The 69,855-nt window shown below is 55.9% G+C and overlaps 1 long non-coding RNA gene across 9 annotated transcripts; it reads left to right on the top strand.

The window, feature by feature from the left end:
* Positions 1-32,661: 32,661 nt before the first annotated feature.
* On the top strand, positions 32,662-67,689 carry LOC132498358 (uncharacterized). 9 transcript variants are annotated; one of them, XR_009533746.1, is made up of 7 exons: positions 32,662-33,295; positions 53,559-54,677; positions 55,916-56,189; positions 57,447-57,678; positions 58,175-58,302; positions 60,414-60,486; positions 64,256-67,689. It is a non-coding gene; the product is annotated as an uncharacterized LOC132498358 (long non-coding RNA). The 9 variants fall into 9 exon arrangements; XR_009533748.1 differs by lacking the exon at positions 32,662-33,295 and adding an exon at positions 40,739-41,066 and having other exon boundaries at positions 57,447-57,598; XR_009533742.1 differs by lacking the exon at positions 32,662-33,295 and adding an exon at positions 40,739-41,066.
* The last annotated feature ends 2,166 nt before the right edge of the window (positions 67,690-69,855 follow it).

The raw sequence follows: 69,855 nt of genomic DNA, 5'->3' as shown, positions 1-69,855 counted from the left end.
AGGCCTCTCAGCAGAAGGGGCACAGCCTGCACTGGGGCCCAGATCCCCGATTGTGGAACTCAGACTTCTACGCTTTGTGCTAACCTGACTCCAGTGATAGTTTCCTCACTGTGGGCACAGCTGGCTGCCAGCTCGTTAGCTCACTGCTGCCTCATCCCCAACAGGAAGACCCTCCACCCAGAGCTAAGCCCCTCTACCCACGCTGAAGGTGCCCGGCACCCACGAGCTTTGCCCCAGGAGCCCGGAGATTCTGTTCAAGTTAACACCCACCTGTTACACGGGGTCTCTTTGCCTCAGGTATTGGGAAGGACACGCTCTGTCCAGCAGCTGAGAAGAGGGTGTGAAAAATCAGGTGGTTCCAGGATGCTCGGTTTGTTGGACCGGGTCAGCATGCCAGTGGCGCAAGTTCAGGAAGTGTGAGTGAGGGCACCCCAGGATATTCACACACACATACAGACTCGGTGTTGAAGAAACCAAACCCCCAGCTACACCAAGGCTGCCTGCCTCTCCCATCTCCACCCACCGGGTTCCTGGGAGACACCGAGGGGGCATTTTGTTTTCCACGTGGCCTTCTGGGTTGGTATACGAAGGCCACGTGATGCTGGACATTGGCAGCAGATAGGACATGAGGCCCCAGCCCGGGCCAGCTCAAAGCCCAGCACAACGCGCCTGCAGCAATCCAGATTTTCCAGCCTCCAAATGTACCTCAGAGAGGAAGCTGCACATTTGATTTTTTTTTTTTTTTGGCTCCATATTAAAGAACAAAGCATGGGAACTGGACAGGCCCCTCTGTAAACAGAAAACACATGTTTTCTGAGAGAATGGTCTCTTCCTTTCCTGGTTTCTTCTCCCGTGGACAAAGGCCTTCTTAGGCCTCCTTGCTTCAAGAGCAGGGAGGCCTCAGACCCAGGGATGACAGGAGGTGATTATTTTTTGCCCCAACTCAGGGCACAACACCCACATTCTTAAAAGGGGTGTTAATGGATCCACTCAGCAATGGGGTCGGCCTAGGGTGTGGTCCCAGGAAGGAAGCCCCTCAGGAACCTGAACAGGATTTGGGTGGGGAGAGGAGGAGTCTGGACCGTTTGTATCTTCCAAACACTTGAGAATCATCTTGGGTTCTGCTTGGGTTCTTCAGATGAACATGCGTTTCTTGGGGCCTACTAGCCACACACAGGGGCAGAGACCTCTCTAACTCAGAAGAGAGGCTGGGGCCTGATGTCTGCAAAGAGTAGGCACACTGAGACTGAGTACAGGCTGCTATGTGACCTCAAACAAGTTTCTTAACCTCTCTGAGCCTTAGTTTTCTCATCTGTAAAATAGGTATAATATTTGGTTGTTGAGGATTCAATAAGATAATGAGTATAGCCCTGTCAGACACAAAACTAATTAATAAGTGAAAGAAGTCAAACTATGTCTCAGTTTTGATGGTGAGCTGTTTCCACAACCCCCAGAGTGGCCTGAGAACCCTCTGCAAATACCCAGGATTCCCGTACTTCACAGAGCGCCTCCACATCCCCCGGGCACTGGATGAGCGCCAGGGCTCAGCTACCCCCAGACTAGCTGCAACACCTCTTTGGAAGCAGTCATCTCAGGAACGGATCATTCTTTCGAATCACCCCAGCAGCCTGATCTTTGTCCTCAGGGGAGATTTGATTTTGGGAAATAACCAGATGTCCTTTGGGCCAAGTTGGCTGAGAAGATGTACGGAAGCCAAGCCAGGGCCCCCTGTCCAGTGCCAGAATGTGCCACTACTGCAAAGTCAGGAGACCTATGGCTCCCAGCTCCGAAGGCAGTTTGGAAGGAGAATCTGGACCCATCATCTGGACTGGCCGCCACTGGTGTTGGTGGGTGTGAGTGCCAACGTGCGGGTGTATGAAAATGGAGATAGTCACACATAGCCAGGCTCGGTGGACGAACCAAATCAAAGCCAGTCTAATTAACACGAGGCTGCCTTTCATCTCTCAGCTCACAATTTGATTTTCATGGAAATCTTTGTGGGAAAATTCCAAGCGTTTCTGACACAGGCAAATGCGTGAGAGTGAGGCAGGAAGTGGCCCTGGAAGAGTACAGGGCTCAGAGATTGGGGTTTCCTCCCAGCTCTGTAGTTAAGCAGTTCCATGGCCTCTGGCTGATCATTTCATCTCTCCAGTCCTCAGTTTTCCTATCTGAACAATGGGGATAGTGATGCCTATCCTTAATATGAGAAGTAAATGGGGGGAAAATGGATATGAACGTGCCTAAAAGTCCTGACCTTGTGTAGCAAGGGCCTTAAAAACACGGACACCATTTGACCTAACACTCCTGCTTCTGGGAATTTATCTTCAAGAAAGCAGCATAGCCACACATGTAACAGTCACTATAAAGATGTTCCAGCAGAACTTTTTTTTTTTTTTTTTGCTGCACTGCTCAGCTTGAGGGATCTTAGTTCCCCGACCAGGGATCGAACGCATGCCCCCTGCAGTTGAAGCTCGGAGTCCTAATAACTGGACCACCAGGGAATTCCCCCAGCAGCATTATTTATAGTAGCAAAAGCTTTAAAGAAACTACATGTCCAACAATAGTGGCAAAAATTATAGGATGGACTACTGCACAGCTCTCGGGAGTGCTCCAGGCAAGAAATACATAGGCCATGCCCGCATGATGGGTACTTAACCTGTGCCAGTGACATTGTTAAAAAAAAAAAATTAGCATTCACAAGGTCTATTCACAATAGCCAAAATATCAGAAACAACTCCATTGTCCACCCACAGCCAAACAGGTAAACAAGCTGTGATAGGCGTACAATGGGATAATATAAAACAATAAACAGGAGTGAGCTGTTGATGGACATATTGATAAACATAGATGAATGTCACCTATGCTGGGCGAGTCCACACTCTGTGATCCCATTTATGTTAAATAAAGGTAAAACATCTATAGTGGTAAGATTCAGCAGATTGCCTGCCAGGGGACATTTTGTGGTGATGGTATTTTCTTTCTTGATTGTACTGGTGGTCCCAGGGCTGAATACATTTGTCAAAACTCATTGAACAGTAAAGTGAAAGGGATCTTATTGCATGGAAATTATACCTCAATAAAGTTGATTTTTAAAATTAATGGTATTTAGATTTTATTTATTTTTCAAATCCCGGAAAGAATGAAATTTAATGACATAAAATGCTCAAAACATATTAAACAAAAAGATTCAGAAATAACCTATAGTGTGATCACACACACAGAGTACATATACATATATGGTTTGGAAATATACTAGAATGACTTTCAACAAAATGTACCTGGTAACTATCTTATGGGTAATTTTTGTTTTCTTTTTTGTGCTTTTCTGTATTTCCAAATTTTCTATAACAAACACTTTCCTTTTTATAAACAAACTGAATCAAAACAAACAGATCTCCTTTCCTCTCTTCCAGCTGTAGCAGGCCAGGGACACGGGACTGGGCTCTGGGACAGAACAACGACGATGCCCGGGTCCAGCGAAAGGGAACTGCCTGGAAGGCAGTAGCAGATGATGGGCGAGTGAGGGTGGAGCTCCCTGCCCCGGTCCTTTGGCCCAGTTTCTGTGCTGTGTTATTGTTGAGGGCTGCCATGCCCACTGGGCACTACGGATGCAGGGAGAAGTGTGGTCCCTGGGCTTGCTTGGGTGGCTGGGAAGCCAGACCCTCCTGTTTGGAGTGACAGGACCCTGTGGCTCCAAGGTCCCCTCCTGGACATGCCAGTCTCCCCTGCTGGCGAGGGTGGGCGGGGGTTCTGGTCTCTGCCCCCGTGCCACTTTCCCTGCTGCACAAGGCCCTCCTCGGTGAGACCTGCAGGGATTGATAGGGGCAAGGGGGTGGCACGCCCGGTGCTAGTGACTGAGCTGTAGCACGTCTCCTGTGCCTGCGGCCCTGGGAGGTTGGGGCTATTGTTAATCACTACCACTCCCTCCAAACTGGGGAAAACTGAGTGGAGAAATGACTTGCCCAGAGTCACCCGGCCAGCAGCCCCGGGCAGCTTAGACTTGACCTCACACCTGGATTCTCACTGCCTTCAAACTTCAGTTCCCAGGAGCTTCTGGGTCCCAAATAGCTCATTAATGCAGCATGGGTTTGGGGGTCAGGGGCTGTGTTTTTCCTGTGCCTGTTGTCTGCTCCGGGTTATTGTACAATTTATAATCTACTGCTCATTCGGTGGACCCGTCAGCTGGGCTTAGCGGTTAAACATGAGTTTCTCTGAGAACAGGGCTCTGCCTGTGTTTAGAGCTGCTGGGACCCCCCTCCCCCATCAGGCCCCTTCCCTCCAACCAACTGGCCTCACGAAGGTGCTGAGGAGGAGACCTGATTGATTGGGTTTCTTTCCCCTCCCTGACTGAGCAGATTCTACAACAGACTCTGGAAATTAAAAATAACCCGAAAGTGTTAAAAAAATATTTTTTTAACTAAGTCACAAATGGGAAAGATGAGGCAGCAGCAGGTTAAGGACATTTTGTGTATCACCTGGAGCTTTGGTAACAGTGAATGTCACAAGTTATGGTCCTTGGGAGCAGGTGGCGGCGGAGACTGTGTTTATACCTGTGTGTGAAGCTGCTCTGAACTGTGGTCAGCCTGGATTTAGTGCACAATGTAGGGGCCATTAGTTCTGCTCGGATTCTCCTGCAGGGCCTCACCAGGGTTCCCATTTAAAAATGTCCATGGGGTAAAAGAAAAAGCTTTTTAAATGAAATGTATTTGTATGTCTCTTTATATAAAGAAATAAGCTGTAATGTGAGTGGTCAAAGGTGGCTTTGGATTAAGAAGGACATGCTTACTTTCTCTTTCTCTCTCTAACTGTCTCTCTCTCTCTCTCTATATATATATATGTATATCTCCAAACTTTCTGTAACATTGTGTAGTCTGTATTACTTTTATAATGAGAAGGGACAAAATACACTCTTATTAAAAGTAGTCAAACTTCACCTAAGCCTTCATGTCAAATGATATAACATGACAATCCACAGTACTTTTATTAAGTATCTGATATTCTACCAAATTCTTCCACAATCCTGGCTCCTTAGAACACCCCACAGGTGTGAGTGTCACCCCGTGCACCCTCGAGCCGAGACCCTGAGTTGGTACACAGTGCCCACGCGGCAGAGCCGGGGGCTGAACGTGGATGATTCCAACTCTCAGAGCTGTACTATTACCATAACAACTTCCTGCCCCTTCAAGGGGAACATGTTTCCTAAATACATTGATCTTTTATTCAAATATTTTATCTTGTTTAGATAGAATCTGAAATTATTTCTATAAACAGACTTTAGTAAAAGAAATATAAAAATCATGTTTTTGTTTTGTTTTGTTTTGTTTTGTTTTTAATTTATGACCCTGTTAACAACAGCCAAAGTAGGCAATGGCCCAGGACCCAGGGCAAAATAAAAAGGCAGGGCCCCTTGTTCAAAAAGGATTAAGAATTTTTTAAAAAACAAGATCCTACTGTACAGCACAGAGAACTATATTCAATATTCTATGATAAACCATAATGGAAAAGAATATTTAAAAAAAGAATGTATATATGTATAACTGAATCACTTCGCTGTACAGCAGAAATTAACATAACACTGTAAATTGTTGAAAATAAAAAATATATTGATAAATAAAAATATTGATTAAAAAAAAAAGAACTTTAAGACAGAGACAGCAGAGCATAGAGCACGGGGTGACTGCACAGGCTACGTGCCCGTGAAGCCAGGCCTAACAAGGTCTTGGCGCTTTTTGATGGAGCTAGGGTGACATCCCCTTTGGGGACACACTGAGCACCAGTGACCACACATCAGAAAGCAAATGGGTGGGTTCAAGCTTCAGGAAGACGTGCAGTTCTGGATGTATTTTTCAGTCCTGGAAATACAAAGCGATTGCAGCTCACGAATGGAGTCCCCCAATGAGGATGCCATGGGAGAGAGCAGGCAGCTTCCCTCCCGCGGAAAGGGCCCGGCCTCTGAGCAAGGGGCTTTCATGTCAACGAGGGGTACCTACTTCAGGAGGCGCCCTGGCGCTGAGCCCTGATGGACCTTCGGTGCTTTGCTGGAGTGTGCACGGCTGACCAGCCTAGGTTTTGGGGATAAATGCTTGTTCCTGTGAAAATACCCCTTCTGGGAAAGGATCTTGGACTTCATTGGCAGGTGGATTTTTCCCCAGATGAGGCAAACTGTGGGCCCTGGGGATGAACTGGCAGCCTAGGTACATACGCTGACAAAGATCTGCGGTTCTGAACACCCGCTCCACATGCTGCCCCAGCCAGCCCCAGGATGACCTGCCCACCTCTGCCCCTTCTATGGTCTCAGCCCCATGGTAAGTTCTGAAGTTTCCAGGTGGATGGGCAGCATGCATCAGGTGCCCCCAGGCGCAGCCTCTTCTGTGAACTACACGTGGGCATCGAGGACCAACTCTAGAAAGAATCACATCTGAGAAATCATTGGAAGGGCAAATATCCACTGAGGGGAGAAGCTCTCTGGCACCTGGAGGGACAAGAGACAACATATCCCCCCCCGCAACCCGCCGCGCACTCCAACCCCCAACCTGTCTCCATGGCCCCCTTGCTCATTTCTCTTTAAACAAAAAACCAAAAAACCTCATTCTCCCAGCCTTTCACAGAGCTCTGGCATAGCAGGCCTGGGACTGTTTTCTCCATAAACATGTCTTGCAGGGAAGGGCGGACAGACAAACTGATGAACAGGGCAGGGCAGGAGCATCCCAAGGCCTAGTGACAGCTGATGCTTTGTGCCCCTCAGCTCCTGTTCCAGTGCTCAGACGGCCCTTGAAGGGACTGGGCTAGGTCACTGCGAAGGCTCCCAGGCCCGGGGACACTCAGCTTCCCCCTCCAGCCCAGACATGTTCCCGGGACCCTTGTACCAGCAGCCAGGGAGCTCCCGAGAAGAGGAGGCCTGAGCTTCCAGGTTACTGGGAGTCCTCCCACCTCACACATAGAACAGCTGCCTAGAGGGCAAGGACTGGGTCCTACATTTACGGCACCTGCGGGCTGGGGGCAGGTGTGCCCGGGGCCCTCGACCCTTTACGGAGCCCAGGTCCTCTCCTGGACACGGTGGTGGTGGGGGTCCCAGCTGTCCCTCTGCTCCCAGAACAGAAACACAGGGGAGCTGGTTTGCTGGGAGGACAAGACAAGAGGGAGCCCCTCCGAGCCCAGGCCTGCTGCAGCTGCAATGGGGTCAACCACCTTTCAGTGGTTTCATCTTGTCCCCACCTCACTCCCCCCAACCCCCCAAATTTGCCCAAGATGCTTTGGAGTGGGTTATAAAACAGGCAGGTGCTGAGGAAGGTGCCTCAGCCATGGGACCAGAGAAGGGCCTCCATCCTGAGCTGCGGGTGGTGTTTACCACTTAAGAAAAAACATCCAAAAAAAGCTTCGGGTGGAATTTCAAGTCCTGGAGATTTCTCAGTAGCCGGGCCTCTCCCCATCGTATTTCTTTCTTTCCTCCCCTCTCCCGGCCTGCTTTCCCTCTTTGTTGCCAAGCTCAGACGACACTGCAGAAACCCAGCCCAGCGCCCACGAAGCCCGGAAACTTCCAGCTCCGCGACTGTACGGAAAGTTGGGGTCGCGGGACCGGGGTGACAGCGGCGCCGCGGGGCCGCGTGCGGCGTGACCCGGGCCGGCGGCCTCTCGCGGCCTCGCTCTGCGCGGCCGCGCCGGGACCTCGGACAGTCCGCCGGCCGGACGTGAACTTGACTCCGGCGGGACCGCGGGGCACTCCGGGATGACCTGGTAAGCGGCGCCCGCTCTCCCGCCCTAGCCCTCGGCGCCCCCCGCGGCCGGCGGGGTCGGGGGCCGGGGGCCGGGCCCGGGCTCGGGCCGGGAGGGGGCGCCCCGGGGGGCGAGCGCGGGGGGCGCCGCCGCCGCCGTGACCGTGGCCGCCATGGAGCGCACGGCTCAGCCCGCGGCCCTCCGCCCAGCGAAGCCGCCCGCCCCGGCCTCCTCCCGAACAAAGACTCGGGAAGTTCGGAAGGGAATCTTTCGCGACATTTTCGTCCCCGGGCCGCTGGGTCTGGGCGGCGGCCATCAGGGCTCTTAAAGGGGAAAGGAGCTCGCTCTGGTTTTCTCTCCCCTTCGGCCTTGCGCGGCCCCCACCCGCTTTGGCTGGAGGGAAGAAGGAGGGGGCACCGGTGCCACTCCGGCTTTCAGGTGTTAAAGCCCCAGGCCCAGGCCTGCCAGGGGCTGCACACGGATCAGGGCTTGTGGGGCGAGCGACCCCCATAGCTCAGGGGAGGCATCGCTGGCCCACCGGCGCAGTTGCCCCCGGCCGCTGCAGTGCGAGCGGGTCCCGGGGGGGCTCCAGGCGGCTACTGCTCCTGATCCTGCCCCCCTGCCTGAGCGGCTTCCCTGTGGCCATCCTGGGGGACCTTCCCCAGGGGGACCTTCCCCAGGGGCACCCCTAGCCACCACCTCCTCTGCTGTGCCCAGGGCAGCTGTGCCAAAGGCAGCCCCGGTGCCACGCCGCTATGGCAGCTTCAGGGACACAGCATGGCAGCTGTGGTCAGGGCCTGGGGAGGAGGGGGCGCCTGGGCCCTGTGGGGCCTTGTCCCTGGGGAGCAGAGCTGGGGGCACTGGCGCCTCCACTTGCCTCTGCCCACAGGCCCAGCACCCCCTCCGGCCGGTTTCTCTGCACCCTCCTCCTCCCTTTGCCTGAGACAAGGCCGCCTGTGAGTGGCCTGATCCCTGGGGGGCGCCTACAGGGTGGGCGGTAGCAGGGCCTCTGCGGCCCCCTTGAGTTTGACTGCCCCCCTACCCCGTCCCAGCCCCGGTTCCCCAACCACAGCAGGGAATGCCTGGCTGGGCCTGCTCTTAGTCACGGGCAGGTGCCCAGTCTTCCAGAGGCCGTTGCTAACCTCACCTCCATCCCCAGGGCACCTGGACCCCAAAGTCCCCCTCAGTGAAAGGCTACAGGGGGGCCATGGATGGAAAAGGCCTAGGCCAGCCGGGGGCTGAACAGGTCACTGCCCTCTGTACCCTGGATGCTCCAGCAGGGGCCTTGAACAGACAGCCTACAGGGATCAGGTGGGGTGCAAGGGAGAGTTTTGGGGACTGGGGGAACAGAGAGCCCAGGCCTGCCCTAAGGGGAGGGAGGCCTCATGCCGGCTCTCTCCAGTTGCTGCCAAGAGGGGAAAGACCTAGGGTTCCAGAGCTTCTGGCTCTTCAGGAGAAGGAAATCCAGATTTGTGCATAGAATGCCCAGAATTTGAAAACGCCGAATGCAGGAGAGAGGAAACACATCCTTGGGTGAACCCAGCCTGTTGCCCCCCGGGTTGCAACCCCTGGGTCCGTGTGAGCCGTTTTTTACTTTTTTAAATTTTTTTAAAATTTTGCCTGGCACGCAGGATCTTGGTTCCCCGACCAAGGATCAAACCTGCACCCCTGCAGTGAAAGCACAGAGTCTTAACCATTGGACCACCAGGGAAGTCCAACATGAGCTGTTTAATGTTAAAAGAGAGGCAGGTTTCCTAGTGATCCCCCGCCCCAGCCCAAGCTCTGACAAGGAAGCCCTGTACATCTGGGGCGCAGAAGGGGAGGGGAGTTGGCACCTCGTTTACCCCTCATCATGACGGAATCACGGGGAGGTGTTGGCCTCCACATGCTGAGTCCTTCAGGCAGCTGAAGCTGGCTTGCCTCTCTAAGCCCTGATCTGCTTAACCAAGCTGATTTGAAGTTAAAATCTCCCTAAAACAAGGTACGCGACTTACTCTGGCCCCAGATCCTCTGGGGAACCTCTCCGTCCACTCAGGCTGTGCCTGAGGGGCTCTGTGAGTAACGAAGGAGGAGCAGGATGCAGAAAGCGAACTTGAACTTTCTTCACATCCCAGGCAGTAGAGCCGCCACTAGTTTGGAAAGCTTGGGCTTATTGTTGCACTGAAGGGTTGGCTCTTGTGTGAGCCAGGTCTGCACTCAAAACCCTTGCCTTGTGCTAGCTGGGTAACCTCAAGTCTCTGAGCCTCAACTTCCTCACTCATAAAACGGGCTTAATAAGAGTTCTGATTCAGTGAAGTCTTGGGGGAGATTTGTGATACCCGTGTGGACGCTCAGCGTGGCATTCGCATGCAGAGGCACTCAGGAAATCTAGCCGTTGCTATTTGACTGTAGTCGAGGGGGACCGTGGCTTCTCTAACACAGCACCTGCTTCTGGGGCAGCTCTTGAGTTTCTCAAATCTCATGTTAACTCTCAACTGCTTGCTTCTCCCCACTTTTTGTGTTTCTCTTCTTATCCCAAAAGAAACCATCACTGAGGCCCTCCCCTGCATTTACAGGCCTATGCTGAGCACAGGGGGTCGAGACGTGAGTCTGACGTTGGCCCTGCCTTGAGAAGCTGCCGGATGCCCTGTGCAATTATAACACCAGGGTGAGGCTCTCTGAGCTAACTTTCCATCCAGAGAAGGTGTTTCCTGCAGTGCTCCTGCTGCCGGCCGTGTGGTCTCTGTTGAATGCCCCCAGGGACGAGCAGCTTACCACGTCTCTAGCGGTGTTTCTGCAGAAGCTGTAGGAGGAAGCCTCCTAGGTATCCCTGAGCCTTCACTGGTAGGACCAGATGTGGGACGGGACTGCAACAGTGGTTCTGGGTCTGAGGCATCTGGTTTTCCCCGGGGAAAATACACAGCTGGTAAGAAGGTCCTAAAAACTCGGTGAGGTGCTGATTTCAGTCTCCAGGGAAAGCACTGCAAGTGATGGATGCATGTGTTTACAAAACAGAGCCCCGTTTCCCATTTCTGCCGACAGTCGGTGTAGTAAGGAGAAGCAGGAGAGAAGGGGTCACGGAGTGGGAAATAAGACAAACTGACTGCACAAAGCTGGCTGCTGCACTCAGGAAACTGGAAAGTAAGGTCCAGGATCCAGAGGCCCAGGGCTCCTTGCTGGGAATGGCTACATCAGTGCAGAGCTCAGTGCAAAATTAAAATGGGGGGCGGGGGCTTCTTCCAAAAGTATTAAGAGTTTCAGGATGGTGACAGCAGAGCATTAAAGCAAGTGTGAATGCAGGGCTTGAATGCAGGACTTTGCTGAGTGTGGAGCCCTGTGTGGCAGAGAGGCCACAGACCGCCCCCCACCCCAGCCCCGCCCCAGCTGGCCTGGCTCGCTGCACGTGTTCCTGCCGCATGCCGAGGGCTGGGGAGGACCCGCGGGCAGCTCCGTGGAAGGAGCATGACTCTTCTCCTACATTGATTTTTTTTTTCCATCACTGATGTTACATGCTAATTTTAGAACATTTTGAATCCTCATAAGAAAGAAAGTTTTCAATCACCTGTGAAACCACCCTCAGAAATAACTAGTGGGAACACTTTACCTAGCTTCTATAAAAACATAATTTTAAGCAAAATTAGCATCTTAACATCTGATTATATGTATCATTTTATCTACTTCTTGTTTCGCTAAATATTTTATCACAACTCGTTCCCTAAGTCAGAAGATACTATTCTGCAAGTTGGTTTTTAATGACTGTTTAATATTCCATTGACGAAGCTCCTTAACTAACCCCTTATTATTGGACTCTTAGGTTATTCCCAATTATTTCCGGTTTTCCCTGTTGTGAACAACATTTTGGGGAATGTCTGTGTGCACATTTCTGCTTATTTCCTAAGGGATTGAAGGCTGTTAGGAGAGACCTTTAGGTTCCAGAAGCCTTTGGAAGTTGTCTGAAATTCCACCTCGGCCAGGGGCTGCGCCTCTGGCCCCCTGCACAGTGATGGTACTGAGGCGATAGCCTGCCTGGCATCTTTTGACTTCTAGAGAAAAACCCAACCCTCCCCAGAGCTGACTTGACTGGGCAGTTTTGAGCACACACAGCACCGGCTGCCACATCCACAGCCACCCTGTGAGGGGCTGTAATCAGCCCCCTTTACAGATGAGGACCCTGGGCCCAAAGAGCAGAGGCAGTGGCCCAAGGACCTTCCGCCTGTCCTACTGTGAGAAGGACACACTAATGATTATGAAACAGGAAGTGGGCCCTCGTCCTACTAAACTGCTGATGGGATCTAGGGGTCCAGGCTGCCTCGACCACTGAGCCTGTCAGGCTGGGGGTGGAATGAGAAAAGGTTTATCATGATGCCTACTTATGGGCGATGCTCTGTTAAGTGGTGGCGAGGGGGAGGGGGAGGGGGAGGAGGAGGACGGGGGTGGGGTGGGGGTGGGTCAAGGGGTGAGGTTAGAGCCCCTTGGGCGAGGAGGGCTCTGTAGGGCATCTGGCTGCCTGACCAAAGGCTCCTGAGGACAGGGATGAGGTCTGCTGACCCCAGCCCAGCACTGACCACCACAGAGGAGCACCAGGTGTGGAGTGAATATGTCGGTGGCGGGCCGCATTCCCAGGGTCTCCTGCAGAGGCATCTGGGCGAGCTGGGGGTGGGGTGGGGTGGGTTGTCAGTTTCCTATTGCTGCCCTAACAAAGTTCACTGATCTAATGGCTCAAACAATCAAGGTGATGGAGGTTGGAAATCTGATATGTCTCACAGGGCTAAAATCTAGGTGTGGGCAGGGCTGGTTTCTTCTGGAGGCTCCTGGGGAGAATCCGTTCCTGGTCTTTTCCAGCTTCTAGAGGTGCCCACATTCCTTGGCTCATGGCCCCTTCCTTCATCTTCAGAGAGAGTGGCGTGTCTCTTTCTCTGATCATAGCTGGGAAGGAGTCATGTGACTAGATTGGCTCCACCTGGATAATCCAGCTGCTTTCCCAGCTCCAAGACCTAAATGTCATCCGCTTGCACAGTGGATTCAAACTGTTGTGGATTTGTTCCTGGGCTGAGGAACTTCCTGCCAGAGGCCCCACTGGCTCCAGCCTTTGCCCACCTCAAGGGCAGAGGTTCTGGAAACTCAGGCACGTTCTATGCTCAACCGGGAGCTGCTCTTCCTCCCCTCAACTCTGTGGGGCAGGTGCAGTGGGCACTGCTATCATCCCCATTTTACAGGTGGGCAGACTGAGGCCCAGAGACGCCAGATAACTCTCCCAGGGCCATACAGCTGGCAAGGGGCAGGGCTGAACCTTGGTGATGGCTGGACCCTAAATCCAGGGCTCCGTGGGGCTCACCACCTGCTTCCAGGAATGTGGTCTTTCCCAGCTCTCACTTAGCCACAGCTCTTGATTCTTTCCAGAAGGGTGGCAAGCCTTCCTGCCCCGTTCCCAGAACAGGCCACTGCTCTAGGGGACGGAAGGGCCATGGCGCAGCCCTTGGCAGGGGGCTTGTGTGAGTGCGGAGGGATCTGGGAGCCTCGCCCGGGGCAGGGCCTCAGTGCAGCTTGCACGTCGTGGGGTAAAGGTGTCAATGGCCAAGGACTAGTCATCCCAGCCAGAATGGCAGCAGCTCTTCCCGGGCCAGCACCCCACCAGGGGCATTGGGGTGTCTTTCCCCAGCATCGGCACAAAGCCCAGCCACTCTGAATGAGGAAGTGAGGTAGAGGACGTTCCTGGGGCAGCCTTTGAAGCTGGGGTGGCACTCGAGGCACGAAGGGGCCGAGGGTGTGCCCCCCAGGGCCGGGGACTCTACAGAGGGCACAGGCCTCGTCCCCTCCCAGCCGCCTCTGCTCCCGGGCCTGGGCCTGGCAGGGCAGGAGTTAAGCCGCTGCGGGCACCCTGGCACCTTGCGCTGCCCAGAACGTCCGGCTCCCCACCCCCACCATTTTTCTTCCTTTTTTGCCTTTTTCCTTCTTAATTAATCATAGGCTGCTGCCCAATTTAAATATGGAAATGCCCAGGCCAGGCAATGCAATTATTCCTGAGGCCCGGCGGGCCGTGCGGGCCCTCGGCTTCGGGGAGCACGGTGGCATCGCCCCCTTTCTGGTGTGTGTGAAATTATGTGCACAAAAGGCGTCTCCGTATCCGAGTGTGTGAACTAAATAAATAAATAAGGGCTTTTGTTTGTTTGCCGGCTCCTGCACATGACTGTTTTGACTAAACCGCCCGTGTTGTCTGTGCCTTTATGGGACTCAGGAGACAGGAGGCGGAGGAGGCCCCGCAGGCCGGCCGGGGGCTGGGGGGCGGCCGCCGGGCATCTGGGCCTCACCCTCCCCTGGCATCACCGCACCCCGCACCCCTCCCCACACACACCCTCGCAGGAAAGTTCCCCAGCCCGGGCCGGGCTCCCAGGCAGCTTGGCACCGTGCCAGGCTCGCCGCCGAGCGCGGGCAGCCGGGTGGGGCAAGCGGCGGCGGCGCCGAGGACGTGGCCGGGCACCCCGGGCGCCAGCAGGACCCGAGGCCCGGAGGCCGGGGCCCAGAAGGTGAGGGTACCCCGGGTGGGGCGCAGGGTGGCCGATCGGCGGGCAGCGGGCAGTGCGGCCTGCCCGGAGCAGGCCTGGGGCGGGCGGAAGGGCGGCGGGCGGAGGACGCGGCCACAAAGCAGCGCAGTGCCAGGCATCGCTGCCGCCTGCCCGGCCGGCCTCCCTCCCGCCCTCCCGGCCCAGCTCCGCGGGGAGGCCGCGCGTGCACGGGGCCGGCCGGTTGCTGCAGACCGAGCTGTGGCCGCTCTGGCCGGAGGAAGGCCCAGCGAGGCGGGGCCCAGGGCTGTCAAGGAGAAAAACATCCCAAGGCCTGCAAATTGCTGCTCTCAGCTTTTTTTTTTTTTTTTTTTTTTTCCTCCTCCTGCTTGAGAGAAAAAAAAAAAAAAAAAGCAGCGCTTCCTCTGGAGGCGGATGCAAAAAGGATGCAGAATTTTAACCATCTCCTGCACCGTCCTTCCCCAGCAGGGTGGCCCAGGCCCTGCACGGTGGCACCACGGGAGGGGGAATGGCGAGAGCTTCAGATGCCTCTTTCTGGGAGATGCTGGAAATCCAGCCAGGCCTCCTCGCCCCCGGTCCAGAAGCTGGGCCCGACACAGGGGTGTGAGGACTGGAGGGCATGGGTGCCCAGGGCCAGCACAGAGCTGGCACGTGGTGGGCGCTGGGCACCCTAACAGTTTCCTCTTGTGTCACCATCAGACATGCTTGGTGGGCTCATCTCTTGGTGGTGAACATGGCAGCTGGGGCACCCGGTTGGGGATCCCAGCACTGAGCTGGGTGGGAGGTGGGGGGCGGGAATGGTTCTCACAGACTTGGGGCCTTCCGTCATGCTGGGATCCTGGGCCTTTCTCATGATCGATTTTTTAAAAAAACAATAATGTGGAAAGTTTTCTGGTGTCTGGTGGGGACTTCACAAGCCATTCATCCAGGGCAGGACTTCAGGAATGAATTCTAGAGTGAGGAGGGTGATCTGGTCACTGGAGGAACGGCAGGCAAGTCCCAGATGCAGAAGGGGAGGCCCGTGCACCTGTCTGGGTGAGGATGCTATTCAGGGAGTGGTCGTGGGAGCTCGGAAGGATGGTCCAGGGAAGTACAGTGCCTTGGGCCCAGGAATATGTTTTAATCTTAACGTCTTTTAAAATCAGAAGAAAAAAACATGGCTATAATAATAATGAATGTATAATGAAGAATTCAGCATGGACTGTATTCATCTTTATACCAATGCAGTCATAAAATATGATTTTTAATATTTGTGGAGGAAGGAGCCATGACTACAAAAGTGCATGGGTCCAGGAAAGTCACGATGGGGCCCTGGGCGGGTCCGGTCTGTCCCAGGGCAAAGGGTCAAATGTCAGGCTCCAGGGGGGCCTTTGGGGGCCCTCTGGGCGCCCTGTGAATCTGGCTTCTCTGAACGCCAGCCAGGACGGGTTGACATGGCTTGCAGTGAAGAGTCAGGGCCCTGGAGCACGCGTGTGCATGTTCCTGTGCACACTTAACGTGTTTTACAAACGATTCCCAGACATCTGAGTGTGCAAGACCCAGTCCTCGAGGCAAATGAACACAGGGCTGGTCAGGCATGGCAGTGAGGGCCTGGTATTCCTGGCCGTTGGGTGAGGGGTTGTCACCGGGTGGGGAGATACGGTGGCATCTTCCATTGTCTTCCTGGGAGAAAGCAGGCTGCGTGCAAGGCCTGTTCCCAGGCCCCGGTACCCACAGCCTAGCACAGCTGTGTCCGGTAGAAACATCGCGTCAGCCGCAAACGCGGCCACATCTGTAATTTAACATGTTCCAGCAGCCACATTTTTAAAAAAATAAAAGTAGGTGAAATTCACTTTAGTAATACAATGTCTTTTTTATCTTTTTCTTTCTTTTATACATCCAAAACAGTATATGTCAATGTGTCATTAATATGAAATTATTGAGATATTTTACCTTTTTTTTTTTTCCTTTTGTACTAAGTCTTTGAAATCCAGAGTGTATTTTACACATACATCTCAGTTCGGAGGAACTCTCTGAATTTCAGAGGCTCAGTGGCTGCATGTAGGGAAGGACCACTGCATTGGGCAGGGCAGGTTTAGTGGTCCCTAGGGCTCCCCTCCCCCAGAGTTAGGGAGCCTGGTTTTTCTGCTTCTTTTTTGCTGATGGCCCTTCTTGGCCAGGGGAAAGGATGCTTCCACTGGCTAGTCAAGCCCCCAGCAGCCCTGAGTGGTGAAAGAATGGGTGTTGAGACTGCAAGTTTCCAGGACGAGGAGGGTTCCTCGGCCACGCTCCCAGACGCCAGGGGACGGTACAAAGGGCTGGCTTCAGGGTACAATAGTGGGGCGGTTAGTCACAGTGCCGGGCAGCGGGCAGGCAGACAGAGCTCCCTGTGTCTGCGCCTGTTCGGGCTGGGCCCTGCAGCCCCATTTCCCCTGCCCCTGGCCTTTTGTTTGCACCCCTCCCCACTCCCTGCTTAACCCCCTGCTGCCCGCTGCCTACCTGGCCACCTGGCTGGGGCATCCTTACCAGGCTCTGGTTTCCATCAGCCACCTGGCCAGAGGCAAGCTTCCTTTAGAAGCCGGGCTCAGGCCTGCCTGATTTCACTGGCATCTCTGGGGACAGGGACGTCGGAACAGCTCCGACGCTGTCACCGTGGCCAGGCAGCATTTGTGCAGCTCCAGGACTAGTTCCGTGTGGCTTAAAGACCCCATCAGCGTTTGAGAGTATTCGCCATTCAAGGGCTATGCATTTCTGGAAACAATGAAAAGCCAAAACTGTGAAAAATTAAGGAGTGGCCCTGAAGCTGGTGCCGGCTCTGCATGTTTTAAAGTGAACAGACTGATATAAATATTTTAATCCTGTGCATAGATAGATGGATAAGATAAAATAAATTAGTCATGTCCCAGCCCTGTCTGGGGATTGAAAGCAGACTTCTGTCAGCATTTGCTATTTAGCAGTTACAATTAAAATCTCCCCTTGTAGGTTGCAATCCTAGCATCTCAGAGATGGAAATAGCTGTTTGTTGTGATTTGACAGTTAAATTATTAACACGTGGAGAAGGTAACTGCCCCCCAAAAGGTATAAAGCACAGTGAACAGTCTCCCCCGCTCTCTTTAATTTAAAAATTATCTGTGCAGAGATTCTGCATTTTGGCTTTTCTTTGCTAAATTAAAGTGGCATGTGTTTTTATTTTAGAAGGCAGAGATGGTTTGCTGTGCCCTGGGTGAGGAGGGGAAGTAAAATAAAGGGTCTTGTGAAAATCTGTCCATCTACTTACAGCTTAAAAAGCCAAGAGCCAGACATTTTTTTCTTGGAGGAAATAAATGTCTCTAATTTGTTCACCTTACCTGTTGATTACATTTTATAATTATTTATTTGATAATTTAATCCTTATCTAAAATTGCGGATGTCTTTGGAATATAAAAAGCCTGGGTCTGTTTGGTCCCTGAGATGTTCGTGCCTCTCTGTTAAAAATCACTGAACGCTGCACCTGGGCCCAGTCGGCGCTTGGGACGGAGCACGGTCTGTGTGCATCCCGCTTCTGCCTTCAGAAAATAAGTGATGAAAGACTTATGGTCAGCTCATATCATTTCGTTCTGATTTATTTTAAACCAGTTAAGATGATTTGAGCACAAAGAGTAGTGTATCTTACTTACATTCTGAGAGCCACTGGGTTTTCAAGCTGGAGTACAATTTTTTTTTTTTTTTCAAAATCCAAATTTAGAAATTGCCTTTTAGAGTAGAAAACAGCATGCTAGTTCGCCTTTTAACTCACTTTAAAAGAAAGACACTGAAGATCAAATGTATTTGATTCGTAGATTTGTTCCCATCCGTTGTTATCCAGGGGCTGGAAATGGCTCACTTTTACAAAGTAAGGTAGGAAAAGGCGTGTTCGTTCCCAAACAAGCATAAAGAGTCCTTCTGAGTTAGACTCTAACCCCAGAGGGGCCACAGACATGTTTTTCCTTCCCAGGAGGAGGGTGGCATTCAGCTGTAGTGTCATCGTGTGAAAAAAAGGCAGCCCCTGCCTGTCTGAGGCACCGTCACGCCTCAGCCAGGCCACTTTGCTGTAGCGCACCTCTCAACAGATAAACAGATCCTGTGCAAATACCACTGTTCTCAAGCAAACCCAGCACCATCTTCACTAATTGCAATTCCACCCTGGCCATCGGCACTACCTCCAGTAATGGGGAAAAAAATTGGAAAAACGGGAAACACACTAGATCCCTGGGGAAAATGTCTCCCCTGCAGAAAGGTTCTGGGACGGACAGAGGTCTGGAAACTGCCACAGGGACAGGGCAGACTCAAAGCCTCCGTTCAGATCTTGTGACTCTTAACGTGGCTCCTCCACTCCTGAGTTTCCCAGATTTAAGAGGAGGAAAAAAGTGTCCTTCCCAGCTCACTGTCAAGGGTTATTGCAGGAATATCACCACAGTCGCCAATATTTGCATAGCAAAGCTGCCCGGTTTCATTTTCTATTTGAAAGTGTTTCTCCAAAGGGTAAAGTGCTAGAGACACGTGAACTACTGAACTTTCCTGGCCATAATATATGGTTATTATTGTTTAGGTTTAACTCATAAGTAGTAATAATCATTTATCTTATTCTTAAAATGAATTCTCTTTGACTTATAACAAATATGGTTGTATCATGAATATGATCCATTTCTGATTATGAAAGTAATATATGCTCATTGTAGAAAATTTGGACGATGCAGAAAAATGCATATAAGGGAAAAATTGTTCGGCCTCATTCCCACTCAAGGGAATGTTTGCCGGTCACACGTCCACAAATTTCCTTCGAGGCTTTCTTCTCTGCCTCGGAGCATCTACTTTCGGGTGACTCCGTGGCACTTTTTGGCACTTTTTCGCTGGGGCCACCTGTCCGCTTTGTGCTTCTTTTCTGCAGTGGCAGCGCCTCCCCTCTGGCCCCCAGGCTGCCTCCTTCGAGCAGGCCCAGCACAGGCCCTGGCGTTTGGGGAGAACGTCTCGGGCTCCATGGTCCCTGGCCTCATTGCCCTGCCCTTCTGGGAGCCATGTCAGGGGAAGGCCAGACAAACCGCCAGCGCAGCCCCAGGGCAGAGCCCGGGCTGACTCAGGGCATCTGGGACGAGGGACAAGTGGCAGAAAACACAGCCTCTCACGGTGCCCAAGCCATGGAGATGGCAAAGAGCACGGCTAGGTCTTCTCCGTGCAGGACGGGGTCGCGAGGTGGGAGGACAGCAGGGACCCTGCGGCAGGAGAGAGGTGGTGAAAATCAGGCCTAAGGTTTGAATTCTCGGCACAGAAAGCCCCTTGGGCCAAAGCACTCCTTAGACGAGCAAAGTTTCGTCAGACCTGTCGAGATGTTTCCAAGGTGTTCAGCTCTCTGGTCCTGACTTAAACCCACCAAGCCGTTGAGGGTTAGTGCCAAGTGACTTGGTAGGCAGAAAGAGGCCAGCACTTTCGTGCAAGGGCACAATTCCCAAATGCTGTGTGTTGCAATCAGGCATGTGCCTCGGCTGGTCCCACAAATCCATCAGGCAAAAATTCCACATTTACCAGGCCTCTGGAGGGGGAAGCAAACCGATTTCCATATTAGTTTCTGGAGTAACTGTGATCTGAAGTGAATTCTAGACTTTCTAAGTTCGTTTCTGCCACCATAAATGGAGTCTACAGGCTCTGCCTTAACCCCCTTTGATAACGCAGTGGCTTCAACACCAGATTAACGATTGATCATTAGAGATTTATTAACAACCCACATTGCAGACAGACTTCACAGGCAAGGTCATTGGTCGTAGTGTTAGTTACAGTACAGAAATATTAGCAAGACCTGAAATTTGTAGTAATAACAGGGAATGCTGGGGTGAATTATCACGCGACAATATAATGGAATATTATGTCACTGTTAAAATGCTGTTGACAGAGTTTGTAACAGCATGGGGACGTAAGGGCTACAATATTTCACAAACAGTAAATATGTATGTAAATTACATAATTGTATGCATATGTTCACTGTTGGGAAGGAAATGCAATCGAATATTTTTTTCTGGGTAATGGCATATAGGTGAATTTTCCTTTTTCTCTGTATTTTAGACTTGAATTATTTATACTTTATACTTACTACTTAAATTATCTCACTCTTAAATATCTATCTTCATATTTTACTTTTAAATTACTTATGCTTTAGATTATGGTGTGCTTCTCTAAACATATGGTATTTTATAAGCAAGAAAAAATCATTTTTAAAGTCTTGTGAGTAGAAATATAGACAAATGGCATATTTCCCTTTAATAGTTGTGGATAGATGGCATGTAGCAGAAATATTCGTTAGGCCAACAAATATGTATAGTCAGTAAATACTATTCATTCTCTTATAAAAGATTTGTACATTGATAGCTTATTAATCAAACACTACATGGGTTCCCTAGCCAAACATATATACTTGCACAACTAGGGCATAAAAATGTCAGCTAGGATTTTGTTTGAACAAAAGCAGGAGAAGTATTTTTGTTCCCTAAACAATAGCATCAAGAAGGGGAGAAACAGGCATTCTTGTTCTTCTTGGATATTTGGTCCAGTGACCCCCCACAACTCCCCCCACCATGGTTAGACTCTGCTTGTGTTTGAGTTTGTGCTTTCTGCTTCTACTGCTTGGTTTTTAAGGGCAATTTAAAAGATCCTGCAAGTTCGTATCTGGAGAACATAGATCTTGCATTCAGCCTGCTAGATGATACACTGTGGTCTTTGGGTGGAAATCTTAGTGGCTTATTTATACTCCCATGTGCCTTCTTTTAAAAGAAAGAAAGAAAACATATTTTTTTTTCCAGCTTGTACTTCCCAGGATTTCTATATCTCAAAGTATTATTTTAGAAATATATATTATTCTGCAGTCTTAAGTCACCTGCTGATACACAGCCGGGAGGTGCATCTCTTGGGACAAGACAAGAGGCGGGAATTTTCTTTTTTAACCGTAATGCTACAGGATTTTGTGGCCTGGAAAATCCTGTCCATGTTTCCATCTCAAATATCAGCCTTCAAGCAAGTGCCATTTGCGTTCCTGTAAAATGAATCCCCGGGACCAGCGGTGCTGGAAAGGGTAGAATCTTTAAAATACGGGGATTGGGGAAATAACTCACTCTCCGGGGTTGGTTTAAAAGGCCCCGTGGGGGGTCTCCCAGAGTGACCCCCCCGCTCGGGACGCCACGTGGCGCAGGTGAGCCGGGACGCGGGGACCCCCTCCGCCCGCCGCCCGCGCGCGCGGCTGACCCGCAGCCTCAGTTTCCCCCGCTGGCTCCGCGGGCGGGGGCGGCCGGGCCGGCGGAGACCCGGGGGAAGGGTCCGCACGCGGCAGGCCGGGCCGGCGGGGAGGCGCCCGGCTGGGAGGTCCGGCGGCCTCCGGGGCGCGACCCTCTAATCCGCTTTAGTCACTATATTGTGCGCTTTGCTTGGGCAGAGTAAACAGGGCGGGCCCACCAAGCGGCGGCCGCCGGCCCGCGACTCCCTGACCCCGGGGTCGCGCCCTTTGTTCGCCCTCAATGGGGCCGCCCCGCCGCCCGCCCGCGGCTAATTGGGGCGCGTGCCGCCGCCGCCGCGGACCCCGGCCCCGCCTCGGACCCGGAGTCTGACAGGGACTCTCACCGCGGACCCTACGACCCCAGCGCGGATCCGGACCCCGGCTCGGACTCGGACCCCGGACCGGGACCCCTGCTTGGACCCCGATCCTTGCCTGGCTGCAGACCCGACCCCGGCCCCCGAATCAGGCTCAGACTTCAGGACCCCCGGCCACGTGGACCCAGCCACAGGCTCCGCTCCCCACCCGATGCGGACCGCAGGCTCCAGACCTGATGCCACCCGGCCCGGCCCTAGCCCTGCCTCGGCCTCGCCCCCGCTAGGAGCCGGGGGTGCTGCCTGGAGGAGGCGCGCGAGGCCTCCCGACCTCCAGAGCCGGTGCGGACCCAGTCGAGTCCCCTGCCCCACCCGGACCCGCCTGGACCAGACTAGCCTCGGCCTCGCCGCCCGGCCCGGTCGCGGATGCGCTGGTCCGAGGACGGACCCCAGGCGGCCACCGCGGCTGCGTGGGCGCCTGTCACCCGGGGGAAGGGGGGCCGCGACGACACTGCTGCCCGCGTCCCAGGCCGGGAGCCCGGCTGGAGGCGCCTCTCTGCAGGGCCCTTAGGGACCGCGAGCCGCCGGCGGAGGTGCAGAGGAGAGGTCCGCTGTGCCTTGATTTCCTTTCTCTGCTTCTCGTTTCTGTGGGAATCCTGCAGGTCGGAAAGCAAAGGTGCTGCAGGAAAGCACAATCCAGTGTCCCCTGAGAGGGGAAGCAGGAACCTTCAAACCCTTCTGCGCTGGGATTTTGCCTCTGACCCCTCCCAGCCCTTCTTTTTCCTCCAAATCACTACCTTTCCAGAGTCTGGGGGCAGTTCTAGGTGAGACCCGTCAGGCCCGACGTGATGAAGGCAGTTGACACTAAACTCAGCCTTGATCATCATCCTCTGCGTTCTTTGTTTTTTCCTCAAATGTTGGACAAAGTTATAATTTTTATCCCAAGCAGCTTTTGAGACTTAGCTCCCTGTAACTTGTTGGTTTTTTTTTTAAGGTTTTTGTCTGTTTTTTCTTTGTTTGTTTTTTTAAAGCACCGTATTCTTATAATTAGGTGCGAAAAGGAAGCAAGAGAAAGGAGTCTTGAAAGACTTTACCTTTGAAAATGAACAGGGTGGCTTCAAGTTCTTGGCCAAGCCAGGCAGGCCCTCTGGCCCGTGCCTCGTTTATTTCATGGTTCTTGTTCACCTGGCTTTGCCAGAGAGACTTTTTAAAATGTTAGGTTTGTTTCTGAGCTTGTTGTTTGTGGGGCGGTGGAATATTCTGATGTGGAATTTGGCTCTTCCGGAAGGCGGTGTTCTGGAGTTTAGGGTCATGCCTTGCTGCCCTGAGGATGAGCTGGGGTGTGTACCGTGAGCCGGGGGGAGGCAGGTGCTTTGGGAATTTCTCGGTGTGGTGCAGATCTCTGCTGGAAAGGGAAACCCTGGGGAGACGGGCCCTGCTAGCATCACCTTCGCTACAACCATTTCCTAGATAACCCGGTTCCCTCTTTCCTTATCCCTTTCTCATTGTCATGTCCCCTCCCCCCACTGCTGCAGCATCACCTGTCCTTTCTCGTTTCTGAGGATCAATAGCTATCTGATCAGACTGCATTTGCCTCTGCAGAATGCTGATGTCCAGGTCCAGGACCTTGGCCGCCCCTCCAGGAGAGAACTGCTACCGTGAGCCTCTCCCCAGGGAGCCGGTCATTAGAGATCCTTGCTGACTCGAGACTTTGCGGTTTTCCCAGGTCTTCCTTGTCACCTGTTTGGCCTTTTATATTGAGACCATGGGCAGGGGCCTGGCAGGTTCACAGAGGGCTGAAAGTCGGGGAAGACTCAGGTGGGGCCTCGGAGCTTCCCTGGCTGCTTGGCTGGGGAGCCCCTTGTTGCAGGGTGTTGGGACCCCAACAGAAAGGGCGGTGGACAGAGGGCATCGTGACCCCTCGGCTCTGGTGAGGCGGCTTTGTTGCGAGACTCTGGCAGGCCCAGCACGGGGAGCTCAAGTATGTGATTTTACACCGGAGGTTGATTTGTCCAGCCCAACTTTGAGGGGGTGATCAGGATGCACCTGGCAGGGAAGGGTGGACGCCTCAGATGACCAGAGCTGGCTGCGGGAGTAGGGGATCGCCAAAGCTGGCCGGCTCAAGGCAGTTCTGGGACCCAGATTTCAATGGAGTGCTGTTTTTCTTGGGAACTGTTCTTACCTTTAAATAAGCCTATGTGTGCCTGAGTGCAAAGGGGTGGGTGGTGATGTTTTCCGTAAAAAAAAAAAAAAAAAGCAAAAATAATAAAGTGGTGTGTGTGTGTGCAGGGGTTCGGGGATCCCAGGCCTCTGCAATATTGTGCCCAAGTCACTGTTGCAGCCACTTGGGCCTCAGTTTCTCTGGTCTTTAAGGAGGTCTGACAGTTCTTGTTCTGTCTTCCACTCGGGTTGTGAGGATCACATGAGACGGGGCTCAGAACACGCTGCATAAATGACAAAATGCTTGTTCTCCACCCACACGAGATGCCATCCTTGTTCCCTTAGGGAAAACCTTCACTGAGTCGTTGCTTTCTGAAAATGTTCAGTGGTACCTGGCACTGACTAAATTCTTGGGGAGCTTCTGTTGATTTGAATTGTATCGAAACCTCCTGCAATGGTACAAGCAGGGTGCGGGCTGAGCATGGTGAGAATTTGGACAAGATACAGAGCATCCTCGTGCCCTCAAGCCCTTGATCGCGATAACAAGATGGCTACCCATTTGGGGGATTGGATTTGATGCTTTGGAGACCCTCCTCCTCCTGGCATGTACACCCAGAGCCTGGAATGTCTATCCCAGGGTCCAAGGCTCTGTCTGCCGCCTTGCCCAGCCTGGCTTGGGTAGGGATCTGCGGGGCCCAAACCCCAGCCCGGTCCACAAAATTTGACCTCCTCTCCTGAGGGATAAGGCTCACCCAGCTTCCAGAGCTGCAGGGTCGAAAGCAACCCCCTCCCCAGCCCCAGGGCCCTAGCCTCACTCCCCAAAGCTGGCCTTGCCCCTTTGGTCCTGACGACGCCGAATGAGGTCAGCTTGGTTTGCCATTCACAAAACACAATTTTTTTTTTTTTTTTTTTTTATTGCAGGGAAAGTTTTTCTATGTCTGAGGTAGGTCCTTGTTATCTACAGCAGGTTATGTTTTCACTGACTTTTGGTGTTTGCACATGTGTCATGAAAAAGGGAGTGACCCCAAAAGAATACAGGTAGGGCCTGCCCTTCTTCTGGGCTCGGGGCTCACCACCAGGACCTCAAGTCGGCCCCAAACCATAAGGGCAGCAAAACTTGTGTTTCTATACACGCACATACATGCAGACACACAAACATACATGGGAGTGCATGCACACGCACGCACGCACACACACATACACACAAATCCTAGGATATTATCCTCATGTTGCCAGCATTTTAATGTTCTGATATTCAAGTTTGAGGCACCAACAGGCTGTCTTGAAAGGCTCATTCAGCCTGTCTGCCTTGGAGCTATTTTATTTATAAGTCTTCTTGTCACGTCAAAGAACTCTGTGTTTCTTGTAGGCTGTGTTCGGGTGGTTGAGTGTTTTGGTTTTTGGCTACAGCCGGTTAATTTTTCCGAATCTGTAGATCCAGGTGTGAGTTGAGAAGTTTTTTCCCAAGAACAAGAAGTTTCCCAGTGAGCCTTGGGGTCCTCCTCGAAATTTCTGGCGTTCTGTGTGTGAGAGACTGCCAATATCAGAGAAGTTGTGAGTGAGGGAAGAAGGAGGTGGTGGTGCCTGCATCCCCTGTCTTCTCTCAGACACCGAGACTGGGAAGGACTTTGGAAGCAGGATCTTGTAGCCTGTTTAGAATACAGAGCTGAAAAACTGGTCAATGGCTAAGATATTAGCAAAAGCACAAATCCTTGATGAGAGTTAAAAATCCTTGCTTCTGAGCATCGTTGAAAGCCAAGCACAGGAGTGAAAATGCCTGTCCACGTCTCTCATTATTTTCAAATACATCTAAAAAATATGTGTTCATCATGTAAAAATTATATAGACTCTTATTTTCAAGATTAATGTCGCCTATTGTCTGATTGTTTACATGACCACTTTCTTTTGGTTAAAAAAAAATGAACTTCAAGTTCCTTTAAAATTAGGAATTACACCAAAAGTTGCTCTATAAATAGCAAGAAACAAAACAGAACAAAAGCATTGGCTTTCTTTTTTAGCGTTTTTTTTTTTGCAGCCATTAAAAATTATCTTGTCTTGCAGTGATAAATTTAGGTGAGACATTTCTTCACTTTCTGTAGAAAGGACGTATATGAAAAATCCAACTTTAACCTTGTCTTTCTGTTAACCGGCTCTAAAAGCTATGATATTTACACGCAGTCGGGAAAATGAAAGTGTCATTATGCATAAAGCAAAGTACTTGTGTTGTGTGAAATCATGTTAGATTTAAAAAAATAAAATGGTAGTATTTCAATAAATAAGACCACTGTGGTCAAATTTCAAACAATTTGTAATTGACACTCCCACCCCCCCCAAAAGTCCCTCATTCTATATGGGTTCATTTTGCAGGCAGTTTAGGTTTTGTTGCAATCATTTTAAAGAAGTCATCTGTGAAATCTTGGTTTTTTAAAAAAGTTCCTGCTGTCCCTTGCAATTTAGCACTGAACCATATGAGTTCTAAATCAGGGTTTATTTCCTTTCTGTTTTTTCTTTATTCTAGAGGGCTTATAATTTACCTAGCTGACTGAAGGGCTAAGAAATGATACTAAAATTCCTATTTCATCTGTGGAGAAGAAAAAATTTCAACTGACTTACATTAGCATTTCGGCATTATTTAAATTTTTAAAAAATAAACATTTAACAGTTTTTAAAGTTTAAAATTGCTTTAAATTCTTAATAGCTAAATTCTGCTTAGATATAATTCAAAAAGAATAATGACTATTTCAGGCCCCTATAAAGGATTGATAAGATACAAAAAAATTCTTCACAAAAAATTGAGGCTTTTCAACTATGAAAGGAAGGCATTCCTTGAAAATCGAGGGAGTGAAACTCTTCAGATTTTCTGATGTCTTTTAATTCTTGTGGAAATTGGTACCTCCTTCTACCAGAAGCTGTTAAAGTCCAAATTCTAATATATCTTTAACTGCTAAAAAAAATTGCTATGAGCCATACAATAGATTCTTCAGAAAAGTGTTAATTTCCCAATTTATGATGATTCCATTTTAGAAATTGCAGAATTGAGCAACCTAAATAAATAAATTCAGCACCCACATCTTTTTGAAAGGTAGTATTGATTTTTTAAAAATTTAGTTTGTCCTGTGCTTTTTCTCATTCCTTATATGAGGCCAAGAATGTAGCTTTGGCATTTGATATATGCATATATAACCAGGGATATTGGCCGTTCATCTTTAATTCATATTTTCTGATTTGTGTTGTTACTAGTTTGGAATGAAAAATATTCATTGTAATTCCTCATCTGTAAGGGAAAATTTTTCATACTAACGTGTATGTATAATATACAGTAGAGTCACATATTTATATACATGATCACATTAATTTAGACTTCTGGTTATTTAAAGCTCCCCTATTAATTGAAAAATATTAATTGACTCCTTAAAGAATGCTCTCAGGGTTGATAGACTTTTTTTGATACATATGCACAGGTAACATCATGGAAAGTGAACATGTGGACTTCCAAAATGTGTTAAATATGATAAAAAAGCTGCTCACAGAAGGTTTCTAACCAGACAGGTGATTGCATGGGTGTGGAGCTCCACCCGGCATGCAACTGATCACTGTCAGCTGCGGGCACAAGTCTGTTCTTTGTGTGTATATATATTTTATATATATATATATATATATATATATATATATATACACTATGTATATATATTTACATATTTTTTTAAAGAAAGAAGATATAGAAATGCTCTCCTAGCATGCTTTTTTTTTTTTTTTTGCAGGGGGAGGCTTGGCTAGTAATGCAGTATCCTGCCCTGTGCTCTGTTCCTCACATATGCTTGTCCCATGGCCAGAGTTTCATTTCTGTTGCTAGTTAACTCAAAAACTGAGTAAACTAAAGCAAAAGATTTTGAAAAACGCTTCATTATGTGTGGAAGGAAAGAATCCTTTCTGCGGATGCTTGCTCACTTTTCCTTAACCAGCCTGAGACCCTATAAACTGTTTAACTGCTCTGAAGGCTTCTGTCCACTCTCCTGAACTCTCTCCATAAGAAAAAAAAATGCTTACCCAAGGTAAATTGATACTAATTAATAGGTTTTTGGGTAAATAATTGAGAGTAAAAATGAAGGCTTCACAAAGTAGGAGTACAAGTTATTACGAAACAGAGGTATCAAAATGGAATCCCAAACCTACAAACTACTTGGAGACAAAGGCAAAAAGAAAAAAAAAAAATCATAAGCCTGTTCTGCCTTTCCACACGGTACCCAGAGCTCCTTAGAGGCTGCTCAAAAGGACACATTGTCTGGGATGACTGAAAAGGGGCATCTTACCCACGAGCTGCCACAAACTGGCCATCTCCGGTTTACCGGGCTAGTTTTAAAAGCATGAGAGTCTTGGGTGGGCAAGTCGAATGTCCAAAACCCCAGTGAAAGTGTAAGTTTTCACTCGCACTCATCCTGCTTGCTTTAATTAGATTAAATGCATCTGTTTACTAAGTCCTTGTAATGTCTTGGATACCGAAAATTTTAAACTATTAAAACGTCGCTAGGTTAAGAAAAGGGAAACTACACTCTCAAGTGCCCCATCCTTGTGAGGCTGGGCTTCGGCCGAAGGCTGAGCCGGGGCATAGCAGGAAGTGGCCGGCCGCATTCCCATTAGGCAAATCTTGGGAGAAATCAGGAAAAAATAACTGTATAAGGCTGATACTATAAACATCCTGGTATAGCGAGAGCCTCCCTAGAACTTATTTTTCAAATATCTGACCGCGGGCATGGTGCGGCCCACAGGCAGAGACCAAGTTCTTCCTCTAGGAAAGCTGTCCATCAGCATATTCTTCAACAAAGTCAATTCCCAGGCTTCCGTTTAGCTAATGTGAGCACGCTTTTTAATATTATTTACTTTGAATAATATAATGTGATAGCGAGTTGGAAAGAGACTTTAAAAACCTGAAACCTGAAAAATACCCAGTAGAATTACCTGAGTGCTATTATTTTCCTTGCATAAAGCAGAATTTGATTTTTGAATTTGCAACCAAATTATATGTAAATCCTTGCCAACTAGAGAGAGGATAAAAAAGAGTGTGTGTTCTTGAATATTATTCTGACTCACCCAATTTCTTGTTTTACCAAATAAAAACTGGGAGGAGGAAAAAGGCATTAAATTAACTTATTACTGTGTGTGAAAGCCAGAAAAAAAAAATCAGCTAATAAAAAGGTTAGCAAGCCGCTATGATTATACAATGATTTCAGGTGAAAATTACAAAGCTAATATCCTGGCATTTAGTCACTGCCTTCAGTAATGATACAGTTGTCAAATTTGTATTTGTGCCAATGGAACAAAAGTTGTAAGTGGCATAATGGAAGATAATCTCTTTTTCTTTGTGGCTTTTTTAATTCAATGTTTTAATCCACCCATTTAATCACACAACATATATCACATTAGTTATAATATTTATAGTGTTTAGAAAAGTGATTATAAATAGATTATAGTGTGGTTGTTGGGTGTATTGGTTGTAGTATTTGTGTGTGTGTGTGAACATATCTCAAAGGTATGAAGCATTTCTAGAGTTTGCACTTGGGAATGGTTTTACATGAGAATAGTAACCAGATATTTATTTTCAAAATCCCCGTTTGGTTGTTACCAGGCTTGCTCATTATTTTGGAAAAACAAGATTTGGTATCAAAGGGGCCTGGTACTTACAGCGTTTAGATCTCTGCCTTCAGCCCAGTCTGCGAAGCATTTCTGTTGTTTTAGAGTCCCTAGCGTTGCTAAACCACAAAATGTCTTTAATATGTTTTTTATAAAGTAGTTGAACCATACAGTAAAGATGGGGAAAGGGGGAATTTATAATGGCAGTTAGTGGTTGGGTTCTTCCTTGGCGTGGCCGGAGCAGCGGGGGGATGATAGCAGGATCTGTGTGGCTTGGGGGGACTGCCCTACACATAATCATCTCGTGGGAATGTGTCCTATTACTCCACACGTCCTAGTCAGGGCTGGGAACTGTAATAGTGAAGGAAATTATAAAGGACAAGAGAGATTGTTTTTCTCTGCCGTATTGCTAGAACGTGGGTCCGGCATTTCTGAGTCTCAGGCTGTCCTTTTCGGAGTCCTTTTCAGAGGAAGGAGGAGCACAGAATTCCTGGGCTTCCCAAGCTAGACCCCATAGTCCTGGAAGCTGGGAGGGCCACCCTGGACCTTCCTCAGGGAAAGAGTGAAACCCACCCACCCTCTTGAGAAATCACCCCTGCTTGGGCTCTCTCGGCTTGGTGTCAGCAGCCATGGAAAGTGAAAGTTGGTCAGGATTTCGGTGAAAAGATTAACCAGAAAACATTTCTACTCCACTTTCTAAAACTGAATTTTCTCATGGGGGCGGGGGGCGGGGAGCTATCTCTAACAAGAAGAGGCCACAGTAAGATTCTAACACATAGGAAAGTAATTTTGGAAGATTTCTTAATGGATCCTGTTTTTTCCCCTCCCCAAATCATATGTCATACGGTGGTGGCAGTGATGTGTGTGTGTGTCTAGCACAATTCAAGGCCAAGGTCATGGGGGTCTAGGGAGCCTCCAGGGTGGGTCAGTGGGCAACAGAGGCCCTGGCCGAGCTGCTCCAGCTGCCCCAGACTAGCCTCGCCCCATGGCCAGTGCCCCTGCCTGGGCCATCCAATCCAAGGTGGAATGAAGTTTCCTGGGAAGCAGGGCACACGAGGAACTTTTGAATTTACCAATGGCATAAAAAGTATATATATTTTTATGACAACGGGCAAGTTTCAATTGGTTGACAGAAATGGCGAGATGTGACGTCAAGGGACACTGGTTAGAATGCCAAGGCCGGCTTGGGGGGGGGGCGGGGAGACAGGCACAGAGAGACACTGGGATGGGGCCCAGGAGGCCTTCTTTCTCTCGGGCCCCTGTCGCGGGCATCCGGGGACAACCAGGTCCATCTGGCTCCGAGAGAGGGCATGCCCAGGCAGGGGGATGGGGTCGGAGCACAGCGACCCCGTGTCGGCGTCCCCAAGCGCCAGAAACCACTCAGGCGCTCCTGCGGAGCAGGCAGAAAAAGCAGCTGCGGCCTTCTTGTCACTCTAACCAGTGTCTGGACCCTGGAGCCCGGCTGGTCGCGACCGCGGGAGAGGGCGCGGTTAGGAACCGCGCGGCCCGTGGGCAGCAGTGTCGTCGTCCGGCTCCAAGATAGCAAAGCTGCGGCCTAGAACTTCTCCCCGCAGCTCCTGCGCCCTGGGCCGGGGGAGCAGGAAGTTGTTTCTGCGGGGAAGGAAGAGAGCGAGGTTGGAGCCGGGCAGCGGCTCCGGGCATGGTGCCCCCGCCCATCCCATGCCTCCCCGGGCACCGTGAGGGCCCCCTCTCCACCAGGCACCTTGCGCCCCTCATCTCTGGGCACAGTGCGCTGCCCCCCTCCACTTCACAGGATCCTCTGAACCCCGCCTCCCACCCCACTGGGCACCGCGGCCCTCCCGCAGCCGGGCGGGCAGTGTTGGGACGAGCCGCCGCGGGGTCCTCCTGGTGCGCGCCCTGCCCCGGGGGAAGCCCGCTGCCACCGTCGATCCCAAGCCCTGCCCCGGAGCCTCGTCTAGAACTCCACGGCGAGCACTAGCCTCGCAGGGATGAGCCTGGAGACCTGGCCGCACTCCGCGGCTCGCACGGGGCTGCGGTCAGGCCAGGGACCGTGGGTTCGCCCCGGGTCCCCAAGCCGGGCCCGAGCGTGCGCGCGCGCGCCCCGCTGCCCGCAATCATGGCAGCCGGCGCCTCGGAGCGCAGCCGCCGAGCGCGCTCCGGCAGCCGCCTCGGTGCCAGGGCGGCGGGGGCGGGCCGCGGCCGGGGCGTGCGGGCCGCCGGGCGCGAAGCAGAAGGCTGATGAGTCCCCGCGGCACGGTGCCCCCTACCCCGCGGGGGCAGGCGGCCGGGACCGCGCGGGCGGGGAGCCCCTGGGGCGGCGTGCCCGCGGGGGCGCGCACGCGGGGCTGCGGGCCCAGGCGCGGGGCCCGGGCGGCGAATCCGCTGCTCGCGCCGCCCGCCCCGCCCGCGCGCGCCGGCCCCGGGAGGAGGGTGCGCGGCGGAGGGGGGGGAGGCGGGGAGGGGCCGCGCCCGGTCCTCACCCGCAGCGGGCACGGCCGGGGGCCCCGGGCGGCCTTGTTGGTATTCCGGGCACAGCCGAATCCCTGACCTCCCCGCGGAACAGGGGCGCCCGGGAGCGCGTCACGGCCGCTGCCCCCGGGCGGTCTCCCCGGGCTGCGGGGCCGTAGGCGCCTTGCTTCCCCCCAACCCGTCCCCTCCTCTCCAGGTCCCCCGTACCCCCTCCCCCGCCCTGATCCGGCGGCGAAGGGGTGGGCAGGGAAACGCGCTCTCTGGGACAGGTGCCAACTCCGAGACAAAAGACATAAAATAGGCGGCAACGGGGGAAGCGCGGCCGGCGCGCTCGGGCGGGGACGGAGGCGCCGCGGGGGCCGCATCCTCGGTGCCGACCCGGGAAAGTTTGGGAAGTCGCCGCGGCGGCTTCGCAGTGGCGGGGGACACACGGGCCGGGCCGCCCTCCGCGCCGCGCTCGCCCTCTCCGCGCCGCTGCTGAATAATTCATGGCGCGGCCGCCGGCCATTAGCATGCACCGGGCGCGCGGCGCGTCTGTGCCCAGCCGCCGCCGCCGCATTCGGCGCCCCGGCCGCACTAGACGAGCGGCCGCGCGGAGGCCGGGCCCGCGTTGTCCCCGCGCTCGCCCGCCGGTCCGCCGGCCCGGCGGCTTTCACTGTGCCCCGGGCCCGCGCCGCCCGGCCGTCCGGTGACCGTCCGCACCCCGCAGCGCGCCCGACGGCCCGGCGCTGGAAGTTCGGGCCCGAGGAGCCCGGCCGCTAGCCCCGGGATGCACGTGAACTTGGAGAAAGTCGCGGGGCGCGCCGGCGCGGACCTCCGCTGCAGGGCGTGGGCGTCCCCGGCCCCGCGCGCTTTCGTTTTCGTCCGGGACAAAGGTCCCTCGCGGCGCAGGTCGCGGACGTGGAGATCGTGTCCTGCGGGCCACTCTGCGGGGAGGTCCGGTCGTTCAACACAGGGAAGCCGGAGCCAGGAGAAGTGGAGCAGCGCGGTCCGAGGCGCGGTGCGGGACCAGGGGAGTGGGGCCTGGCCGTGCGCTTCGCCCGCGCCGTCCCGGAGCTGTCCCACCCTGCCAAGAGTTGTGGGAGATGGCACCGCTTTGCTCTCTGCCCTTTCGCCGCGTGAAGGAGAGAATCACTTGGAACCCACGACTCAGACCGATGGCCGAGGGCCTGTGCAGCCGTGGGCACGGTAGCGCAGCGCCGGCTGCGTCCGGGCGCGTCCCTCCGACAAGGGCAGAGTGCCCCTGTCTCGATTGGGTTCACTCTTGATTCTCGAGGCCGGTAAGTGCATTTCTCACTTTCGCTACTTAGTGAATATTTAAATATTAATGAAGGGATTTCTAAGAAGAGCCCTTCTGTAGGGCAGGCCTTCCACAGACCAGGGGACCCGGGAAGGAGGTTGTTCTTGAACCTGAAGCCGCACCAGCTTGCAAGAACTCCATGGCCGTCATTAAAATTCTGGAACTTGGAATTTGTGAAATACAGCTTCCGATCTCAGGTGTGTGCAGGCCATTTGCCGGAGAGAATTTTGTTGAACACATAAAATACCGTTAGTAGGCATCTTACATAGAATAGAAGGAGAAGAGAACACATCTGTTTTTAGATTAGATGTGTTCGGAAAGGTTCCTTGGAAGCTACAGTCCAGCAGAGCTTCTTATTTTTTTCTGCTGGTCAGGCATTTATGGAGAGCTGGTTTAGGGCGGCCCTCGGTCAAGCACTGCCGATTGGGCCGGTGGAGTGAAAGCCCTGTGCGTGGAAGCTGCTGTTTATGGTGGCATAAAGCGAAAAACAACTCATAACTTTTCATAATAAATCCCCCTTTATAGGTGGGTCACACACGGGCCCAGCCGGCAGCCCTGGGGAATTTGTGGGGAGCAAGAAAGGGGGTGGAGGAATGCACATTGGCCGTAATTACAGGGTTTTAAGGTAACACTGAAATTAATTTCTTCAGAGTTGGGCTTCAGAGGCCAAGGCAGTCTCTGCAGGCCAGCACTATGTTCATTTTATTTTAGTTTGTTGGTTCTAGCTATTTGGGATTTTCAAATGCTTGTTTGTACTTGCGTGTACCTATCCTGTTAAAATGAAACCTGTAACTGGGGGGGATTAACCCGGTTTTTGATACGATCATATCGCAGGTGTGATTTCCCCTTTACTCTCCCCCATCTTATTGATGTGGTTTGGACAACCTTGCTGGGTGCCTTGACCACAAAATAATGGGGAGGGGGGCCTGTTTCCATAACACCCCGGAGTGTGAGCTGGCACTCGGTGGCCGTGTTTCCGGGAACGTGGACAGAGGTCTGAGTAGCCCAGGCCTGCCTCATGCCTCCCTCTCCCCGGGCTGCCTGGTTTCCAGATCCGAGGGGAGAACCCAGAGGGACAAGGAGACCACTTCAATAAGGTTTTGCCCACCTGGCACCGAGGCCGAAAGTTTGCTTCGTACTGTAGAGCTATCCTCGCCATCTTTTTTTGCTAGGCCATCCTCTTCTCCCTCGGTCCCCTGTTTTACATTTGTATTTATGACTTTATCAGAGGCAGTTAGCAGACATGAAACCCGGGGGTGGGACATTGGGGAGTGATCTCAGAAACCGGGGCGCAGCTGCAGAAGGCATGACAGTTCGGCCAGGAGCTGCTGCTTGCCGTGGCATTGGCGGTGACGGGTTAGTAATTACGGAAAGCCCAGCTTCTGTCGGGGCCTTGCCTGTAAAATGCGGGAGACGTTTTCCCAGGTCCACAGATGACCCGTAATGTAGCACACAATGGGCAGGGATGGTGTGGCGTTCTGCTCAGACTGTTGGGCATCCCCCAGGATTAAAACAGACCCCGAAACAAGGGGTATGGGTTGCTCCCTCTCCACGGGCCTACAGGCCAGACACTGGGAGCACGGCAAGGCCTGAGCATCCGAGGGCCACTCAGTGGGGGGTTGCTGTTCGTCACAGCTCCAGAGGCCCATCGCCTGCCCCATGTGTGCCCCGGGCAAAGGGAATGTGATGGGGCTGAGAGTCCACTGCCAACATCGGGGCCTGCCCCGCAGATGGAGGCCCTGCCTCGGCACCAGGCCATCCTGTCCTGCCTTTGTCCTTGTCCTTAGAGCCAGCCCAGTTCCACTGGAGACTCCCAGTGGAGACCCGGGTCCCGCCAGGGGCTTCTTACTATGTTGGGATGTCTCACCCGGATAAAAATGTATTTTTGAGGACGAGGTTCGGAAAATGAAACTGGCGCCTGTCTGGTTTTTATCACTCTGGATTTAAGGGAAAGAATGTGCTAAGCAAGGGACAGGGTCTTATGGACCGGGGCGGGCTGGTGGGAGGATGGCCCTAGTGTTCTTGTTTTTGTTTTCAACCAGGGCCGGGCCCGGCGTGGCCCCTGGCCTGCACTGGGGCCTTGCCGTGCCCTGCCTCTGGCCACTTGAGGCCCCCGATTCTGGCCTGGGCGTCTCCAGGGCGTGGGTGAAGCTGGCTGCCCAGGTCTCACACGCCACCTGAACAGGTGCAGACAGCATCTTGCTTGGCTCCGCGGAAACAGCAGGGAGCTTTGCGGCAGGGCTACTTTCGGGTCCCTGTGGTCACCATGGATGACGCCGTGCACGGGGCTCACTTGCTCCCATCCTCACCCCGGCGTGGACAAGACCTGACCGGAAGGCAGAAGGTGGGGCCCAGGGAGGGGCCAGAGGGCTTTTCCCACCCTGACGGTCACCTTGCCTGGGTGGGTGCTCCTTGGTGTCTGGGGAAACCGACATGTGCCCCAAGCGAGGAACGGTGCTCGGGACGGGAAGGAGGCCCCAGAGGCTGGGCAGGAAAACATCTTAAAAGCATCACACCTGGCTGTTGTCGGGCTGGGAGGGTGTATCTGCATGTCTGGGGAGAACAGAGAATGCCCTTGCAGAAATCCCGTGAAACGGGGTGTCCTAGCTCACGTCCAGGCAGCTCCCATCCGGCCCCCACCCCTGGCTCACCATGGGACCCTGGACAAGTGGCATCACCTTCCGGGACTGCACCCCAAGCTCTAGAGCAAGAATAAGAATCCCGACCTAGGAGGGTCATTCGGAAGGTTCAGACAACATTATTTCCACAGACCACAGTTCCTGGCACGTGGCAGGGACACCGTAAATGGCTGTTGTAATTGTTTTCGTTGTAAATAGTAATCGCCATTTTTATTGCTAGTTATTATTATATTTTTGAGTTTCTAAGAAGCAGGGAACCTAGTTTTGGTTTCATTAGAAAGGACACCTGAGAGTTTACCATCCCCACCCCCCAGGTGGTAGCGAAAGTGAACCTTGATCTTTTCAACGTAGACTGTCAGGAACTTGCAAAGCCAGGACTTCCCTTATCACAGGGACTTGGCTTAGGGACGCGCTTACGGACGAGGTGCCCCTTCCTCGGCACCTAGGAAGTTGAGACCTCCCCAGTGATGGCACCCGAGGAGCCCACCTGGGCGCTGGCCCCAGGGGGCTGACCAGGGAAAGACAGGGCAAGACATCCTGACTCAGGGGTCCAGAGTGGCCCACCCCAGCCGCCAGCCTCCTTGCGGGCAATGCAGGTAGCAGTTGGATGGGAGGGTTTCACCACTCTGACGAGCTAATTGTTCTTTGGCCCCATACAAGCGAACATTTACCAAAACGCTTGCTTTGGGAGAATTTTCTCTCTTAGCTGACCATCCAGGAAGACCCAGCAAGATTGCCCTTTCTCAAAACATCTTGTTGGAACAAGAAAGAACCCCAGATGGCACCAGCCATGCTTTCTGATGTTATGGAGCCGAGGAGGGAGAAAAAGCAACAATTGTCTCTGGGCAAAGACAATGGACCTTTTATATGAATTATTTATTTTCAGGGCTGACCAGTGTCCCGTTGGCTGGGCCAGTGGAGCACCAGTGTCTGAGCATCACAGGTCCTGAGAACTCAGTCAGGGATGAGATTTACAGAAAAGGAAAAAAAGAAAGTCCCCTGACCTGTGGTTCTTGGGAAATTTCAGTGGGAATGTCTGGCCTTTTTTTTTTTTTTTTTTTAATCGAGTGGAGTTTAAACTTTCACAAGTTTATTTTTTCTTCCTCTGTGATTTCTTCTGCAAGGCCACGGGGGCATGTTGGCAAGCATTGGAAAGGTAGCCAGGTTTTGGATCGTGGGATGGATGGAGCCTCCCTCGGGCCAGGCCTGGTCGGCCTTTGTCTGCTGGGAGGTCGCAGAATGGAAGTGAGACAAACTCACTTTGTCTGAGTTTAAGAAGAGGAAGGGTCTGTCCCCAGGGGGTGGGGGGAAAGCCACCAAGAGCAATTTTGGACAATATTTGTGATTCTCTGGTGTCCTTCACTCCTCCCTTAATCCCGTTCTCCGATGAACTTGGGATCTGGCCTGACTTGGCGAAGCCACATATGGTCTCTCGAACACCCTTCCAGCTGGACAAGCCTGGCAGCCCAGAGTTGAGCCGGATGGACATTTTCTGAAGAAATAGAAGGAACAGGATTTTACTCTGAGGCCTGCTTAGGAGCCACCTCCATCTTCCCTGCTCTGTGGCTGCCGGTGGTGCTAGAGCTGCTGACCCTGGCTTCTGCTCAAGGTCCAGCTTCAGTGCAGCCAGGAAGGCGCCCTGGGAAGCAAGGCCTGGATCCCAGGCTCACGTTAGGGACTCCGAGAGGAACTGATCAGGCTGGGGCTCGTGATGGAAACATCGGAGAATCAGTCTTCCTGGCTTTGAGAAGGCCGTGGTGGACAATTGGCTGAGACCCCCCCACCAGCTTAGGGGGTCCTCAGACTGGTAGGTGGAGGACAGAAGAGGGAGTGGCCCTGATCAGGGTGGACGAAGAGGGGCCCCTCCCTGTCAGGCTTCCCCTTTACCCCAAAGACTTTGTTGGCAAATTATAATATCTGGCTTCAAAAATGAGGTTTTGTTTTTAAAATTGCTGTGCATCTTTAAAAAAACAAAAATCCTGGAACCTCTTAGCTGTGGTCTGTTTCACCTTCTGCATTAACCCCCCCCCAAAAAAATGCTATGAAGAGAGTTCTCTTTGGGGGGTAACTGTAACAGTCTCTGAGGCCACGAGTAGTGTTGGTAAAATTGAAATGGAAAAGACTGAAATCTCCTGACATGAGGCAGAACAACCCTAAAACACAAGCTTTTATTTACTGGGTTTTTTGTTTGTTTGTTTGTTTGTTTTAATGGAGAGGGGTTTGAAAGTAAAATGCTGCAAAGTCTCACTGTGAAATTTTGGACGGGAAACTTGTTTCAGTCCGGATTCAGGAGTCTTGCCTCTAGGGATGGCTCAGAATCCGTGTGGATGGATAAATTGGGCACCTCTGCAAACGGCCGGCCAGGCCCACTGTTGGATCAGTGGCTAAGAGGTTTTCTGAGTAGATATATGACCCCAGAGGTGATGGTTATTATTGCTAAATGAGCCTGGTAGTTGTGGTGAGAAAATGTGTGCATGGGACGTACAAAGTAAAGGCCACATTTTCTTTTTCTGTTTTTGGAGTAATAGAATTTCCCCTTAAGATGAAAAAAAAGAATGTTGTCCCTGTTGCCCCGGTTTCTAAAGGCAGGGCTGGGTTTTTCTGTGAATCGCCCTTCCTTTAATTCTAGGATTTCAGATGGTTACGAAGAGCATTTAGCTGAAATATTTACCTGCTGATTTGGGACTCTTAAATCTAGATTCGTCTTTCATGTGTTTAAGAGCGATATTTACATTCAAATCAGCCTTTTATAATTACATTTTAAATTATAATGAAATGATGGAGCCGGGGCTTCAGTCTTCCATATGTTTTAACAGTAAGAGACGCTCTGGTGGGTTGCATATCACATCACCAGCTCTGGGCTCCGAGCAGGCGTGAGCAGGCACCAGACTCGCAGGTGCTGGCCTGCAGGGCCACGTGTGTCCTGAGCATGTCAGGGTCCATGCATGTCACCTGCGGAGCCCTCCCCGCCCTGCCAGGAGGAGAAGGGCTTGTGGATGGGGATTCTGGCCCCGGCACTGTGGCGTGGCTGCCAAACCTCACAGCATGCAGTGCATCCGAGAAGGGCCTGGTTTGGGCCTGGCTGCCCCTCCGCCCTAGCTGATGTCTTGTGTCCCGGACCCCACGCTGGCCCGCAGGCCTTGGGGTGGAGGCCTTTATCTCCTGGGCAGCCAGCTGGGCACAGCAGCGGCCACTTCTGCTCGTGGTGATAGTGTGAGTGTGAGTGTGTGTGTGTGTGTGTGTGTGTGTGTGTGTGTGTGTGTTGGGGAGGCCGGTGAGGGAGGGTGCCCACCTCCTCCTTTCAGGGCAGCCCCCAAATGGCCCCGCAGTTTTCAGTGGCCTTCCCCACGGATCATGGGGGACCCTCTCCTCCCGGGCCCAGGCTGTTGGCAGCCGTGCCAAGCAGTTCCTGGAATGGAATTCCCAGCGTTCCTGGTCGGGCGCGTGGCATCGGAATCCTACCTGCTTTGTCTCTGGCATCAGCTGGTGAGCTAGTCACGTGGCCGCGTGCGTGAGACCAGAGCCCGAAGATCAGAGGGCTCCTCCTGGCCTCTTCCTTCTCGCTCCCCCCCACCCCGCCCCGGCCTTGTGCTTTGGGCATGGCTGTCTCTGCACAGGCATAAAGCAGTATTAAAATAAAACGTACTCCCGGCAGCCGGGGCGCAGGGGGAGCTCCCAGCCACAGAAAGGCCCGTAAGCCAGGGAGCAACCCAGGGCCCACAAGCGAACTCCGGCCTCGGTGGCCCAGCCTAGGTCACTCCACGCGGTCCCTTCCACCCCCAGAGCTGGCCCTGCCTGCCCGGGGACCCTGCCCACACTGGCAGCCTTGTGGCTCACCCTGCACAGGGACAGCCTGGCGGTCATCGCCTCAGCTCCTGGCCACAGAAAGGGCCGATGGAGAGACCTGGGCAGGCTGGCCAAGCGGCCACGGCCCGTGCCTGCAGGAGAGGGCCACCAGGTCCGATAAATCTCCAAGTGAGAGTGCCTGTGTTAGAACCTCAAGCCCACTGACCCAGGCCAGGCACGGGTCACCTTTCCTCGCTGTGGTGGAGGATTTGCCTCGGTGAAACTGGTGGATTTGTGACCGTCTGAATGGGGTGTGGTGATGGGCCTGGAGCCCGACCCTGGGCCCCTCGCCGCGGCCTGGCTGTGTGCATTTTTCATTGTGTCGTCACAGCAGCCTGGAGTGGCTGGAGCTGAGACCCCTGTCCCGTGTACTGATGGGGAAACTGAGGCCAGGAGAGGTGACGTGGCTTGCCCGGGGTTAGGTGGCCAGTTGGACCCAAGGCTGGGTTCAAGCCAGTGGTCCGGCTCTCAAGCCTGACGGCATAACCTCCCAGGGCATCGGCTAGAGTGGGCTCGCTGCAGGGGATCCCGGGGAGCACAGCCGGGGTGCTGGCTGCCGCCTGCCCCTCGGCCGGGCCCAGCGTGGGAACAATGTGGCCTCTATCCCCGGAGCAGCCCAGCCAGGCAGGCGGCTCGCAACATGGCGCCCAGGGCCGCGCCGCCTGTCCACGGGGAGGGCTGGCGCCCGGGCCCGGCCCGGCTCCCGGCGTCCTCCTCGGGCCGGCCGCTGAGTGGCCAGACGCTCCTGCTGCCCCCTCCCTCTCCCGCTTGGCCAGCCGCCCCCCCCCCGGTGGTGGGTTTGGGGGTCCGGCCCACCCGCCTCTGCCACGTCTGCCATCCTGCCGGCACCCATGAGCATCTTTCAAAAATTCCCGGTGGGCGGGGCTGAGCCGTAGCGGCCGCCTCTGGCCCCCCCTCCCCGGGCAGCCAGTGCCAGATGAGAGCAGGAGACAAAAGTAGCATTTTCCTCGTCCTCCTGGGCTGGCAGCGGGGCCTCCCCAGCACCACTTGGCTCCTGGCAGCCCTGCCTCTGGGTGCCGGGGTGGCCGAGGCCCAGGCCGCGCCGGCCAGGACCGAGGAACCGATGGACGATGGTGGCCAGAGACCAGGCGCCTGAGGGCCTGTTGGACGGGGGCTGGCACCTGGGCACGGCCTGCTGGCCAGCGGCCCCTGCCCTCCTCTGCTTGCCGCGGTGACCAGCCGGCCGGGTGAGGGACACCGTTTTCACTTCCTTGCTTTTGAGAACCTCCTCATCCTGCACCTCGGGTAAGTCTCCTTCTTCCCTTCTCTCGTGCTGGAGATAAGCCGAGGGCTCTGCCATCTTGTGCTCGGTGCCTGTTACGTTTCCTTCCCTCTAATTGGTTATCCGAAATTCAAAATTCTATTTCAGACCGCCCTCAGCCCCCCACATCTTCAGTGAAGTGAGCCCTTCCAAAAACTGCAGGGAAAATGCAGCAGCCAAACCCATTTATTTTTAAGATCCAAAGCTATAGGCTTTAGAAATCACAATAAAAATGAATGTTTGTTATTTCACAGTAGCTGCATGTTCAATTGTAATTTGAACAAATGTTTCAGGAGGCATTAATAGGCACGGCCTACTCTCTCCTGCTCAGTTATGTCGGTTTTTTGGGGGGAGGTCTTATTATTATTATTATCATCATCATTATTATGATTTTAATTTTTGGCGATGCCAGGAGTGGCAGAGGGAAAAACACCAGAAACATCCATGCTCCTCCCAGCAAACTCCTCGGCAGGCAGGGCCAGGCTGGCACACGGGAGGGTGGATTCTGCTTTGAGAAACAGAGGCCCTTTCATTTTGTCCGGCATCTTTAATGCTGCCATGTCCACAGTTGAGCGATCCAGTTTCTTTCTCCCTTTTATTTTATTTTATTTTTTGGGAGGGGGAGAAAAAAGGAAGCTCTTTTCGGCTCTCAGCTTAGTGTGGGGAAAATCTTTTAGGTTGTTTTGGGCTTTGTATATTTTAAGCACTTATTTAAGCCTGGGAGTTGCAGCTAACATTGCCGTGCCGGTTCCTAACCACCCTGCCCACAGACGGCTTATGGGGCGCATGTGGGCACGTCCACCAGACCAACCCTCGGGGGCCCTGAGTGGTCCCAGGGCCTGCCTGTGCTCTGATCTCATCCTGGTTTCGCATTTGGAGAGCTGTGGCCCAAGACATCCTGACCATCCAGGGCCTGAACCGTGGCCAGCGGGGCAGGGAGTAGATTCCCTTGAAGACCTTCGGGTCCCTGAGCCATGGCACCGCTGCCGTCCGGGAGCTGGGCTCCGTGGCTGCCTGAGTTTCTCTGTTGGTCCCAGAACCTTTGCATTTAAAAGGTGGGCTTTGCAGGGTTCGGCTCCGAGTTCACCTCCACCCTCTGGCAGGCTGACAAAAGCACCGCAGACACGGCCCGGTTTCCCCACGTTTGAGGGTAGCAGCCAGGGTCTTGATTTATGGAAAATGGAAAATCAGGCCCCGAAAGTTCTGAATTGCAACTAAGAGGAAAATTCCCACGTGAATACGTTTTTGTTTTCCTGATTCGGAGGCATTGGGGTCCTGTTTGTGCAGGCCTGAGCAGCTGGCTGGAGCAGACACCACCAAATATTGAAACTGAGCTCAGCGCACACGAGGAGTATCTGCGGCTGCTTTTGTTCTTAGATTCGACAGCAGTCGATCCTGGAGGATTTGGGGCTGCAGATACAGGCGTATAGAGCAGAGATAATTAAAACATTTTCATGATTATGACAGCCACATTCTGCTGCTGCAAGCTGGAAGATCACTCCACCCAAATATTTAGCAAGCACCAAATAAAACACTGATGACAAAATAAAAGTAATAGAAAAAAAAACCAGAGTGTAATAAATTCTAAAGGCAAAAGAGTCAACAGTATAGAGAGGTTGGTGGTAGGGGGGAGAGGGAAGGTTCATCATTTTTAAAGCATTTATACTTTTAATAGCTGCCCACTCCTCATTTAAAAAATTATTATTATAACAAAATTATAGTTTTATTATAATTAATGTAGGTGAATAGGCCTTTAATCCTAAATCCTGAAATGATAGGCAGATTTCCTGAGCAATTAACTCATCTTATTTTTGGACAAGGTAGGGGCAAGCAGCATAAAATCAATTAATTTCCATAAATGAGCATTTTCATTCTAAATTAGTATTTTCCACCGAGATTATGTTCATCTAATGGTTTTAGTATATATGGATAACACATTTTTCAGCATACACCTTATAAAGTTGAGATAGTTATACGTGATCAATTATCATTTAGTTTTTTTAACTCTGGTAATAATACTTTACCTCCCCCAAATCAGTAAAATTCCACAGAATCTTTTTTTTTTTTTAATCAGGCAAAAATATCAGCATTCTCCATGGCACCCAGTACTTCTCAGCAGTATTTTTTTTTTTTAAGAAAGTACCACACATAGCAGTTTTCACATCATCGCTTCTATATAAATTCCACTATAGACTGAAATTATACATTCTCACAGCACAGATGGGCTGGTCTGTCATTATGACTGCCGGGTCCTTGTTGGAACACACAGCATATTTCAATTGTGGAGTCGACAATTTCGAAGAACTGAGGTCAAAATAAACAAGTTGCATTTGTGTTTAAAAGCAGTCTTATTAAATGATCTTCTGATCCTCTGAAAAATTTAGTAGCAGAAAAACCATCACCTTTATTAAAGTTTAATTTAAAATTTGGTCTTCATCTGCATCTTTTTAAGACTCCAAATGCCCTATGGCAAAGGACCTTAAATGTTCTAATTAATTACCAATTTTTATCTTTTTTGCATCATGAACGGCCTAACACTAGATTTATATTAAAAATTATGGGGTTTGGGACTTCTGATTTTAATATCCTCATCATCTCTGTAGGAAAGACATTAAACCTTTTGTTGTTCTATGTACTTTCATGAAATTATTTTGAGAAGCTTCTGAAAAATCAGATGATAAATATCTTGCATGGTCTCAAGGTACATTTAAGTCCAAACTAAAAAAAAAAAAAATTCAACAGGTAAACTACAAACACTAGCTATAAACTTAAAAAAAATTATCTCGCAAGATAACAGAATGCAGAATTTATTGGTCCGTATCAACACACGTGAGGGCAGAGCAGTTTTACAGCCACAATAATTTGCAAATGATAATAACTGTTTATTTTGTGAATTTGCTCACGTTGTGAGGTAATCGGTTCTGAGGGTTCTTTTTCCGCCCCCTCCCTGTCTTGAAACGGTCACTTCTGCGTGTCTAAATTCTGGATTCAGGCTCTGCAGCTCTCAGCCTCCGAGGCCCTTCCTGGCCAGGAGCAGCTCGCCCAAGCGTCTGCGGTGCTGAATGAGAGAAGGGTGCTTCCCTCTGCTGTGTCCTGAATGCGCCCGACACCCTTCCAATTGTGGAACTTCCAGAGTAGAAGTGCTTTGTTGCGGCTTGTTTATTTTAAGGAATGTACCTGTTGGCGGAGGTGTTGGGAAGTAATAGGAAGAGTGAAATGTTGATGAAATTTGCCAGAGCCGTTTGGGAGCTGCGCTCTGTAGTGGCTGCGCTCTCGGCTTTTTTAACCACTTCATCCTTTCTGATGTGGGTCTTTGACTCTTGTCTCTGCATCAGAAGTGTGTTTATTATCAGCCCCGTGAATGTGGCACCGGTCTGGGGCTCTCAAAGATGAGGCACAGTGAAGCATCCCAGCCTTACCGGGTCAGAGCCTCAGAGCGATGGCGTCATAGTAACGGCAGTGGTGGTGGCAGTGGTAGTCATGACAATACTCCACTGTGTGCTTCCCACCAGCCAGGCTTCTCCGTGTTTGGAAAAGAAGGGTGGGTGGAGGGGAGCATGAGCTCCAGAACTCATGGCTGGGGTTCAGGCTGAGTCATTTTTAGTTGCTGGCTTTGCTGATCAAGGGTGAGCCACTTCGCCCCTCTGTGCCTCAGTTTCCTCATCTGTAAAACGGGGACAGCAAGCGCCCCCACCTCACAGTAACACACATAAAGCGCTTGACACGACACTTAGTTCATAGACAGCACCCCATAAATCCTGTTCATCCTCGATTTATTTCTGAGTTTCAGAAATGCCCGCAAGGTGGGGGTCATCACCGCCATTCCTCCAGGGGAGGCCCTGAGCCTTAGAGGGTCAACCAGCTGATGATGGTTGGGATGGATTCGAGCCCAGGCCTGCCGCCCTCCAAAGCCTGTGTGCCTGGTGCATTAAGTGATAGTGTGGACACGCCTGTCTACGCAGCAGCCCGATGTGGATGGCGTGCCTTTGCCAGTGTGTGTGCACCTTGACGGTACTGTAACACGTGTGCATACGCACGGGTGTCCTGTGCTCCCTGGTCCCTGGGCCACCCCGAAGATGCCTGGCCGGGCGTTCCACTGCCCGCTGGATGGGCCGATCTCCCAGTCCTGGGTGGACAGGCACCCAGGTGCGTGAAGCTGGGCCGGCTGCACTCTGGGCCTCGGCCAGGCACCCTCGTTCTCCTCGGAGAGGCAGGCCATTCCGGACGCCGGCCATTTGCAGACCCGGAGGACTGGCATCGGGCCTCCAGCCCAGGAGAGGAAATGGCGGCGGGGCAGGCCCAGGACGGGATCGGGGAAGGCGGCCGAGGGCGGGAGCGGCCGGAAGGCCTGGGGTGGGCGCGTCATCGTGCCGGCACCCTCCTCTGGTGGCAGAGCCAGCCTTCCATGCAGGTCTGCATGTGTGTGCACATGTGTGTGCCTGTGTGTGCGTGCGCCTGCCTGCCAGGCTCGGGCCCCTGAGCCGCACACCCCGGAGCCTGAGCAGGCCGTTTCCCCCACCCCAGGAACACGGCGGGGACTGGGCGGGGGGTTTGATGAGACGGCATGAACCCCCAGCCCACCTTTGGGCAAACAAGGCCTCGGTAAGGATGATTCTTACTGCCAGGCCTTGATGCTTCATCTTAAAAGTGGGGCGACAGCGTCGGCCGCGGGGCGCGGTCAGACACGGCAAGTGGGAGCCTGTCTGGAGGCCGGGCGGCTGGCCTGTTTCGTCCTTCGCTGTGGCCTCGAGGGAAGAGCCCGGAGGCCTGGGCGCCCAGGTGAGCTGCCTGCCCCTCTGGGCCTCGGTTTCCCCACCCGTGAGGCAGAGGATAAGTCCTACCCACAGGTTTCTCATGGAGGAAAACGCCGTCACCTGCCATTGACGGGAGCAGGTGTGGGGGGCCCGGGAAGAGGGTCCTGCCTTGGGTTCCTATGACTCTCGGGGGACACGATGGGAGGCAGAAGCCGGGCCCCCAACCTCAGAAGGGAGCCGGGGGTGGTTCCGGGGGTCCGGGCTGCTGCAGCGTGTGCGCTGGAACCTCTGGCCCAGTTTCCTGGGCGCCGGCCCCGCCCCGGGATTCCTGCGATGGGTGTGCCCGCGCTTCCGGCCGCCGTGGGCGGAGGGGTCCTGGGGGCAGGCGGCCAGTTCCCGCCATCCCGCCCGCCAGAGCTTCCCAGTTGTGCTGCTTCCTTCAACTCGATGGACGAGGGGTCCCACCTGAGCCCGTCGCGCCGGGTCCAAGCCAGCGGCCCCCCACCGTGGCGGCCGAGGCCTCCAGCGGCTGCGTGGGGGGCTCGGGGTGTGGAGAGGGTGCCCTCCGGCCGGCGCCTTTGTCACTGCGAACACGCAGTAGTAAGTCGCCAGCACTTCCGAGGCTCTCGGCACCAGGTGGGTGGGTGGGTGTGCCTCGAGGGTCTCAGCTTCGGGCCTGGTGCTCCTGCCCGGCCCGTGACCAATGCCAGCGGCCCGTGACCAATGCCAGCGGGAGGCCCAGGGAAACAACTTCCAGGTGGTGACTCCTGGGCCCGGCAGCCAGCCTCGGCGGTGCCACGAGGGACAGGCGTGTCCTGCAGTCAGTGTCCAGCTGCCAGGGTAGGGGTGAGTGAGACCGGCTGGGGCAGGACCAGCGGGGGGACCCGAGTGGCAGAAATCCCCTGCCTTGGCCCACTGGAGAGAGGCGGGGGCCGCACTTGTCTCCCCCCATGGGAGGCCAGCCGATGTCCGATGTTGCAAACAGGACTCAGCTCCCTGGGGTTGGGGGTCACGGACCCAAACCCAGGTCGGTGACTGCAGGACCCACACTCTCCCCGCCGGCCGGGGAACAGCTGACCTTCATTGACCTACTAAGTGCCAGACCCAGGGCTGAGTACTTTTTTTTGTTTTAATTTTTTCTTTATTTTTTGGCCACACCACGCGGCATGCGGTATCTTAGTTCCCTGACCGGGTATCGAATCCGCGCCCCCTGCAGTGGAAACGCGGAGTCCAAGCCACTGGACCGCCAGGGAAGTCCTCAGGGCCGAGTACTTTAATCAACTCTTTTTAAACATCCATTTTTAAATTTAATCTGCCCAATTCCGTTTTGTTTCAACATCCAGTCAGAGCCAGCATGTGCCAGTGCTGTTCTGGTGCCGGAATAGGGCACAAACAAGACACCCGTGTGGAAGGTGGGTGTTAACAGTTCTCTCTCTGAGAAAACCAAGGCTCAGAGAGGCCAAGGAATGTTGCCAGAGTCACACAGCTAGCAGGTGACAGAGCCTGCACCCAAACCCAGGTCCGTGACTGCAGGACCCTCACTCTCCCCCCACCCCCCGGCGTGGGAACAACGTGCACAGGGTCCCTCTCACAAATGCTGACCTCGGCGCGTTCTCCCCACAAAGCCATCACCAGGAGGGCCTGCCCTTTGGCTTGGAGTTCTGCCCCAAGGGAGAGCCAGGATTTGCCCCCATCCCTCCCCTCCTGAGGAACCATAGACTGTGGTGGTTCTGGGGGCCCGCAGGACCCGTCTCTGCCTGGGTTGCTGTTTCTCTAGGATCTCGGGCCTGCCGGTTGGGCTGACGAAACCCCCTAGCTCCCAGCTGGGCAAGGCTCCAGGCCTTTGTGCTCAGAATGCTGGCCGGGCGTGGACAGCGCGCAGTGTGGCAGCAGGCGATGGGAAGGAGGGAGCCGTGGGTCATCCTTCCTCTCTGTTCCTACGGCCCAGGGTGGGAAAGTGTACGAGGTCGTAGGCCCAGGTGATGTCGGAAGCTCTACAGAGAGTTTAACACTCAGACACCAGGAGTCAAACCTTTGGGAGATGCTGTAGAAACCCAAAACAGGCAAGACCATCTTGCAGGCTTGAGCATTCTCAAAACGGTCCTTTCTGCTCTGTGCCAAATCCAGACCCTTCCGCTGTACGGGGAGCCTGCTGTGTAGACCAGGAGCCCAGGGGTTTTCTCAGGTTTTTCTCCTTGGGGCTGGTTGCAGGCACCATTCAACGTCTGAAGGACCCTGACCTCTCTCCCGTGGAGACGCACTCACTTTATCTTGGGGTCCGTGGACTGGCCGGGAGTTGGGTGTCATCGGCACCTGCTGAGGTCTGCTCCACGGCTGCGTCCCAGGGTGAGGGGGCTCCCACAGGTAAGGGTAGAACAGGGGTGTCGGGGTGCCGTGTGCAGGGCAGGATAAGCTCTTGTGAAAGCAGCTTTCTGCCGGCAAACAGGCGCCCCGTCATGTGTTAGAGACCTCGCTGTCGGTGCCCGTCTGCCCGGCCCCCTGTGTGGTACTCTGTCCCTGATCCTGCAGCTTCCTTGCCTCGCAGGGTGGGTGGCCCAGCGCCCACTTGATTCTCCAGGGCACCTCTCAGAGAGGTTAGGGAGCCAGCTCTGGGCGGCCCCGGCTTGGGGTGCGGGAGGGGACTGGCGGCACTGTCAGGGACCAGATGAGGCAGACCTCGTGGAGCGCCGGGTCGGTCCCCAGCTGGAGGGCTAGAGCCGGGAGGGCTAGGGTCTGTCCCCAGCTCCCAGGCAAGGGGGCCGTCACTCAGCAAACATGGGTGCCTTCCAGGAGGCCCAGGCCCAGGCCCAGGCTGAGATGGTACGGGTGGGGAACCGAAAGTTAGTCTGGAGCAGCCAGTGCGAGTGAACGAGGAATCCAGGAGGCTCCCTGGAGGTGGCAGACCCACGGCCCCAGGCTTGTTAGCGAATCCAGCCCCGGGCCTGCCACGTCCCAGGGCCGTGCTGCCAGGCGCCGCCCCTCCCACCGCCCCACGCCAGCCCTGCACAGGCCACATCTGCTGCTGCAGCCCTGCCAGGGCTCCGCCTCCATCCCCATGGAAACCACGGGGACTGGGGGTCCTGCTGCATTTGGCCCGCTGACTGGTTTCCATTAGAGGCAGCCTGCTTTCCTTGAGACTTGCCCCTGAAGTTCAGGGCTCCTCCCAGGGGTTTCTTGCTGCATTTACTGAGTGCCGGGCTCTCCTGTGCCAGGGCACCCAGTGGTCTAGGCCTGCCCATTCCGGCTGACGTCCCTCAGTGGGGTGAGTGCCCAGAGTCCCACCCAGGGCCGTGGCTGCTCTTGATCTTAACAGGCTACAGGCTCAGACCTCGTCTCTTCTCACCCAGGACCACCAGCTGCTGAGGCGCAGGCGCTGGACCTGAGTCAGGGGCCCCGGTCTCCCGTCCCAGCTGTGCCACAGAGTCACTAGGGGGCCTTGAATGGGCCCCTTCCCCTCTCTGGGCCTCAGTTTACCCCTCTGTAAAATGAGAGGGTTGAAGTGTTTCTCCAGTTCCTTGCAACGCCACAAAAGAAGGAGAAAGAAAATGAAGCTGCAGCAACGCCAGCTCTTCTGGAGTCTCAGTTCTGGGATTTTTGTTTTCAAAGAGGGATTTTTTTTTTTTTTGAAGGAAGGAGCCATGGAATTTGACCGGAGATCAAATTTGAGAGGCCGACAGCCAGCCAGATCCCGTGGACCCACGGTGGGGAAGGCAGGGCTTGGCTGTGGGCGGCTGTGCCCGCCAGGCTCCGCTTGACATCTGTTGGGTGCCCAGTGACCTGGCTGTGAATGCAGTGAGCAGAGGCATGCACCGTGCCCCTGACGGAATCCAGAGGGCTCTGGAAAACTACCCGAGAGGTTTCCGGAGGTCAGAAATGTGGGCAGAAAATGAGATCCAGCTTTAAAAAAAAAAAAAAAAAAAAAAAAACCAGCTGGCTCATCCTCCAGGGAGATCAGGGGCCTGTGAGAGACCTGGGGGAGCGCCGATGCTTGGTTATCTTTGAAGAGCTCGCCCAGGGCTGATCCGTGGCAGCTGCTGCAGACCCAGCCCGACGCTCTGACGGAGGTGCCGTCTTCCCCCACTCCTCCTTTCACAGGAGATGACGGGTGACGCTAGGGGACATTCTTGCCCAACCTGCCCAGTGGGTGCTTTGGCTCCTCCCATGAGAACCCTCAGCTCCCACTTGCTTATCATGAAATGTCACAGATATAGTGGGGGCTGGCTTCTGCTTGGTCCCTGCAACTGCTGTACTGGGGACACTTTCCAGCTTATGACAAGGAGCAGAACCTCAGGGGCGACAGGCCTTCATAGCAGCAGGGAGTGGTTTGCTGGGTGGTTTGGGCAGATTGCTTTCCTCCGTGGGCCTCCGTTTCCTCAGCTGTAAAATGGGGGTAGTGACACTGACCTGCCCGGTTAGTGTGGAAATTAGGTGAGACTTGGGGTCAAGGCTGGATACGTGGTAGGTGATGGCGTCAGACTGCACCCACCCCACATCCCCATCGTGAATGAAGCAGGCAGTGCATCCCAGGATGCCGCAGACCCACGGCGGGGCTGACCCTCACCTGGCCCGTCTCCAGGGAAATTGGGGACAGGCTGACATTTCTCAAGGTCACCTGGAACCCGCTGCTGGAAGGCCCTGGGTAGCCAGCACGATGGATGGTGCTTCCTCTTCCTCATCTGAGCCCAGGGAGCACAAACCTCCCTGCCGGAGGCCGCCTGGGTTTACTGACAGGTTGTGGTGGCAGGAGAAGCGGCCGACGGGCCCTGGGCTCAAAGGGTAGGCTGGTAGCATCTTCCGTTTTCTGTCCTGGGCAGGAATGGAACTTTGGTCCGAATGACGGCGCCCCAGGAGCCACTGCCTCTGTGCACCCCAGCCCGGCCTCCCCAGTAAAGTAGGCCGAGGGTGTGAGCTCAGAGCAGCAGCCTGCTGCGCTGGCTGAGGTTGATTTAGACACACGGGGAGACTGGGATAATGTAGGAAATGATGGAAATTTCCCCAGGGAAAGAAGGAAGAGAAGCTTAAGTGCCCAGATAATTATAAAGCCTGGCGTGGTGATTTATGGCGGGCAGGCGGTCTCCCCTGGCCGGCAGCACTGCCCCCTCCCGTCTCAGCCCCTTGTGCCCGGAGACTAGCAGGCGCCGCCCAGCACCCAAGTTTGGCCATGTGCCACAGGGATGGAGCCCCTGGGTGTGCTGGGCCCCGACATCGGTTATCGGGGCGACCTCATGGAACTCTGACGTGCCCCCCACCTGGAAAGCTGAGGTCTGGGAGGCTGAGCCCCTCACGCAGCTCTAAATGGTGGCGCCCAAGCCAGACTAGCCAGTGTCCTAAACCCCAGAACCTTCCCTCTGCCCACAGCTGCGTTTGAGGCCTCAGGCGGGCAGGGCTTGGGAGGCGGCCCATTAGAAAGGTGACAGGTCAAAGCAGGGTGGCAGCTATCACTGTTGGTGCCACAGGAGGGGGACAGCCAAGACCACAGAGTTGGGCAGAAGAAAGAAGGTGCGTTTTCTGGCTTGGATCTGGGGCTGCCCTGTAACTAGACGAGAGACTCCAGGCAGGCTGCCTGGACAGTGCACCATTTGGGGCCTGACCTTGGGTGGCTTCCACTGGGGACTTTCCTCTGCTGTGACCACACCCATCCCCCCCTCCCTCCTAAAATTCCCGGGGGATGTCCCCACAGCTTCTGACCTGCCCAGTCATCCTCAACTCCCCTCCCTGCAACACCCAGACCGTCCCGAGTCCTTCCAGTTCTGCTGTCTTTCAGCATCTCCCCGACGCCCTTCTCAACCTGCCGGACGGTGCCCGTTGTCTTGCCCACCCAGGAATGTGCCATCACAACGCAGGCCTGTGCCCCGTCTCCCATCCTGCAGGCTCCCCTCCAGCTCCTGGCTGCAGTCCAGCCTCCCCTTCATGGGACTCGAGAGGCCCCCAGCAACCTGCCCTCCCCCTTCCACAGCGCCATCCCCCACCTCTTCAGACTGTGACGCAGAATCACCTCCTCCTGGAAGCCCTCCCTGCTCTCCACTGCCCTACAGACCCGTTGCCCTGGGAGACTGGGCGCCTTGAGAAGGACAGGCCAGAAGCACCAGCCCGGCACAGCGCAGGCTCTTGGGGAGCATTTCATGAATGAACAAAGCAGAAGGCTGTGCACCAACTCCCTGAGTTCCGGGCTACACGTAAGCCATCAAGCGCACCAGTGTGGCCAGGGGGTCGAGGCGCTCGGAGAAACAAGCCGACAGAGTTTACTTTTCCGCCTTCACCAGATACATTCCCTTTTAGGTCAGATCCGGGGCTTGTGAAACCACACCTTGTCACAAACGGGTGTGATGGCGCCGGATGGACAGGCCCGAGCTCTGCACCCTTGTGGCCGGGAGGGTGGACTGCGGTGGGTAACGCGGGGCCAAGGGGAACCACGCTTCTTCCTGGGGGTTCCAGCTGGTAGCAGTGCCCATGGGGCTTGTGGGCCTCTTCCCCGAAGATCACTGGGTGTAAAAGGCAGGGGTCCATCAGCCCATCAGATGTCATCGGTGCGTCTCGGCACATTCTGTTCAGTTAAAGAGTAGATAGTTCCAACTCACGGACATCCTTCCTGGTCCTGCCCCTACATTGTCACAGGGGTCCTCTTCCTCCAGGGGGTGATGACAAAGTGTGGGGCCCTCTCACCTCCCCGCCCCCGGCAGTGGCCGGTTTCTTCCAGGTCAGCCCTGGGCCTGCAGCCCCTGGGTGGGACCCACTGCAGCCCTTGTCTTCCCGTCGGTCACCTCCACGGGTTGGTGGTGAACAAGCGTGTCGGTGCCCAGCACCCTCCCAGGGGCCTAGCATCTTTGTCCCGCTATGGAGGGTCGGGAACAATTTCCATTCAGCCCTTTTAAAAGTGTACGTTGGGGAGATCACTGCTGACCAGCGTGCAGGGGCCTCGGTAGCACCCGCAGCTCTGTCGCCGGCCTGCTGCGAGGTCTTGGGCCGGTCCCTCCCCCGTTGTGAGCCGGTTTGCCCACCTGCCACACCATCTCTTTGACCTCCACCTGTAACGTCGGGTGGGTCTCTGGAAGGTATGGAGGGGCCAGGTATGGGGTAGCTTTGGGCGTCCTGCTTTGGGCGTGTGGAAGTGTTCCGGGGCTTTGAGTTGGGATCCTCTGCCTTGTGAGGAGGTCACCTGGTGGCAGGTTCTGTGGCCGTTCAGAAGGACACCCCAGGGTGGAAGTGCTTCCAGAAGGGTAGAGGCCCCTCCAGGAGGGAGCTTTACTATGTGTTGGGTTCCCAGAGAATGCAAAAAAAATGTTTGCTGCCTCTTTCTCCTTTTTTCAGTTTTCCAGAATCATGTTTAATGAGCGTCTATTCTTTTTGCAACAGAAAAACAAAATTTAAATTACAAAACTAACCACCAGGCCAGAGTGAAACTGACCCGCCCAGATTCTCACTGCATGTTCTCCCCAAAGGAGAGATGTTACACACAAGGCACAGGCGGTCACAGCGAGGGCAGCACCGTCGTCCTGGTGCATTTTGTCCACTTAAAAGGAGTGGAGGCCACTTGGGGGAAGGTGGTGCTCTGACGCGGGGTGCCCCCCGCAAGAGGCGGGAGGCAGAGCCTGTCCTTACGTCTGGACATCTGGACGCACGTTAGGGATGTTCTGAGTCTGATGCCTGGAAACGAATCTGTAGGGAAAGCAGGCCTCTGCTTTGTCGTCACACTAGAGCCAGGCCGTTATTTTGCCGTTCCAGACACCGTCCTCGTCCGTGACAGACCCCATGTAGCGGATGTACGTCTGGCAATGGCTGGCTTTTCTGGAACCGACTTGGAGATCAGCCTGGTGTTGGCGGTTGCCTTTTGTGAGGACCTACTGTGTGTGCCAGCCAAGCTCTTGGGAATTCCACATTCATTCATTTGCTCTGATGTCAGCTTCAGGCGGTAGCTGTAAACGGCCCCTTTTGAAGATACAAAACTGAGGCTCAGAGAGGCCAGGTTCCTGAAGACCACACAGCCCGGAAGGTTCTCTGTGGCCTGTTTGGCTCTGGACCGCGGGCTCCTCCCCAGGGCTAGCAGGTCTGCCACTAGAGCCTGTGTCGACTTGAGCTCACCTGCACCCTGACTGCACTGCCTGCCCTGGTAGCTGTCTGCTCCCCAAGTCCCTACTGGAGCTATTTTGGCCCAAGTGAAGTCGCAGAGCTGGGGACCTACCCCTGGTGTGTGCATCTGGCAACTCAGGGAGGCTGGAGGACATGGACCAGAGGCTCGCTGGCCGACTTCTGACTCCTCCTGACCTATTGCGGGCCCCTCCGAGGGCTTGGGGGCCCGGCACAGCATCGCCCAGGGTCAGGTCCCAGTGCTTCCCACGACATCTCTGCACATACATTGAGGGGTGATTTGTGCACGATTCGTTAGCAACTGGCGTTTGCAAGGAGGATGTTTCTCCTACGTGTGACCTCTGAGAGAGGCCAAGTTGAATGCTGAAGACCAGTGTGGACAAGGCAGGGCTGAGCCCTCTGGGGGTGCGGGTGGGCTGTGTGCCGTGGGCCTGGGCCCTGAAGCTTGGCTGACATCAGAGTTCCTGCTGGTGGCCCAAGGCCGGCCCTCAGCTGTGTCCACGCAGGCCCCAGCCCTGGCAAGTTGGCCAGCTGTCAGACAAGAGGCTGGGAGAAATGTCTCCAGGCACCAGGGTGCAATGACTTGTCTTATGTCCTCGAAGTGCCCTGGGGGGTGGCCAGCAGTGGACGCAACTGTCTGCTGAGCCCCACTGTGCGTGGGCACAGCACGTGCATCGTCTCTAATCATGCGTGTGAATCTGAGGAGGTGACATCGCTGTCCCTTTATTACAGAGGAGGAGACTGAGGCTCAGAGAGGTGAGGGGGCTTGTCCAGGGTCACAAGGACAGAGCTGAGATGGGAACCCAGCGGCCTCCGGCCATGCTGTAGATGGACGCAGGAATGTTCCGCAGGGCAGGGGCAAGGAGGGGCCAGGGTGAGGTGGGGATCAGCCTCCAGGGCATCCTGCTGGGTCCAGTGCCCGTGCCAACAGACTCTGCCAGCCTCAGTGGGCCAGAAGCTTCCAGAGGACAACCGCCTCTGATCAAAGAACCGCCAGATGGCCTGGGCCAGCCCTGCCATCCAAGTGACCACATCATGGGGCACAGGCTCTGAGCAGTGCCGGCACCCGGGTGATTCTGGGGCTGGGAGAAGGGAGCATTGTTAAGAGCCAGCCTTGGGTTTGGGACTTTTACTCTTGTCACCTGTAATGTCACAACCCTACGAGGTGGACAGGCTGTCCCACATCACAGGGTAGGAAACTGGGCCAGAGAGGACGGTCCTGTGCCTGGGGCCACTCAGCAAGCAGAGGCAGCAGGTCTGGCTGACTCTCCCTCACTCCCACTCCCCCACAACCTGCCTCAGAGATCCTGGAACGTGGGGGACTGCCGTTCCGGGTTCACTAGTGACCCTGAGACAGGCTGAGGCCGCTGGCCACCCTTCCAGCGCACGATGTGGGCCGGCCCATCGAGAGAGAGCGGCCTTGGGAGGCTCAAGCTGCCCCTCGGTGGCGCGATGCACTCCCAGGAGAGCTTCAGAGGCTCCGAGGGCAGGTGACGCGCCGTGTCTGACCAGAGCACGCGGGCACGGGTAGCAGGCCAGGGGCGCTGGTGTTGCCCAGGCGCCTCTGTGCCAGGTGCCAGACCAGGGAGCCCAGAGGTCACTCACTCAGCCTGGTGGTTCCGTGGCTGCTGTTGGGCAAGTGGGTGAAAGGATCCGGGGGCACTGAGTGTCCCGGAGAGAGGGCATCCTGTAAATGCTGCTGTGGGGTCAGACATGGGGGGTGCTCCCTGGCCCCAGAACGGTCCCGTGGCCGGCTGTCCCAGTGAGTTTTCCAGCCGTGGCCACGTGTGGCTCCTGTGACTTTCAGGTATCCAGCCAGGGCCCCAGAGCCGCCCCTGCCCCTGCAGCCAGAGCTCCACTCACCCGTCAGGATAGAAACCCCGTCCCCGCCGGGTGCGCACAGCGGGCGTGGGGTAGCCTGCGGAGCGGCCAGCATCCACCTCCCCCTGCTCTCCTCTGCTGAGCGTGGCTTTGTGCTGTTTCCCCTCCCACAGCTCCTGTGCCCTGGAACTCTGATTTCTGAAGCCAGCGTCAGCTAGAGGAATATCGACCTAGGCTATCTGCAAAAGGGGGGCCTCAGCAGCTGGGCCTGTGGGCGTTCAGCATGCCACCCACAGTAGTGCCCCTCTTGAGCGCCAGCCGGGCTGTGCTCGCCGTCCAGAGGGAAGAGAGTGGGTGGGAGTGTCGTCGGCTCCCCCGTGCTGTTGGAGGGTCCCTGGTCTGTGGTCTTTCCTGGGTGGGCCCCAGAGCTGTTGCCCCGTCGCCCAGGTGAGGGCACTGGAGCTACCCCAGCCCAGGTGCCGCCCGGGAGGGGCCGTCAGAGGGATCCTCACCGGGCAGCGGGGGTTTGTTCAGCCCATCCCGCTGTTAGGAGAGACAGGGAGGGAGTCCAGCCGTCCAGGCAGGGCTGCGCAGCCTCAGGGCCATCCTTTCTTGATGGGGTGGCGGGGGTGGGGGTAGGTGCTACCCCCAACATAACAGGACGGTGACGTGCTCACCAGAAGCCCGTGCAGGCTCCGTGTGGTGGTGGCAGCCAGGCCTGGGCTGACCTCCTGGCCCCCAGCTTCTCTCGGAACCTGCACAACGCTCTGGGCCGCAGACCTGGTGGTCCCCGTACTACAGTCGGGGAACCTGAGGCCGCGAGAGGCGCTGGGCAGCGTGTGAAGGGGAGGCACCCAGAGCTGCGTGACTCGGGGTCCTGAGCCCATGCCGCGTGTAGACAGGGTGCAGTGGGCTTCTAGGTTCCCGTCTCCGTTTCCAAAAAGTGGGGTCTTGCTGCAAGCTCGACCCAGCGTCCAGGGCAGGGGGCTCGAGCACATCCTTGGGAAGCCACCAGCAGGTCCCCTCTGGCCTCTGAGCACCTTACAAGTCCCATGCGTGTCCCAGAGACCCTGCTGCCGAGGAGGGCGCTGAGCTGCCTGGCAGTACCTGGAGAGACTCGACCCGACGGCTCCCTGCCCGGCGCCCGCACAGCTCTCACCTGTCCGCAGGGAGCTCGGCCCCGGTCCCCAGGTGACAGGGACACACTCCTGAGAGGACCAGCGTCTGGGGGAGCCACACACCTGCGCCTGGGTGCAGGCAGGAGAGCGTGGGGTCACCAGCACGCTCCCGGGGACTTAGCGCCCGGACCCACCTTCCTCCCGGCCACCCCGTCACATGGGGCCTGGGGCAGAGGCCTGAGAAAGGAGTGGGGCCTGGGTAGCTGCCTTGACCTGTGAGTCCGGCTGAGGCCCAGCAGAATTCCCGGTCATGGCGGGTCAGACCTCCGTCTGGATTTGCTGTTTCGTTGTCACGCAGGACAAGCCATCCCTGCTTTGGGAGAGACTGTGCGCCTTCGGCGGCCTGAACCCGGGCAGGGCAGGAGCAGCAGGCCAGGCCTGGGAGCTGCCGTCGGCCGAGTGCCGGCTTCTGGGCCAATGCTTAGCTTTCGGGGCCTTGGGGTTCACGGTTGCTCGGTCCTAGGGTGTGCCCTCACTGGCTCATTTGGGAAAGACCCAGAGTCACGTTTGCACCTTCTGTTCCTAGGTATTGGGCATTGTTCGAAGAGCGGATGGGGACGTTTCCATGCCTCCTGGGTGCCGGGCACCGTGCTAGCCCTGAGGGTCACACCACCACCTAAGAGGTGGTCCCTGCCGTGGAGCTGCCTGCCTGTGGGGAGACAGGGAGTGCGAGCGTCTGTGAGCTGATTTCAAGGGACCCCCAGCCTATTGCTAGAGCTGACCTATTGCTCCCGATCCAGGAGGCCCCCCTGGGGGAGGTAACCTAAAGGATGGGTAGGAATTAGGCCTTTGATGGCAGGCCAACATTCTGGCCCCAGGGCACGGTGGGCGCCAAGGCAGGGCCGGAGTGAAGGGGGCAGGGGTGCCATGAAGCGGCGACCTCGCTCTGCCAGGAGCAGGTGCCTCGAGTCTTGCCAGCCCCCTTCCTCTGCAGACGCTGGAGGATGTGCGCGGCTGGGCTGCAGGGGAGCCAGCGGTCGGGGTTTGAGTGTAAGTCCAGCACCAGGGGTGGCAGAGGGGCAGCCAGACGGTCAGAAGAGGTTTTCTTTGCGGTCCTTCGCCTCTAAGGCCCTTAACCTCTGGGCGCCGAGGCAGCTCGGCGGCAGCACGCAGCAGGCTAGGCCCATCTGCAGGTGCGGCATGAGGGGGTACATGAGAGGTGTGGGGAGAGGCCGCACTGAGCCCCCCTCCGTGCTCAGGCCGTGAGCCACCAGACCTGCTGAGCTGACTCCTTGGCCACTTTATTTCTTGCAGAACATGGCTGGTCCCAGAGCACCCCCAAGAAAGTGCACACCTGTCGTGGCCTTCAAAAGACGTTCCAGGACCACACGGCCAGGTGGATGGTCTTTGCCCTGCGTCTGGGTGGTGAGGCAGCCCAGGAGGTGAGCAGCCTGGCCGGGAGGGGAACATGGACCCGGTCTTGGGAGACCCCAGCACCAGCCCCTTCCTCGCAGGCCCCAGTCTGCAGCCGGCCGGGCCCACCCTGCCCAGAGTTCCCGAGGGGCCAGCTCAGCCTGGCCCCCAGCGGGTGGCAGAGACCCCGCTCTGCCGCCAGGAACGAGGGAGCAGAGTAAAGGCCTCCCCGTCCACTCCGGTCCCGCCGAGCCCCGCCCCGTACCTGGTGGCCCGGTGATGGCGCCGGCGAGCTGTCCGGCTGGGTGGGCTTCTTTGGTGCCCTGAGCCTTAGTTGACCCATCTGTAAGGCTTAGGCAGGAATACCTCCTAGCGGAGTTTGGGGGTGCACAGCCTAGAACACCCGTGGCTTCGGTGAGGGCCTGGGGGTGGGACACAGCCTTTGCCCCCAAGAAGCAGCAGGGGTTTATAATCCACTGAAAGACGGAAAATTCCCCAACGTGGCGCTCTCCTGGCCTCCTCTCCCTTCGCCGGAGCTCAACAGGGCCCAGCCTCATCTATTCGTTACTTTGGGTTTATTGTGCTGGGTGCTGAGTCAGAGGAAGGGGTGGGTCGAGGCAAAGCCAGCTCCTGCCCGCATGCAGCATGGGGACTTGTGGCAGCCTCCCCTCCAAGTGGCTGGGGGGCTTTGTTAGCAGCATCTCTGAGGCAGCCAGGAGAGTTTCAGTGGCCCAGGAACCCAGGCCTGCTGTGGCCATGTGGCTTTGGGTCAATTTCACAGGCTTGGAGAGGGCATGGAGGTGGCCCTATTAGCAAGGACACTGCCAGAGGTGGCTGAGTAGGGAGAGGCGACCGCTCTGAGGCCTCAGGGTCTTAGCAGCTCTATGGGTGGTCGTGGGTCTGTTTGCACATCACCGGGACAGGGTGCCCACCTGCCGGGGGGTATTCCAGACCCCCGAGGTTCTCTGTCAGTGTTACGAAGCATCTCCTGGGACAGCATCTGAGGGCTCATGGGAATGACCACACTGTAGCAGAAGACTAAGCCACAGCCTAGGATCAGACTGCCGGGCCCCAGCCTCACCCCACCCTCCCTGCCGTGTGATCGTAGGGAAGCCATGGCCCCTGCCTGGGGTTCTGTTTTCTCATTTGCAAAAAGGGCGTCCCTACTTCTCCCTGCCTCCTTACCAGGCACCAAAGAGCAGAAGGGGATGCCAAAACTGGCTGAGAAGCGGGGGTCTGGCTCAGGACCAATCACAGCCCACCACTTGCAGAGATGAAGCCTGCTACACACACGGCCCTCACCAGTCATATAGGCAGGAAGGGAACTAGGTGTTATTTGTTTTCTTTTTTGTTTATGTCGTGCCACATTAGAAATATATACGTGAAGCAGCTTAGAGCAATATTGACAATGCAGAAGGGTAAAAATAAACAGCCGAGGAAATTGGGGCAAAGGGAAAATCGCAGATAGGCCTAGACAATCCATGTCATGTAGGCGCCTCCCAGTTCTGTCAGTTCAGCTCTGAGCTTCCTAGCAGCCAAAGCAAAGAGGGAAAGACTATCCCTTGCAGGAAGTGATGTTTAGGGAGTCCTGTCTCCGCACAGTGCTGCTGAGAGAGAGCTGCCTGGTGCAGACACTCAGGGTTACCCCAGAGGCCCTGATGAGGTTGGGGAGAAAGAGAGGGAGGGAACTCCCCCATGCTCAGCACAGCTGCACCCCTCCATCATCCTGAGCATCTCACACCTTGTTTCATTTAGTTCTCCTAATCCCTAGAAACCTAGGTTGAGAGAGCGGTAGTGAGGACCCCCAGCCCTCTCTGAGCCTGACTTTGACCTTGTGTCTCTCCATCCCCCAGATCTACATTCTTGCAGCCACACCTGCTGCCCCTTGGAGAACGTGACCCCAGAAAACCAGGGTGTTTCAGCCCCAGTGTTTTGGGCACAAAGTCACATTGATGCAGTGGTCTCCTGGCCGGTAACATCCCCCTGCGAGGCTCTGAGTGACCCCTGAGCTGTGCTGAGCCTCGTGGAGTCTTAGGGCAGGGTGGGCCGGAGCCAGCAGGGTACAGATGCAGGGCGTGCACCCCGAACACACCCGGGGGCTCCTTCCCAAGACTTAACCAGCACCTCTCTCTCCTCCCAGGTCTTACCCCTTCTTCCCGGCCACCCTGGTCCCTGGCTGACATCTGGAGCTTGGACAACTATGTCACCCTCAGGTCAGCGCAGCGTTTCGAATGTTGAAAATCAGAGCTCCCCACCCCCTCCCTCCAGACGCCACCCTGGGCTGGGCATGCCTGAAAGGACACACACACGTGTGTCGCACACACATGTGCACACACGCCCACACGGCCTCTGGAGGATCGCTGGGCGGGTACTTCTCGCACATTTGCTTGGGCTCAGCTGCAGGCGCTCCCCCCACGGCTCTGCCCTCCCACCAGCCTCTTTCTGCAGCCGAGGGACCAGGGTCAGTAAGGAGTCAGGGGCTCGCCCAGGTCTCACCCCAGGAAGCTGGACCCATGACGTCTTCCCGGCTCCCCTGCACATAAGTTGAACGAAGCCCCCTTTGCAAGGAGGCAGCCGTTGCAGGGCTCCGTGGTGGGAGGGCTTGGGCCAAGCGCTGGGGACCAGTGACTACCGGGCAGAGCTCGGGGGCTTGGCAGGTGAGGAGGTCCCAGCCTGCCCCTCTGCCTCGTGCCCTGATGGGGCTGCGGTGCTCAGAGTCGGCTGGGCCCCCTGCCCCCGCCCCGACCCGCCCCCGAGCGCCAGCCCGCCGTGCAGACTGTTAGGCTCACTTGGCTGCTTGCAGCCTCCTGGGGAGTCTGTGAGGCCGTGAGGGTCGGGGCCAGACTGGCGGCGTCTCCCTCCCCTCTGTTGCCATGGCCAGGGGCAGGCCTGCCTCCCAGAGCTGTGTGGAGAGGACCCGGGACCCCTCTGCCATCTGGGTCTCATGTGTTTACAGGTCCAGCTTGCCCGCCAGACTCCACAGACACTGCCCCGGGGCTTTTGTGTCTGCACGCAGGGCATGCGCCAGCCGGTGCCCGAGGGTGGGGTGGGACGCGGGTAGGGAGGGGGGAGGCCCCCCCTGGGGACATCAGGGACAGAGGGGAAAGGGGGACATGAGGGGGTAGAGCATGGGAAAGGAAGAACAGAGCAGAGGCAGAGAGCAGGGCTGGGCACAGGGAGAAAGGAGACCCAGCAGAACAGTCAGGGACTGACCGCGTGGCTGTGTCTGGGGAGACAGGGCCTGCTGGGCTCTGCTCAAGGCTGTCTAGCGCAGGTGCTTTCCTCGGTGCCCACCGGGAGATCCCCTCGACGTCCCACGGGCAGCAGCGGCAGCCTCCTGGGTCCAGATGAAACGTAGGCACTGAGGGGTGCATCCCTCACACGGGCATGGGCACCCGAGTGTGAACCGGGGACCAAGCCCCAGGCCCTGATAGACACACGCTGGGGGCCACGAGGGCACGTCCCCAGGAGTGGGGAGGGGCTCCTGGGCCAGGGCGAAGCGGCCGAGGTCCGGGACATATTGTGCGACGGATGGGAGATGGGGCCCATGCGCACAGTTGGGGCCACTCAGTGCTCGTCCAGCGCCTGAGGAACCACCAGGACGACCACACAGCCCGGTCACCGCGAGGACGAGGGCGTGCCCGGGGCTGGAGGGGAGGGCCGCCCCCTCCGTGTGTGCACACCCTCCTCGTTCCGCCCGAGATCATCCTGTGCATCCATAAATGGGAGCTCGGGGGCTGGGAGTAGCCCAGCTCCAGCCTCGTCTGGGGTTCTAGAGGTTCTTTGGGGGCCAGGCGAGCCCTTTGGGATGCTGGCTTGGGCTGGGGGAGCAGTGAAGGGTTAGCGGGACAGTGACTCACTTGGTGGGGTTTGTCTTTGCACCGACTCGTAATTGTTCTCCTGTGAGTCTGCCTGGATTCGGCCCAGGACGGGAGAGGTCTGGGCCTGGGCGGCGCCCCGGCCTCTTTCCCTGCCCCGGTGCCCTGGTGCCTCACCCACGTTGGGCAGCAGACGGGAGCCACGTGGGCCCAGTCAGCACCCTGTGCTGGCCAGTTTTCTGAAGGGAATTGTCCCTGACCTCCCTGGCGCCCTGGGTTCCTGGGGTAGAGGCTACCCCGTTCGTTCTTTAGGAGTTGGCGTGAATGTGGGTTCACGGGAAATCAAGTCTTGGGCGGTGGGCCCATTGCCCCATGGCAGAGCCACGTTCAGAAGCTGTACCTGCTGTGCCTAATACAGCCCCGTGTGTAGGGCCAGAGCCTGGAGAAGGGGCCCCACGGCGATGCCAAGACGTGACCCCCATCTGCTCTGCAGATGCACACGTGGTACCTAATCTTTTCACCCGGGGACAAAGGGGGCCTCCAAGCCCAAGCCCAAAGGGGCAGGAGTTTGTTCTAACATCAAACATCCAAGTGTCCTTTATTTACCCAGACAGAAAAATTAAGGCCTTAAATACCTGGCACTTGGTCTTTTTCGGTCCCGATGAAAATACTGACAAAACGCAAAAGGATGGCTTTCGCTCCGAGTTTACCTGTTGGTTCTGAGTAGTGCTCTTCTGGCTGGGTGCAGTGGACCCCGGATGGGAGGAGGATGGGGCAGGGATGCCCACCCTGAAAGCCACACCTGGACGAGGTGACTTTGATTGGTTGGCTCTGGCGAAGCACTTCCTGTCCTGTGGGCCAGGCCCCGAGCCCACGCTCTTCCCGCACAGGTCACAGTCTTCACGACAGCCCTGCCGACGGGCATCTTTCAGTGCCACTTTCCTATGGGGACTGAGGCTCAGGGAGGTCAAGGGCCGGCCCCGGGCCACTGAGCCAGGAGCGAGCCGCCCAGCAGGGGAGGTGGAAACACCTCCGGGCTCTGGGAATGCGTGGCGTCCCCGAGGTGTCTGGGCTGCCACACATCCTGAGAGGCCGTCTCCCTGGGGGGCAGGCTGAGCGGGGGCTGGGGGAGGGCTGGGATGGCCCCCGGCGTGGACCAGAGGGTTTATAAGGGGTCTCCCTGCTGGAGTGAAGCCAAGAGGCCCTCAGACCCAGTGACACCGGGGCTGCTGCCCTTGCAGCCCGGGTTTCCTGCCCTGGCCTGAGCTCAGCTGGGTGCTTGCCTTCAGACGTTTCCCCTGTCGGAGGCCTTGTTCCCCAGATATTACTGAGCTGGAAGCTCAGCTGTGTCCAGCCCTGGCTGGGGAAAGAGCAGCCTCCCACTCTGTCCCCCGGGCCCGGCTCTGAGCTGCCTTTCTCCAAGAACACCGTGCCCGCTCAGCCTGGCTGGCCTGGGAGAACTGGGGAGCCAGAAGGCCCTTGGCCGTTCACCCTGAGGAAGGGAAATTGAATGTCTCCGGTGGGGGGCTCCCTGGGGTTTACCCAGGACAGGGGGCTCTGCTCTCTCCTAGGAGCTGCGGGACCTCAGGCAGGTAGATGGAGACGTCTCTGGGTCTTTGTTCCCTCCTTTCTGTAACGCCAGGGAGGCTGATAATGCCTGTGCGGTGTGACTGTGGGGAAATAACTGAGCCTCTCTGTGTTCATTCCCTCACCCCCAGATCAGGTTGTAATGAGGACTGACGGAGCTACCCAGTGTGGTGGGCTCGGGTCAGTGCGTGGAGCGTTCCAGGGGACGGGGTGTTTGCCCTTCCCCAGTTTCTGACAGGGGGTGTGTGCCCAGGAAGTGCTACTACATGTATTTGCAGCAATATTGGGCCAACAGGGATTCGAACCCCGAGCCCTATGGCTGGGATGCTCGCTCTTCCCCACTGAGCTCCCCACTCCGTGGGGCAGCCCGCAAGCAGCACCCGCTCCTGGGAGAGGTCTTCGGTGAGGATGGCTGTTTGGTTCATGCCTGGGGAGTTGTCAGTACAGCTGTGGTCACACAAGCGAGGGGGACAGTGGCTCCAGCGCTCCATGCCATGCTGTGTCACCAAGGCTCCCCCACCCTGTAGAAAAGGCATGGGCTCCCCCGCTAATTCCACTGTCTTGTTCCTTGACCCAGGCCCCGCACCGGCTCCCGACCTGCCCGTCTCCGTCAGAGCGCAAGGCCCAGCTGTGCCCCCCGGTGCGTGAGTAGCATCTCCGCTGACGGTTGCTTTTCAAGGGCCCCACTGCTGCCCGCGGCCAGGGCCAGTGCACGGCGACCCCCTGGGCCTGTATACCCACCCGTCTTTCAAGTGGGATTGGTCTTGATCCCGGGTTTTCGCCCTGCACAGGCTGGGAGGGGTGGCCGTGGCTGGACCCAGAGCATCGCCTCTGGTCTCCGCCTTACATCTGGGGTTCTGAGTGAGATGCTGTCTGCTGGGGCCGTGCGGAGGGGGCTCCCCAGAGGGGACGTGAGGTGGGCAAGCAGGACAGGAGTCCTGAGGCTTGGGAAGTGGCCGGTGCTGCAGGGGGTCGGGAGGGCTCTGGCCCTGCGTCCCTGGGGTGGGTCTTCCCCGTGTCCCTCGGCAGCCACCCCTGTGCCCCCTGCACTGGACAGGAAGGAGGTGCCGGCCTGGACCATGGGGTGGGCTGTGCTGGGATGGCCCCAGAACACAGGACGGCGCCTTGGGCCACCTGGCCGGAAGCTGCCCCGCCCTCAGGCCAGTGAGGACACATACCCCGTCAGCCAGGAGGGCGTCAGGGCCAGTGTCTCGGACATAAGCCTTCCCAGGGACCGCCCGGAGCCCCCCAAAGGGCTGACAGGGCTTCTGGCAACCAGGTGCCTGGCAGCTCGGGCGCGAGGATGCTTCTGAAGAGGGTGTTGCCTGCCTCTCTCCCTGGCCCGGCCCTCCAGGCTGAGTCTGCTTCCCAGGTGGACTTCCTAATCCTGCCGGGCCGCCCTGCCCTCCTCGCCGCCTTTGTCTTCCTGGCGCCGTCCGCCCTCTTGTGTGCGAGGCTGAGGCCCGGCGCGGGGAGGGGACCGCTGCCCTCTGGCCCCGCGCGGCCTTGGCCGTGGCCTCCCCGGGCTTGGCACCCGCCGACGTCTCGGTGAGGCGTCTGGGAGTCCTGACCCTGCCGCCCCAGACCTCCCCGCCAAGCGGGCGGAGACACTGCAGACCACCCCCAGGAGAGCCGTTGTGAAAGCCGCACCCGCGGAGGGAGTCCCTGGCGGCCGGTGTGGACAGTTCTAGAAATGACAGGGCGGGGGGAGTGGGCCCCCGGACACGCCACGCACGGAGGCAGCCCCGGGCCTCTGCCGGCCTTCTCACCCGCTTTCCTGCCTGAGGGCCTCGGGGCTCCGGGGCTCCCGGTGTTCAGTCGGGCTTCCAGTGCCCCCTGTCCTTAGGAAGCAGGGGCGGGGGCTTCCTGGGGGAGGTGAGCTCCCTGCGGGGAGAGGCGGCGGCGCTCTGCAGCTGCGCTTCCCCTGCGGCCTGGGCCACAGAGCAGGGTGAACCTCAACGCCCCCGCAGACCAGACCCGGAGACCTCAGGCCCCCAGAGCGCTGGCCAGGCCGGGAGCACCAGCACCTCCGTCAGCGCGGAGCCCTCTGCCTCCTGCCGCGCCCGCTGCTCTTGAGCCGGCACAGTGTGAAGCAGCGCCGCCCGACGGCACCCGGTGATCTCAGGGGAAGCGGTGCACAGAGCAGCCCCAGGGCGTCCAGGGCGTCCAGGGAGTCTTGGCTGCAGGGCCTGGAGGGCGGTGGAGAGGAGACGCCACTGCCCCAGGAGCCAGCACAGGGCAGGGCCCCGGCGGCCGTGGCAGGTGGACGGGGAGCCGCCGGGCGCCAGTGCTCGCCGGCAGGGCCCCGCGACAAGGTCCTCCGAGGGCTGCCCGTGGGCTCTCTAGAGGAGGTTCACGGAAACATCCGCGTAAAGAAGCAGGGGCTTTGAGGAAAGTGCGTGGTTTCACAGGGACTGCGCCGGTTTCTCTGGCAGCATGGGGCGTGCCAGGTGGACTGAGGGCAAGTTCTGCCCTGTGTTCTCTGGGTGACCAAGGTCAGGTCCTCACTGGACAGCACACTTGTAGAAGAGCGCACAGTAGGGCCTCAGGAGCGGCGGGGTGGCTTCCCCAGACACCTATGGCCCAGCCAAGCCTTCCAGGCTGGGACAGTCACGGGACGAGGCCCAGCTTTTTCCCAGACAGCCTCGCCTCGCAGTTCCCGGAGAGAACATTCCGTCACCACGAAGTGGGGTTTGCTCAGCTCCCCCACCCCGGCCCGGGGAAACCCAGCCAAGGACGGGATGGTGTAATGCCCAGACCAGAGTCACGGGTCTACACGCCAGGCCAGGCCCAGAGCCTCCCGGGGGGCCAGGGAGCTCCGCAGCAGAAGGGCCCTCCTGAGGGGCTGCTGCCAGGTGGGGCTGCCCCAGAACACGGTTTCACACCGGGCATTTTTAATGATGTGGTTGCATCTGGTCCCCACTCTCTCCCTCCCTCTCCTCGCCTTGTGACCCAGAATGAGGCTTGAACTGAGAATATTTTCAGATAAATACACGCCTTTGAGGTTAAAACTGTTGCCTAATGGTTAAGCGCCAGATGCAGACACCCACGGGCTCAGGAAAGGCTCTGCCTCCTGGCTCTTCCCTTCGGACTCTGAGCAAACCCTGCAGCATGAAGAGCAGCTTCGCTCGGTGGTTCCCCCCCCCCCACCTGGCACAGAGGCACCTGGACCTTCCTCCCGACAGCCCTGGCATCTTTGCCCTACTTTACAGAGGAAACGGCGGAGGCCAGAGGTGCTGATTAACTTTTCCCGAGGCCCATCGCTGGCTGGGGCCAAAGCAGGGGTCAGAACTATGGCCTGGCGGCCCCCAGAACCATCTATCCCCACCCCCACCCCATGCCCATGGCCCCCATGGGTGCAGGTATGTCTGCAGAGCAGGGCTGGATCCCATTGCCTGGGCCTCCCTGGCCAGCACCAGGCCCCCAGCTTCCTGGATGCTAGGACTCTTGTGGGCTTTCAGACTCACACATCTGTGGGCGGTGACACTCGGCCCCCGGTACGTGTCTGGCCCCTTCCCTGGGGAGTGGACATTTCCCGTGCCTGGCCACCTTCCACCTATGAGCTTGGAGCTCTCTGGGGACAGGAGAGCGGGGAGCCAGGGGCGGGGCACAGACTCCCAGGATGGGAGACCCCGACCCAGAGCATGTGGGCGTCTGTCTCGGGGAGGCTGGGCAGGAAGGGAACCAACAAGAGAGCACCTTGGGCCGCTGGGAAGGAAGGCAGGCCTGGGGTGGACCCCAGGGGGCTGGGGCAGGGGCTCCTGTCTGGAGGCACCACTTCCCCACGTGTGTGGCCTGCGCCGCCTAGAGGTGTGCAGGGCCATGGGAAGAGCCTGGGGTCAGAAATCCGGATTCCAGTTCTAGTTTTGCCCCTCTGTCCCTGAGGGGTGCTCCTGGGGGCAATGAAGCCACTGGGCCCCATGCTCAGCTGAGCTGTTGGAACCTGAGGCCAAAGGAGAAGTTAGTAACCATCCGTTGTGCCCTTATTTAAGTTTGATATTCTTGTACCATGGGCCTTTTTGTGTTTTTAAAAAAATTTATATTGAAACATTTGTCTTGATTCCTGAGTTTTGATGCCCCATTCAGTGTGTGCCCGGCCCTGCCCAGCGCATGATGGGCGGGCGCACAGCCCCTGCCCGGCCCGAGCTGGCCTCTGCCCGGTGCGCACGTCTCGTTAACTTTATGGGCTGTGTTCGCACGGAGACCCGGCCCCCGGATGCCACCCCCATGCCTTTTTCCCAGACTCCATTGTTGGCACGGCTTGCCGAGCAGAAACACTGGCCGCTTTATGGGGAGAAACCTAATCGGGGCAGCAGTGGGGGGGCAGCCATGGGGGGGTCCCGGCTCCCGGTGGCCCCAAGCCAAGCCCGAGGTGACTGCAGGGTGACACCGTCTGTCTGCCTCGCTCGCTCCAGACATCCGCCTGGCCCTGAAAAGGCCACCTGCCCACTGAGGCCTCCCACACACCTGTCCCCGGCTGGCCTGGCTCCTCCCAGCCCGGGCCTGCCCGGCGCCCTGCCCACAGGCAGACACTGGGGACTGGGGCTGAGCCGGCGGTGGCAGATGGCAGGGCGACTGCCGACTGCTCACTCCCCATAGCCCTGCTCAGGGAGCCCTCTTCACGCCGCATTGCCTGCTCCTGCCACCGCCCCGTCCAGGCTGACTGGGAAGGGTCCCTTTGGAGCTCTCAGACCCCTGCCATCCCTCCGGAAGAAGGGAGGTCTCTGCCGTCCCTCCTGAGCCAAGACCCATCCGTGGTCGCTTCTAGGACTGTGGGGCAGGAGGGCCAGCAAATCATGTCCCCTGACACATGGAATTGGGACCACCTCCCAGCTCAGAAATGTCTCCACTATCAGGTCACAGACCCAGAAATGTCAGTGCCCCTTCTTCCCCCCAAACCTGGGTTGCTGGCTAAAGAAAGAGCCAGGTTGTGTGGGAGCTGTGCCTTGGTGGATAAAGCCAGAGTTCAGGGGACCCTGCCAGGGGTACGGTATCTGCCTCCTGGTCACCTGGACAGGCTGTGAATGTGCAGGAGCCCGCCTGGCCCTCATGGAGAGAGAAGGTCCCCACCATCCGTGGGCACCTTCACAGGCACCGCTCACGTCAGCTACATGCCTGCCGTGGGTCTGGGTGTCCAGGTGTGAGGCCTGGAGCCTAGGAGCGCAAGGCCCAGTCCCAGAACCAGGGCAGAGCTAGGATTCGTCTGGGCACCACTGCCCTCCCCTGGCCTCCCAGTGGGCAGTAAGAGACGGGCACGTGTGTGGGGAGCACAGGGTCTTCATGGCAAGGAGACGAACAATGGGACGGTCCCTCCTGGCACAGGACAGGCCAGGGCAAGGGCCGAGAGGTGCGGGGAGCGGGGGTCTGGCAGACGGGTGGGGAGGGTGGGGGAGGGATGCCCAGGGCATTTTTCTGCTCTGGGAGGCTGGAGGGGGACGTGAGGGGAGCCAGGCTGGGCAGGGCGCAGAGGCGCAGCAGCACAGAGACGTGAGCCCTGGTGATGCACAGTCTGGCCTCTGGAGCGCTGAGGGAGAGAGGCCAGGACAGGACCACCGCAGCCAGATGGGCTCATCTTCCCGTCCCTGTTAGTGGCCGGGAACACTGAGGCTCAGTGGTTGGCCCGTGGCAGGGCTGGACAGACCCAAGTAGGTCTGGCTCCAAGTCCAGCGTCTCGAGCTCAGCCTCAGAGGCTCTGCCGCTGGCCAGCAGGCTGGCTGTGTGCTCATCTTACACCTGTGTCCCTTCCCTTGTGCTGGTCCCGGGAGGGCACCTGGCCGGAATGGGCCAGAGCCAGGTGGGGTTGCAATTCACTGAGTGAGCCCTGGCTGAGGCCTCAGAGACTGGGTCCTGGGCGCCCCTTCCCCGGGGTTTCTGCTCTTGGGACGATCCCAGGCCTTGCTTGCCCCAGGGAAGGAGCCTGTCGGGAGCCTCCTCTGTGAAGTGGGGGGTCTGGCTCCTCCTCCTGGGTTCCACTAAGTGCCAGGTGCACAGGAGGTGGGCACACGTCCCTTCTCCCCTGGGCGCCCCACCATCCAGGCCCCAGAGCGTCGGTGTGAGCCTGGTGGGGCGCTGGCCACCCAGCACGGGAACGCCAACGGCCCTGTCCATTCAAGGACGAGGCCTGGGTCTTGTTCACCTCTGACCCAGCATCGTGCAGCACAGGCAGCCACAGAGGCC

This window comes from Mesoplodon densirostris, chromosome 11 (assembly GCF_025265405.1).
Source record: "Mesoplodon densirostris isolate mMesDen1 chromosome 11, mMesDen1 primary haplotype, whole genome shotgun sequence".
In the NCBI taxonomy this organism is placed as follows: Eukaryota; Metazoa; Chordata; class Mammalia; order Artiodactyla; family Ziphiidae; genus Mesoplodon; species Mesoplodon densirostris.
This window is presented reverse-complemented; position numbering and strand designations above follow the sequence as displayed.